The sequence below is a fragment of the Solanum stenotomum genome, chromosome 1 (genome assembly GCF_019186545.1).
Source record: "Solanum stenotomum isolate F172 chromosome 1, ASM1918654v1, whole genome shotgun sequence".
In the NCBI taxonomy this organism is placed as follows: Eukaryota; Viridiplantae; Streptophyta; class Magnoliopsida; order Solanales; family Solanaceae; genus Solanum; species Solanum stenotomum.
The window spans coordinates 65,284,940-65,357,028 of NC_064282.1; the positions used below are offsets into that span (position 1 = coordinate 65,284,940).

The following is a 72,089-nucleotide window of genomic DNA, read 5'->3' on the forward strand; positions in this document are numbered from 1 at the left end:
TAGAACCATTCTATGTGAGAAGACATTTCACATTCTACATACATGCATTCATATAGCTCTAGGTAGGTCATGTGGGTAAAAGCCTTCCACCACAACACTATTTATTTTGTATTCCAAATTCATGCAAGTTATTTTATCATATTAGACTTTCTCTATAAGCACTAGTGATCAAAATTATGACTTCAAGCCCTACTATCAAGCTTTACTCCACAATCATCATACTAGACTATATCACAAGACATATTAGTCACAAGCCTTAGTCATAGGCAATTCTAAGCATAATTCATCATAAAGTCCCAAATTCAATCGATACAATTCATGATCTATCATACATTCATAAATATAGTGTTAATTCATACTTTCATATTCATATTATTGAGCAAGTTCTATACATGATAACAATTGTAGAAGATCTATCAAGGATCGTCAATTTCTCTTCACAAGGCATAAACCCAAATACTTTGATTTCTAGGGTTAACCATGGAATTCACATAAATTCATCATAATATCATGAATCAACAATAAATTAACCATAAATAAGTATTATCCAAACAATTGGAATCATACACAAATAAAACCCACACATTGGAAATGACCCTAGCTTAGATTGGGGTTCTTCTTCACAAATTGGGGAAACCTAGGGAACTCTACGGGTGGAAGAACCCATAGTTTACTAATCTAAACATACCTAGATCCAAAGCCCTAAAGAAAGCTTGCTTCAATGGTGAATTTTGACCTAGGTTCCTTCGCTTCTTCCTCTTCTTCTTTGCTTATAGAGAGAGAATTTTCTTGAGAGGAATTGGGTTCTTAGATGAAGGAATTAATTGAGTTAGTTTCCGATCTTATTAGGTATTTATAGGTGGTTTAATAACTCATTAACCGACCTCCCTAACCCTTAACTAATGACTTAATTAATTCCCTAAACCCCTAACTAAAACTAAAGTTTTTAAAAACAGCTTGGACCTACGGAACCCCCACCCATGGACCGTGGGTGGGTTGATGGGCCGTACTGGTTGGCTCGTGGTTCCTTACTGGAACTAGGGAGATCAGGGGAGGTCAAGCCTCGACCCATGATCTCCACCTATGGGACGTGGGTCCACCCACGGCTCGTGGGTGCCCATCCGTGGACCAAGATGTTTTTTTACAGCTTTTGGGTTGTTTTAAGGGCTTCCTCAAGGACCCCTTGGGTTGTCCTTGGGGGTCGTACCTTGACACCCTAACCCTTTAACCCCTATTCTAAGTACGGGAATCATTTTTACGACTTTTAATCCCAATACCACACTCCAAAACTCTTACGAAAGGCTCTAGAACTCTCTAGTTCAACTTACTAGTTTTCGGGGCATTACTGTCAAGGTATGGTCATTTAGGCTTAGTGGCTTCTGCCTTAATGAAGTATGGCCTGAAAATCACTTTCTCCTTCTTTTTCTCATTCAAGCATATAATCGACCCCATTATTCAACTAGACATGATTCACCAGATACCCCTCATTTTTTTTACATGGAGGGGTTCCATCTATTTTCAAAACAATCTATCAAAGGGGAAATTTTTCACACTTCTTGACTTTCATTCTTTTTCACCACACCCCCAAAATCCGAAGTTGGCTATTCAAATGAACCAAAACTTGATAAAGGTTATAGGTGATGGGATAAAAAGGTCAGAGTTGTTCAAGTCTCTTCTGAGAAAAGGATAGGCTTAAAAGGTGCCAAGCAAGGTTCACACTTCTCACAAGGTTGGCCAAAAGAAGTGTATTATCAAATTGGTTCACTCTTCAAAACTTTTGCCTAAGATCATTTCAATTGCTTGCTTCACTCAATCAACCGGACCAACGGGGCAAATTCTAATTGTCATCAAGCACAATGTTCAATACGACCTCACCACACAAGGCATTGATACAATTATCAAACAAGACTCCACACTTTCTAGCTAGCATGCAATTTTCATCACAAGAGACTTCATCGACAATAGGCTAGTCACAACGAGATGCTCAAAGTTCACATATTGCCTATGTAACTTCGTTTGCCTCATCGTAGACGCACATTCATTTTGTTCAATTAAGAGCANCAAACAAGACTCCAGACTTTCTAGCTAGCATGCAATTTTCATCACAAGAGACTTCATCGACAATCGGCTAGTCACAACGAGATGCTCAAAGTTCACATATTGCCTATGTAACTTCGTTTGCCTCATCGTAGACGTATATTCATTTTGTTCAATTAAGAGTCATCGGTATTGACCAAAACTGACACTCAAATTTGTACAAGAACAACCACAATCACACACAAAAGAGGTGGCAAAAAAAAATTTTAACTTGGTTCAAAACCATTTTCGTATCAAAACAATGGGCCACAATTCATCAACAACCAAGATATATATATATATATAAAAACCAATAAGCTCCAATATTCACAAAAACACAATAAAAATCAATCCAATATTCAAAAATCAACCCAAAAGAGGTAGGTATGGAAAAATATCACCCCACCAACAAAATACGCAGTTGTCCTCAAATGCAAATAAAACAATATATATATATATATATATAAACCAATAAGCTCCAATATTCACAAAAACACAATAAAAATCAATCCAATATTCAAAAATCAACCCAAAAGAGGTAGCTATGGAAAACCTCACCCCACCAACAAAATACGCAGTTGTCCTCAAATGCAAACAAAACAAAAATAGTCTAAAAATGAACAAAAAAAGAGGAAAAGAAAATAATCCTGCCAGGCAAGGCCAAGGGTGAAGTCTGCATGTCCGCTACTCGCTCTGTCTGGACATTACTGCTTGATATCTCAACATCCTTGGCTCCACTAGAGCCAACCATGGAAGTATCCCAGAGTGATGCCTGGCTAGCTATCTCAAACATGGAACCCTCCAAGTCGGCTAAGTCCTCGTACACAATCTCATCTCTTACACTGAGATGCTCCTTATCTGTCTCCGCCTCGGACTCACCCTCAGCGTCATCAACTCTAACCTCATTGCCGGTAGTAGCCAGAGGAATCTCAGAACTAGCCGAAATATCAACACTCGCCATGTTGGGAATCTCCACCGTGACAATCAGCATAGACATATTAGTGTACTTCAGCTGGTCCACATCCTTCATTAACCCAGTAATAACGGCCTTCAAGGCCGTTACAGCATCAACAGCACCCTGACTCTGCTTACAGGCTTCAACTCTGACTGTAAGGGCATCCAATGCCAACTTGTGGCCCTCGATCAATACTCGGTGCTCTCTGAACTCATCCCTGATCGGGGATAAAACAGCAGTAATTGCCCGCTCTATCAGCCAAAGCACAGCAGCCCCAACCAATGAGGCACGTACATCAGCTAAATGATCCAGATAGCCCATCTTGTATAACATGGCCTGGGTGATAGGGGGCCTAGATGCAGCAGTAGCAGAAGAGTGGGAGGGGGAGCAGTAGAAGAGCCATGGGCATAAGAAATAGAGGGGCCAAAAGTACCTGAGGGCTGACTGGCCTGAGTAGGCATGACTGCCTCTATAGGAAACATCTCAACATCGACCTCTAGGGATGTGTCCACCGGTGCTGCCCTCCTCCTGTCAGCCTCATCCCGCTGGTACTCTGCCTCAATACGCCGGATGTCAGTAGAGGATGTAGGTGTCACCTCGACATACTTTTTCACATCTATCGGAACATGAGCCCGTCTGCACAACTCGGTGATCAACACTGGAAATGGGAGTGAGGTTTGTGGCTGCTTGGCCTTCATGACCATCTCCTGCTCAACAATCACCCAAAATTCAGTCTTTTCCTAGCATTAATTAAACCAAGACAAGTTGCCTTTAGGTGCCGGATGATGGACTCATCTGAGACGGTATAACGATGCTACTAATGAATATGAACCAATATGTGGCGGCAATGTTCAGGTCCTTCTTCTCGATGGGTATACCTGCCTCAATCCACCTCAGGGTGATGTCAGAGAGAAGGGGTGCTAGCCAACCTTTTAAATCATCTAGAGTATTTGTCTTGATCAGGCTCTGTGAGTAATGCATAAAGTCGAAAGAGCACCCAAGTACAACATTTATGTCAGAGCTTCTGCATTTGACCTTTTTGCCTTAGACCACCACGAAGTCTACCGGTGTGAAGGCACTCGCCTTCTTCTTCCCCTTTGGCATTAAGTCACCGTAGGCTGAATAGAACTCCCGAACCCAAGAAGGAATATATGGGCCACGGGGTTTGGTGAAAACCTCAAATTTTTCAAATTTGAGAGTGTTCCACACCTCTGGATGTCTGTCCACCACACCGTTGGTAGACAGTCTCATTTCCTTTAATATGGTCCTCAATCCCTCGGCCTTTTGTCTGTTAAGTGACCGGGGGAAAGGACCTTGAACAGGTGGTGCTTGCACCAAAGACTATATTGGAGGAAGCACTAGAGTTGAAGTTGAGGGGGTAGGCGTCGGAGGCACTGGGATCCTAGACGGATCGTTTATCGACTTGGAGCGTGGCTCCGCTCTCCTGGCCTCAAGTAATTGGTCATCCTCAGGCTTAGAGATGGAAGCCTGAGAATCGCTTTGTGAGTCCACCTCAATGTTGGAGGTAGTGAGGGGTGTCTTGTAGACCCCCTCACTGTCTGAGCTAGCCTCTGCAAGTGGCACAACTACGGGTGCCTTGCCCTTGCCTTTACCTACCTTTGGAGGTAGCTTGGTAACCTTTTCCTTGGAAGCATCTACCTCCTCATTTATCACAACTTTGTGTGCCTGCTTTCGGGGTGGCATGTCCCTACCAGTAACCTTGGGTCTAGCCATTCTTGCAAGAACAAGTGGGAAACATTAGATAACGTTAAGAAAAAATTTAGAAAAGTAAACTGTAGGAAGACTTGCCGAACCGGTCGACGAGTCACCAAACCACTTTGGCGAGACAGGTCGGGCTCGCTAAAAGTTAAAGTGCAAAAATTGCCAAAATTCTAAGTTGGTCGGTGATGTCCAGGGCCTTTCGGTGGATCGCTGACACCTTTCGGCAACTAGAAGTAGCTCGCTAAAAGTTACAGATTAATTTTAGGGAAAAGGGGCGCAGAAGGGCGATCAAGAGATACTTTCGGCGAGCACAGACATATCACTGAAAGTTACCACACTCAAATCCACAAAATAAAGAAATAAAAAGAGATCTAGGGGGACTTAGGCAAACCACCGAACTATTCGGCGAGCTCGACCAATCTCGCCAGGCCTTTCGTTCCAGTTTTTCACCCGTCTCTTCAAAATCAAACCCGCAACCCACAATAACAAAATTAAACACCAAAAACACGAAATTAACACTAGACCCATAAAACCCATGCCCTCGGGGTACTCAGACTTCCCCTAATTTGGCCAAAATAGGCCAATTGACGTCTTTTGCCCTTACGAATTACGTCAACCACTCTATCATCGGGAAAATTTAGACAATTAGCACAATACGGGGTTACTCAAACTTCACCCCCACTAGACCCAACACACATTCAATGCAACCCAACAATTTAATCAACTATTGGCATGGGAATCAACCATTTACGATCATTTAAGCACTCATTCATTTAAATACAGGCAATCCAACAATCATACGATGATTAAACTACAGTACCCAACAATATTCAACAACAATTTATCACAAGCATTTAATTTCAACCAACTATTAAGTTCGGGGTTCGGAAAACCAACCTTTTATGCCAAAGTTTTTGTAAAGCTAGGCAGCAAAGAAATTCCAAAGTCAATCCTGAGCAATGATCCCAAGCGAAATGAGAAAAAAATACTAAAGTACGAACAATATAATATCGGGGTGAGAGTATGGGAGTTGAAAATGTGAGAGAGTGAAGGATTTTTGAATTTAAAGCGGTTTGGCCCTTTTAAAACTCTTTAGTTCGCGCGCCAGTCGGCGAGGTAAGTCGAACTCGCCGACCCACTTGGCGATGCGCCAAGTGGAACTTCATCCCACCGAGTTTTATAGAACCTCTAGCAAGCCAGGTGGTTCTAACGGCGGTCCAAGTCGAGCTCGCCGACCAGAGTTGCCTTTTTCCAAAACTTCAATTTTTCAACCTGCACATTCAACACCCATTATTCAAACAATAGAAATAAAAGCAATAAAATTTGGGTTGCCTCCCAAGAAGTTCCTCATTTCATGTCGTGGCACGACGTGGATATGCTTTCAAGGATCATTCTTCGGGTTGGCCAAGACCCCCTTTTGGCCTTAGGTTCAAATGAGACAAAATTTGACCCATTTGCGTTTCCAATTGCTTGATTGACACTGAATGTGAGGTGATAGTCTAATTAAGTGTAGAGATGTCCTCTTTCTTTTCTTTCAAAACTTTGTCTAACCCTTTTACCTTATTGAGAATGTGTGAAAGCATGTCTTTCGTATGGACATCCGAGTCAGCCCTTTGGTCCTTAGGCTTTTGACGCTCATGAGGTGGGATGTATCTGTCCTTATCACCCTCTCTTTCCTTCCAAATGATGCTACGATCACTCCATTCTCAGTCACGATCTCTCCATCCATCATCTCTATTCCAACCCAGATTTCCACCCATCCTTGGATAGTTTGAACAAAACCTCCTCCTTGATTTGCAAGGAAATTCACTTCCTCATTGTACAATGACTCAAAATGTGCCTCATCATCGTTTGATCCCCCAATACCCACAACATTCACACTCTTCAACCCACTACCCATCACATTTTCAATAATAAGTCCAGTTGGCTCATCATTTTTGCCATGTTTCGATCTCTCTCTTGATCCTTCTCAGTCTGTTCTTTTGTCATTCTAAAGGTGAGAGGAGACACTTGGTCCTCGCGACTGTACCATGCTCTATTGATATTGGTCATGCCATCAAAAAGTTGAAATGCGACCTCATAAGGTTGTTGCATTATACCTCTAGGAATGAGCTGATCAGCATTTCCTTTGTTCACCAAGTCAGGACTCTTATAAAAGTAGTGAAACAAGACGTTGTTGGGGAGCCCGTGAGTTGGGCATTGAAGTAACAACTTTGAAACCTCAGCCACGTCTCGTGGATTAGTTCACCTTCCAAGCGTTTGAAACCTTAAATATTATCCCTTAACGTCATCATCTTTGATGGGGGAAAGTACCTCACATCGAAAGCTACGGTAAACTCATCCCAAGTAGTAACGGAATTCGTTGGGAGATCAGCTAGCCACTTGGTGGCCTCTCCCATTAAAGAAAATGGAAATAATCGAAGATGAACCGATTCTTGAGATATATTCTTTAATGAGAAAGGCCCACAAACGTCGACAAAATTCTGGAAATGCTCATGGGGATCCTCATAAGCCAACCCTCCAAACAATTATTTCATTTGTAAAAGCTGAAGCATTGTGATAGTGACATGAAAAACAGTGTTCCTTCAGCTGGTGGTAGACGTATGGCCCCAACACCACCCAATTGGATAGGGTCATTAACGTTATTAAAGTTCCCAATATCATTTTGGTGGCCAATCTGGCTACCATTATTGTCGCTCACGCTCATTTCTTTGTCTGTTCAAACACAAAAACAACCAACAAAGTGAGTCGATTCAACTATAACACAAAAAGATCACAATTCAACTTCAACAATATAATTTTAAACAACACCACTCCTCGGCAGCGGCACCATTTTGATTAAAGCTCAATATACCTCATTCGATTCTAGGTGTAGACGATTGTTAACTAGTATAAAACCCAACAAAGAGTTGGGGTCGAACCCACAGGGAGTTGTACGTGTTCAAATTTAGTTATGAAGTTACAAATGTGGTCTAATCGATTATAGGAATATAAGTTATAAGAAAACATATAAATAAGTCTAACGGGTCAACAACAAATGTCAGATGGGGGTTTGGATTGTCAGTTATCAGCTAAAACACAATAAAAATAGAGGAATTAACAATATAGAGAGGAATTCTCTTGATGTGACCGATTATAGGCTAATTTCATTATACTGGTAATTGAAATTACTAACAAATTGCAAAATATCAGTGGGTAGGCTAGACTATAGGTGTAATAGTTTCCTCTCGAACAACTACCCCAATTCAAGTGATTTCTTTCGAACATCAACAAGCTTATTAATAAGAACACCCCAAAACCTTAATTCATCTACTCTCTCGAGCTAGATAGGTAGAATCAATTTTAGGATTTACTCTTTTGAGATACCCACATCAACCCAATAACTACAATCATCAATCGAAAACTTTGATTTTAAAACCACTTTCTCAAGCAAGCTCAGAATTCTAAGTTAGAATTGCATTTGTAACTACAATTCATAGATTAAAACACAGCAATCAATTAAAGCCGCTTCAATTAAGAATATAAACTAGTAAATAACAATACCCATAAGCTAATTCAGCCCATAGTCACATGATCACACACCAAGAATTGAGGTTTTAGCTAAACATCATAAAAATATTTAAAAAACAATACTAACTAGATTAGCCATCAGCTAGGTGAAAGTCTCGAAGTCTTTACAATGCTCCAAGATGATTCAGTTCAAAATTGACACCAATCGATGGAAAGATAAATGACTCCCTAAGAAATGGAACCTCAAAATCTACCTCACAATCGAGTATCACAAAGTCCGCAGGAAAGATGAATGACTCTACTTTCACAAGGACACTTGGAGCACTCCAATGGGCCTCTTCATAGTTCTATCGGCCATAAGTAAACGCATCGCAGTCAGCTTTGGAGCTCCTAAGCCCAGTTTCTTATAAATGGACAAAGGCATCAAATTAATGTTGGCCCCCAAATCACACAAAGCTTTCACAAAGTATAGAATCCCAATGGTACAAGGAATAGTGAAAGCTCCAGGATCCTCTTTCTTATGCACAAGTGACCTAGGAGCAATAGCACTATAATGTTGCAGCCTCTAATCATTCTCAAAATTGATAGCCCTCTTTTTGGTCACTAAGTCTTTCATGAATTTAGCATACCCAGGCATTTGTTCCAAAGCTTCTATCAACGGGATATTGATGGACAGTTGCTTCAACATAGATATGAACCTGTGGTATTTTCCCTCTTCAGTATTTTTCACCAATCTCTGTGGGAATGGAGGTGGAGGTCTAGGCATGGGAACAACTTTTTGGGTCACCTAAGCTTCATTCTCTGTATCAACTTTCAAATCTTCAGTAACCTCAATCTCATCAACATCCTTTGCTATCACTCTTTCAACCTTAGACGGCAGGGGGGGATCAATAGTTTGTTTTCCTCCTCAAGTAGTGACTGCCATACAATACCCATCATTTTTTGGATTTTGGATGGTGCTGATAGGAAGTGTGTCACGCAGGTGTAGGTTCACTATAGTGGACAATTGACTAAATTGTTGTTCGAGTTTCTTGATTGACACTGCATGGAAATCAACTTTTTGACTGATTCTAGACAAATCATTACGCATCTCTTTCACATTCTCATATCTCACATCAAACCTCTTCATCATCTTTTGCATAATATCCTCAATGTGAGTCAGACTATTACTAGCCTCTCTATTACCAGGGGAACGTAGGGTCCAACCTTATCATTCCTGTTACCATAATTGTTCTGTTTGTAATTGTTATCACGATTGTAATTTCCATCCGGACATAGTTTCCCTCATGATTGTAGTTTCCATAGTTCCGACCTTGGTGCCAATTATCCAAGTTGGAACCTTGGGCGTTGGTTCTGAAACCCCCCATTTGATCATTAACCAAATTTGCATCCTCCTCATAGTAGTACTCCTGAACTGGCGGTGGTGGAGGTCTAGTAAGATAATATACCGCATTCACCTTTTCTGCATTTCCAGTCACATGTTTCAGTACCAAGCCAAGTTATGTCCTCATTTGAGCCATCTTTTCATGAATGTCATCATTAGATTGATTTGGTGCAGTTTGGACAACGAACGTGCTTCTGCCAGTATTTGCCTTTATAGTGCTCCAGTCTCTATTGTTTTGGGAAATCCTCTCGAGTTTTTCAGCGATCTCCTCAAAAGTGCACTCACCATATGATCCTCTAGTAATAGTATCTAATACAGCTCTTCCATTGTCATCTTGTCCTCTATAGAAGTACTTCTTCAATGACTCATCATCTATGCGGTGATTCAGAATACTCTTCATGAGCCCAGTGAACCTATCCCAAGAACTGCTTACCGATTCTCCAGGTAATGTTGTGAAGTTATTCAGTTTATCCTTATGATTTAATTTCTTGGACATCGGAAAATACCTTGCTATGAACACCTTATATAATTGGTCCCATGTATAGATCAAATTATATGGCAGCTTAGAAAACTACACAGCAGCATCACCGGTCAGCGATAGTGGAAATACTCTCAAGCCTATGACATCCATATCCAACTCTGGTTGTCCTACACAACTCTTACAGACACTGGACAATTTAGTAATATGAGCGTATGGATATTCCAAAGCCAACCCAGCAAACAACCCTCTCGCTGTAAGCATCTGTATAAGGTTGTTGGTTACCACAAATGTATGTTTTGTAGGTAGATGAGGGAGAACAATAGGTCCATCTGATCCAACCGCATCATAGTCAACCCTGCAGTGATCACGAAACCTCGGTGCTGGCGGATTTTGCACCCTTTATGCATCTCCTATTATATGACCACCTTGAATCAGAGAGGGCACATTAACAGCTCCAGGAGGTTGAAACTCAGCTCCATCTCCTTGACCCTCTCCGATTGGATTATTGTGTACCCCTTGATTTTTCATTTTCCTCAAAAAAACTCTCAATTTAGGATCGTAGGGGGTCAAGTGTTCACCTCGACTCCGTGTACTTGGCATACACTAGAGTTGAAACCTGTAGAAAATAAAAACGTAAAATCAGGAAATACTTGACTAACGTTCAACAATATAGTTAGTTTAATCTATAAGTTGTATTCCATGGAAACGGCGCCAAAAATTTGATATGCCCAAATTACACCTCCCTAAAGAAGTATAAGGGGTCGTTGCCAAATAAAGAACCCAACTTGTAGGTTGGGGTCGATCCGAGGAATATGGTTCAGACTTAAACTTAACTCACAATTATCTCCGTTTAGTCAAACTATTTCCGAGAAAAGTAAACAGGGTGAATGTTGTAAATAAGTCATAGATTGTTAATTTGAATGATTAAGTAACAAGTAAACAAGATTCACAATTTGAGTTGTCAATATAAGATGGAAACTAGGGTATATGTGTTCTCCACAAGCTCTTAACGCAATAATCCTAATAATAGTAATCTTATCCTAGTGTTTGACATGTAAGGCCGAAAAGTTATGTATTCCTACGTGTTTGGTAATCTTAGCAGGAACTTTCATTCGTGACTTGGTAAATCTACGAGTGTGTGCTTTACTAACCCTTACCTTCACCCCAGATTAGTCATCGTGTCAATTTAGTTTAGTTTTCACCCTCACTTCGATTTATTAAAGTCGGACTAGTAGATAGCAGCAAATCCTTAACTAAATCTATGTTGTTTAATCCTTTTCTCATTCATTCCCCCCTTGGTAAGACAAGTAGGAACGATGCGAGTTCTAACGTTGGCCACCGTTAAAAAGCATTCTAAACAAAAGGATTAACAATACATCTATTCAAGAATTACTTTAATTATTATTCATACTTTGTTAATTGTTTATGGTTTCCACAACCCTAGTTGTGGATTTAGCTACTCATGCTTGAGAATTCACAATTCATAATTAGGTTAAAAGAAATCATGAACTTACAATTAGAATTGATGGAAACTGAAATCTTAAATTAAAATTCAAAGTCAAATTGTATAAACCGACTTCCGGAAATTAAATTGCTCAATGTTTGCAAAATAATTCCAAAAGACCAAAAGCAAAAGTCTACAATAATGTCTAACCCCCAAAAATGAAAATTACAACTAATATTTATAGAAAACAAATCCTAAACCAACTAGGAAACAAAATAAGGAAATAACAGCTCAGACGAAGTTTCAATCAACGACACGACCTGCAGACCATGGGTCAACCTACAGTCTGTGGTCTCCCTCTATGCATCAACACTTGGGCAATATTTCAGGGCCTTCAGACAATAGTTCCACCTACAGTCCGTGGATTGTACTACGGTCCGTCCTGTCACTCTGTGGTTTGAGTAGTGAAAATTAGCTCTTTGACCACGACCTACGATCGTCCACCTACAGCCCGTCAAAGGACCTACGGTATGTGGTTGGCTCCGTAAGTGGCTACTTCTGCACTTTTCAGCTCTTCTCTCAATAAAACTGCCTCCAAGCCTATTTCCTGCAAGAATTACACAAAAATATTATTTCTAATAACAAACTAGCCCAAGACACACACAAACTCTAAGTGAAATGCATCAAAAATGCCATAAACGTACGGTATATCAAAATCCTTTAGATTTCGGGGCTGAACTTGAAGGAGAGCTCTGTATATTCTTGAGAGAAATATGTCGCCTCTTTCTTTTCTTTTCTCTATGTCTGATGATTTTTAGGAGAATGAATGTTTTAGGTAGCTTCTGACTAATTAACTAGGCTTAGACAAAGTAAAACGACGTAGTTTAAGTACCAAACACATAGGGGAAAAGACCAACACGACCCTCATTTAAAACAGACGAGGTTATTGTCAAGATAGGCTTCACCAGTCGTTTAAGGCATCATGGCCCTTCTAGTGTGTTGTGATGTTCCCCTACCCGACAGGGCTTCATTAAAACGAGCACAACTTTTTACTCTGGGCTCGAAATTAGGCAAACTTGGTGGCATTGGAAAGAGCACTCAAAGACCTTTAATTTTTAGATCATGGGTCATATAATTCATTTTGTGCTAAAAGATATGATCGTTTGAATTTGACCCAAAACTCAAAACATGATAAGTACCTTTCACAGACAACTTCACGGGCCATGTGAAGCTTCATGGACCGTCTAGGCATCTGTGGTCTTTCATAGTGACCGTAGGGTGCAACCTCACTGTCTAGGTGACTTGTACAAACTGTCCAAGTAACCACGGGCCGTCTAAGGAACCGTCTAGGTAACTCATGCCTAAGTGTAATCCTGAATGGTCTCACTATGCCCTTAATGGGTTGTGGACCCCTAAACAGCCCATCTAGGGTTCCATGAAGGGCCCATTGTTCATTTTTGGTTTGTGCACTTTCCCGTTTGTGCTTTCTAGCCCTTTCTCGATGTCCGAGGTGTTACATATAACCTTTAATGTTTCTATATTATATGTGATCATAATTTTTTGGGATATCTGGAAAAGTTGTTTTATTATTTCTTAGAGCATTTTCCACCACAAAAGATTTAACCTTTTCACACCTATCTTTATACCATGAATGAAAGTCAATAAAATTACCTTCATTCAATGATGATTCACTTTCATCATGATCGTAGAGTAACAACCATTGATTCAAGACAAGTCTTACCACATCTATTGAAGCATTTAAGTGTGTCCAATATTCATGCTTAATTTGATCAGATTGTTTGTCAAATGCAACACAAATGGATTGTTGTTGTATTTAATCATCACAATATCTTTTCTATTGATTATGAATGCTATTCTACCCACCAATATGTTGGTTAAGATTATCTTTTATATGTTAATTCCTAAATGTTATTCTTCAAAATACAATAACAAGGCAAGCAATATACCGCATCTACATTCTCATTATACTCCTACTAATCATATTCTTCAAACCATTTAGAATTGAAATGACGCATTGTTTCAAAAATATAGATTGAGGAAATTCATGAACCTTAGGTCGATAAGGACCAATTTGAAGATATACCCTTCTTATTTCAGCGTATCATGATTTTAAAATTAGAGTTCTTTTGGCTTAGATCAAGTTCTAGAGCATTTAAATCAAGTTTTTGTTTCTTATAAGAACGTGCTAGTATCTCTTAATGTCTCCTGTTTCTTTTATATTAGGTTGACTTAGAGACGTCGAACTTATTTTTGATACACTACTAAAATAATTCATCAAGTCCATGGAACTTCAAGCTAAAATATTTACAAAACTATATTTGTTTTGTCGTAAAATAAGAGAAAAGGAAGGAAAGTGGAGAGAATTATTGAGATTTTTATACTCAACAATATGGTCATATAATATGGGTAAAAGGAATAAAATAGGAAAACGCTAATCCACAAGGAAAAGGGTATTAAAATTGAAGTAAAGAAATCAATCTCTTTAAATTTGACCAAAAAAGGTCCTTTATTAGACCTAATCATAAAAGGAATGAAAACAAATATGTTATTTTTAATTAAAATATTTTTTTTAAAACGAAATAGAGTTTTGTTTAAAGCAAAAATAGGCAAATCACAGAAATGAGGACATGGGGAGTCAAACGATTGACCCTGAGCTGCTGCTCTCTCCATGTCAACAGTCTTTTTCTTTTTTTTTTTTATAGTTTTAAGGCAATGCTACAAAATTAAAAACAAAATGTGGACTCGAGGAATCAAACCTAAGAGTTGTGTATGCTTTGTGCACACCCTTGCCACTAATATTATTTCTAAGGGTATTCAAAATGTTATGGTAAGATTTGACCTATATATAATGTGAAAATGATTCAAGTGTGTTTTTTTCCATTTAGTGAAAGGAAATGGGAGATTTAGTCTATAGCCTTTAACAAACTTATTTTTTAACTTTATATCAGATCTTTATTCTTACACATAAAGAGGCCTGAAAAGGTCATCTTTTTCTGTTCAATTTGTAAGTGGATATAGAAATAAATCATGAAATGCTACAACGACAATACCTGCCAAACAATAGATGAAACATGTTAATGAAAGACTTCCTAGACATCATTACCAATGACATATCGAGTTACATCAATCAAAGCCTAATGCTAATGTGAGGAAGATGCAAGGGAAGAAATAGAACCAATTACCAATGCGATAGACTTCACAACCTATCTTCAATTCGTGAATCTCATATTGGACATCTTCAACAAGGTTTACTTGAAAGATTAAAATTTCATTGCCAGAATATGGCAACTTAAACGATTATCTTTACAAGACTAAACACAAGGTTTATCATTTGTATTATCTTGGAAAAGAATACTACCATTCGGTTACTGTACAGAGCTCACTACCATACACAAACCTGCTGAATTGAGTGAAAAAAACTACATCTCCAGATAAAAAATGGAGAATGGACGTTCCCAAAATGCTCATTGTAAAACAACCAACTTCAGACATGCTGGGGACTACTTGCAGCACCGTCATCCTGCAAATGAAACTTAATAAATGAACTCGGAAATAATCTATGCTCAGATTTTAAATATTATGTAATTAGAATATTCTACGTAGCACCCAAGTAGACAATTTGGCAGCAATACCTCCACTGCCAATCTGAATTGAAACAGATCAATAAGGCAGCTAGCTACCTATTCTACTATTTTAACAGCGGAATCAAGTTCATCAGAAGCAGAAATAGTGTTAAATCAGAAGCATGCATCAAGTAGCACCATAGTTAAAGGAGCAATGTCAGGGTCAAGGTCACTCCGGGGCTAAGATAGAAATAGGGAGAGAATTCAAAAGAAAGGAAAGGGGTGGCAAGTAGATATGAGAATTCTATTAGTTTGTTTCTATGATGGATTTCTTCGGAGTAATAGTAATTGATAGGGCCTTGTTGGTAAGTGCTACAAGATCATGTTATGCCTTTGAAATGAAAGATAATTCCAAGTCCGCTTTTTTCTACAAACAAGAAAGCTAAAACTTATGCATATATATATAAAAATTATTAAAAGTGGAAATTACAAAGTGCTTGGATTTCCATTTTACCCCTACATTAAATTAAAATCTAATTAACTATCTAATTACAACAACTACTACATATATATATATATATATATATATATATATATATATTTTACTTTCTTCTATGCTATATGTTCCATTATAATAATATTCTCTAAATGCCTATATATATATATATATATTACTAAAAGTTGGAAATTACGAAGTGCACGGTTGGATTACCATTTTACCTCTACACAATTAAAATCCAATTAACTATCTAAATACAACAACAACAACAACAACAACTACATATCTAGTGAAATCCCATAACTGAGGTCTAGGGATAGTAGAATGTATGCAAACCTTACCACTACCTCGTAAAGGCAAAGAGGTTATTTAATTAACTATCGAATTAATTAAAAGTCCTATTTTATTTATGTAAATGATGAATTAATTAGAAACCCCGCTATTGGTACTTTAATTATTTAATTATGGCATTATAAATTCTCTTATTTAATACTAATTATCGCAAACATTATTCACATCCTCTTGTGCTCTTTAGTTATATCATTATAAATTATTTAGTTATTATTAATTGTTTCTATCTTTCATCTTCCCTTATATTAACCTTTTCCAAATAAATTTTCACATTCTTATATCAATGTATATGGGGCATAAAATATTACACAAAATTAATTGCTTTAAATTAATACATCATGTGTAACACTAACTCCCACAATTGCTACCATTTATCTTTTCATTTTCTTAACTTGGTACGACATTTCAAACAGTAACCTCTTTGTTAAATTAAATATAGGTTAATTTAAATTAATAAATATATACGTGTTAAAAGGAATTCCAAAGAACATCAAGAAACACTATATCAAGGCAACAAACGGTTTCCAATTCCCTCAAGGTTGTTTTTTTTAAAAAATCTGGCCTTCCTATCCATTTTCCTTTTTTTTTCCTCTACTTTCTTTTCCCTTAAAGAAAACTTTGTGGGAACTAAAAGGAAATAGAAGACGGAGAAGTATGTAGATGTCAGAATTGAATAATCACCAAATTCAACTTACCTTCAACTTTCACGGGATAACATATGAAGACTAGTATCTCCATTAGTAACGCTAGCACAGGATTCATGAGCTATGAAAAGGAGGAGGTTGGTTTCTTTGGAAAGTTGATTTTTTAAATTTTCATTAATTGATTCACTCTTGTAGTTTTTTGTAATCACAATTTTTATAGATGAAAAGATAATACATAAGATAATGATGAGGAAGATGGTAGGTTAGTTCTTAGTTTCTCTATATTTTAAATGGGAAGATTGGCATAAAGTTTATTTATTTGTCAATTCATGCATTTAATGTATAATTAGTTTTTTTTTTTTTATGACAAGGGAAACCCGTAACCGCTACCTTTTGGGCGCGCACAAGGGTAAAACCTCCGCTCCTATGCAATAGCTCGCAAACCACATAGGAGAGATAACCCGTACTAGGCAAACCCGATGCGACGAGCTCAACCCAGAAGGCAAACCCCTTGCTTTCGCTGGCAAGGGGTTTCGAATTTGAGACTCCAACATGGAAGTCCCAAGCCCAAACCAGTGGGCCATCCCGAAGGGTTAATATAGAAATGTGTCATTCTTTTTTAGACTGACTAAAAAAGGAAAGTAAGTCATAAATTGGGGCAAAGATAGTACTCAAATTTCTTCACATTATAGTTGAGTATTAGAATAATTAAACCACACATGAAGTTCGGGGGAAATTGTGGGATGGCACAAGAATTGATTCATCCTCCTTTCTCTAGTGGGTATCTATGTTCTTATTGAGTTTATATTTAGAATACTATACAGTCTTTTGCCTCAACAAGTTCTTGACATGTGTTGCATGTGAATGCCAAATCATGTAATATACTATTTGATATAATAATATCAATATTATTGAAACAAAGCTTTGAATAAATAAATATATATGACAGAATGAAGCACAAATTTGTATGATTGATCAATGTGGATCCTCATATGGTAACTTGTTGTCGAGGTCAAAATGATTAGGTATCATCGAAAATTATGAAGTCATACATGTAAGGTAACATTGTTGCTCGGACTCTTCAAAAATATTGACTGGTGCATGTCGGATAATCTAGAAAAATAGTGCATGTTTGAAAGATCCGACACAGGTGCAATAATTTTTTTGAAAAGTCCGAGCAACATAGATGAAACGTACCTAATACTTCCTTATAAATGTTATTCTTGGTGTATGTTAATTCTCTTATCCGTTACAACTGCACTGTGATAATCAGGATGGTTGCGGTGGGATCATGGTTTTTACAAATATCATGAATATTGTCAATTGAATAAGTCATTTTTCGAATCATTACTATGCATTTTTTATAGTCCCACTACTCCCTGACAGTGAATGAGGTTGATATACATATTGTTTGAACCTTATAATGACTTGGTCATTTATGTTAAGTATTTGATACGTCTTAAGATACAAATTGCATAAAGAATACATAAAAGTATTCAATGTATTTTAGCATGTCTTATTCCTTACAATTTTGGTGACACTTACCATGAAACAATATTTGGTGGCAAGAATTTAGCATTAATGATCACTTGACCAATACACTGTACTTCTTCATTAAACTTATTCATTCATCAAAAACATTTTGTATAATGAAAGCTGTAAACCTAGTTAATCCAATAGGAAAGGGAACACTCAATTGACAAATAAGCAGATGATTTGAATATTTATGCTAATCTGAAATTCACATCTGATATTAACCTTCAGATTTCTATCTCTGTTGTCAACAACAAGAGAAGTAATTGTGATTTTGTGGTAAGTTCACTGATAGGCCAATCTGTTGTTCAATCAATTCTTCGACCCAAACCTTTCATGCTATATGACATTTCAGGTTTTTTTTTCAACTTCCTTATCCTTTCTTTGTGCTTATCTTCCAGCTATATGTAAGTGATCACCTATAATGAGAAGGAAATTGAGCAGTATACTTTAGTAGTACTTCAAGATTAATCAAGGTTTTATAATCTCTTTGTAATCCCACTTTCTCTAAATAGACAAGAACTCCATTGCTTACAACTTGTTGAGGCAAAAGAATGTATAGTATTCTAAATATAAACTCAATAAGAACATAGATGACTAGAGAAAGGAGAATGAATAAATTCTTGTGCCATCCCACAATTTCCCCCGAACTTCATGTGTGGTTTAATTATTCTAATACTCAACTATAATGGAAAGACATTTGAGTACTATCTCTGCCCCAATTTATGACTTACTTCCCTTTTTTAGTCAGTCCCAAAAAGAATGACACGTGATTACGTAACAATTTAAATTTAAAATACCTATTTCACCCCATCACACAACCATCTATCACTTATTTTAGACCACAAGTTTCAAAAGTCATTCTTTCTTTCTTAACTCCATGTCCAGTCAAACTTACTCATATAAAATGGGACAGAAGGAGTATTATACTTCAGCAGTACTTCAAGATACAAGGTTGTATAATCTCTCTCTCAATTCTAAGAAAACTATGTCTACTTGTTGAGGAAAAAGAATGTATAGTATTCTAAATATAAACTCAATGAAAAAGATATAAAACCCCCTATTGAAAAAGGAGGATGACAAAGCGACCCATCGCACTGTTCTACCAAATTTTATGAGTGGTTTAATTATATATTAGTCCTCTATCCTTGCCATGTAACTCTCCATGCACAAAATCCTAAGGCTTGTTAACTCCAAGCTTCTTCATGAGCAAAGATTTAAAGTTCATCATCAGCAATTGGTTTCCTTCAGCTTTTTTGGTTTTTCATGGAATTTTGAACTTGCTAAGAATTGAAATTTCTCACTATTTTGATGCTCAGAATATGCAGGTATAAGAATATTAACATACTAAAGGGGATCAACACTGCCTTTCTCTCATCTCGAGTAACCCAAAAGGGAAAGGCTTGTTGTTCCTCACAAGAAATCAGGCTTAGTAGTATATGCATGGAACAAGTACGGGGGACAAAATCTAAGATATTCTATCCTATCTTCTTCTTTCTCTTCTTGGTCTGGACTATATTAGCGAAGCTATAAGAAGCGACATGTTTTTTTTCTTTAAAGTAGGATTTAGTTAAAGGATACTTAAAGTTGTCAACGTTAAAAATTTGAAGGACAAGTTAAACGATTGAAAAGACACAACAAATAATTTTTTTCTTCCATTAATATTTTTAATAAATAGGGTATTTATTTATTTGGAAGGGCATTTAAGTAATTTAACTTTTCACTTTTGAGTTCAAGCTTTTAATCGAATATAGAAAATCTATACAACTTTCTTAAAATTACGATTATGATTCATAAATTATTGCAAAGATATCATTTATGTTTTTTTTTTTCTTGTTTTCATTCAACCAATTAAATTTTGTCATGAATATGAAAGCATTTACCATAGAACATGAATTGGTTAAAATCTTGACATTTTCCAACATTTTCTTCTTTAAATTCTCTTAGAAGAATTTTAAATGTTAGTGTCATGTGAACATATTCTTGGCTGCTTCAAAATAACATGCTCGTTTTTTTATATTTGATATATGTATATATACCAAGTAAAATCAGGTAGGTACTCTCTTACTGCTTTTTTCATTTATGATAGAGAAAAAAAGATACACTAAGATGTCTGAATATATATATATATATATTCAGATGTTGTATTTTAGATAAATGATATAGACGATTTGTTTTCTCAAATTTGAATGTTCATAACTTATTTATTAAAAAATTGAAATTTAAACAAGATAATTAAAATACTACTATCGACAAATTATTATTATTAGGTTGTACGGTGGTCCAAAATTTATTAGGTTGTAAGGTGGTGGCAGTGGTTGTTGTATGGTAGGAAGGGCAGCGGTGATTGTTAGCAGTAGTGGTGGTTGTAAGTTGTAACAATGGAGGTGGAGGTGGAGGTGGCTGGTGGTAGTGACCGAGGAATGTGGATGGTGGTGGTAGAGGCAATGATGGTGGTTGTGACAGTGAAGGTGGTTGGTGATGATGATTACATCGGGACTGATAATGTCTACGACAATGGTAATGGTGGTTGTCAATGTTAGTGGTAGTGGTGGTGGTTAGTTGTGGAAGTGGTGATAGTTGTGATAGTAGAGATTGTTATGATGATGGTAGTGGGGTGGTTGATAATGGTGGTTGGCAGTAGGGGTGGTAGTGGTGAACAACTGATAGTAGTTGTGGACAAAATGGTAGTGAAAAATCATCTTCACAAAAATCTTTGAATAGTTTATTAATAGCACTAAGACTTTGTTAAAGACATGAATGCTTCACACCTAATCAAACCCTAAGTGGTCAAATTATAAAACAAACAAAATAAAACTCAATTCACTTACTCATCTGAGGTTTCAACTATTCAGATTTAGACATCTATTAAGTGTTAGGTTAATATGTTTAATCATAGACAAATTCAGAATTTAAAGTTTGTCGATTCCTAGAACGACCACACATAAATATACAATAATAACTGGATGCACAGTCATATTTACAAATAGAGTTTTTTGTCAAAAACATCCTTAAAATATAATCCAAACTTAAAGTACATCCTTAAAATATCTTTCTTGGGAAAAAAATATCCTCCAAATATTCGAAAGTTAACAACTCTCATCTTTGAGTTAGATATTGTCAAAAAACTAAGGAAATCCTACAAAAACATGTGTAGATTACGTGACTATCAACCAAAGTTTTCTTACATAATTTCATTACCTGCTATAAAAAGCTTCCGAAAAAAGCATATAAATAATCTCAAATACCATTACTTCTTGAAACAAAAATGTTTGGAAGATGCGAGGTTACATGAACTGCTCTTGTTCTGATTTGTCGATGGAAAAAAGCTAGAGTTTAATTATCTTTTACCTTTTACAAAGTTAAATTGTAGTTAAATCAATAATTTTTTGGGACAGTCTGATATTGAGGTGATCAAAATTCTGATTATGTCTCACATTCAAGTTTCATTCTCCATTACTAGAAGTGGAAGTCTTCAGCAAACACCACTTCTAGTAGATTCAAATGAGAACCACGTTTCAATTGATAAAATTTTTAATATTAAATCACTAAAAATGAATGGAAAGAACTACTAATCATAAGACAAATATTCACGATAACATTTTTGGCATATCTCAAAATAATAAAGATAATGGGGTGACTTGATTTTTGTGGGTTCTATTAATTTATTGACAAATTTTAACAGAAGGATGAAAGTTATTTACTTTTAAATACTTGAAGGATGTTTAAAAATTGCAGGTTTCAAAATGTGCTCTTATATGGGAAATGTGCCAAAACTTATCCACTCAATCTTCTCTCTCCTAAAGTTTGCCGTCAACTTTCTCCGATGACTTCTCTCTGGGACAGATTCTTTTTATTGCAGGTGACAAATCTTTTGAGTTATTAAACATTAGTGAAGATTGTGATCGATGGTTCACTCTGATTGAACATGGGAGGAGGCTACTGGCAGTATTAGAATCGATGAAGCAAATCAGCGTTGGGTGTGAAGCTCTCCTTGAAGCTTCGCAGGGAAGGGGAAATCGATGCAGAAGGTGGGCGAGAAAGATCCAATGCGACTGTAATCGAAAATTTCAACATCTATGGCTGGTACGTGAGAATAGAAAATTTGCTTGGGGAGAAAAGAACATCAGTGATTATCCCGGAGAATGACTACAACTGGGGGTGGGAAGATATTGCAGGGAAGATCAAAAAATTTCTGGGGAAGGCTGTAAATCCACGATTTCAGCTTGCAGATTCAAAGGCAAAATCATATTTTCAAGCAGCAAAAATTACTAATTGGCCAACCAACTCTGAGAAATCTTCACAGTCCCAGTCAATAGAAAAGGAAAATTTCCTTGCGAAGTGTCTAATTGGGACGTTCAATGACTCTTTTAATATCTGCCCTAATCAGGAGATAATTCAAAAACAACAGATGGCAAATCAGTGCAGGGCGTAGAGTCACTCCCATAAATCACAACAAATTTCTCTTCAAGCTACACCCCAAGCAGGAAGCTATACGAGTCAAAAATGGTGATTGGTTTTGGAACGGAAGGAGGCTAACTCTCAATTGGTGGTTAGCGGCTGCTGAATCTGAAGTAACACACAGAGATGCGGGTCAGAGATGGGTGAAGGTGTTTGGGAACCCCTTGCATGCTTGGACAACTGAAAATTTCAGGAAAATAGGAAATCAGTGCGGGGGATATGTAGACATTGATGAAGACACACAGAACAGGAATCAACTTTATTGGGCTCGCATCTGTGTTCACTCCGACATGGAATTTCCAAGGAAGGTGGATTTAGCAATTAAGGAGTGGAAATTTGAAATCTCCATTATCTCCGATTCCGATGTCGTCGCGGGTAAAGTCAAGCATGAGGGGTCTTTACCCAGCCGTCCACGGAATGCTCCACTTCTAGGACTCCTGTAGCTATACCTATAGCTGCACCTGCTTCCCCCAACCCTAGAAAGCAACACGTGAACAACCACGTGGGTCAACAGAAGCCAAACTTTTTTAAAATGGTGGTTCAGGACGAAAATAAGGAGAAGGGACCTTTAATATATGCAGATCGGACCTAAAGAAGAGGGGAGCAGAGGGCCAGCCAAACAACACAAGATTTGGAGAGTTATTGGGCCAGTCAATAATGCTAGAATGCCTCCAATTAAAGACACCCTGAAGCCTAACCAGTTCTCAGAATTGAATTCTGAATCACACGCAAAGCATGGAGTAGCAGGGGAAACAGACAGAGAAGCTGATGATGAAGCAGAGAACTTTCAGAACATATCCCCATAAATCCCTCTTTATTACCAGAATAAAACAAAGTAACTGCCTCAGATTCTGATTACTCTATTTCCTCGAATAGGGATTTTCTCTCTCTCCTCTGACATGAAGAAAGCTCTCAATATCAGCAGTTGCTGGATAACCCTGTTGAAATTAAGATGACACAGTGGACAAAGATTGTGATGGCTAAAGCATGCAAGGCCTTTGGGGTGAATGTAAATGGGTTTGAGCACGAGATCCTGGAGATGATTTTACGTATGGAGCAGAAGAGAAAATTACAACTTCAGCAACAAAGGGGAAAAAAGAAAGATGCAAAAAATTCCAAGAAAAAGGGGGATGGCGAGGTGAAAATTTTGATTTCCTCAGTCAACTATGACAAAGGGGTCCATAATGAGGGAGAAAGAATCATGAAGGGTAGGAAACTCAAAGTACTGTCCGAATGAAAGTGAAAATAATAAGTTAGATGTGTGAGGGCTTAATGACAATTAAAAAAAAAAAGACCATTATATCGTTGGTCAAGAAGTGGAAGCCAGATGTTTTATGTCTACAAGAAACAAAAATTGAAGGATGGTCTACGGTTATAGCAACACAGATTTGGGGATCTAGATAGGTCAACTGGATGGAATTAAAATCATATGGAAGTAGCGGGGGGTATCATAATATTCTGGGAAAAGAGGCAATGGAATCGTATAGATTTTTTGAGAGGCACATACTCCATCACTGCAATGTTTGAAGGGTTACAGGGAGATCTCAGATGGTGCTTTACTGGTGTATATGGGCCACATTCAAATTGGGAAAGAACATATTTTTGGGATGAATTAGCTGATATTAGAGGGTTATGGATTGATCACTGGGTAACTAGGAGGAGACTTAAATGTCTGTAGATTCGAACATGAAAGGTTTACCTCTTCAGGGTGCTCACCACACTTGGTACAGGGGTGAGCATTCAACTCAAGCCTCCAGAATAGATAGATTTCTGATTTCTACCCAATGAAGTGACAACTTCGGTGAATCAACTTGCCCTCCCAAAAGTAACTTCTGATCATAGACCCATAGTATTGGAGAGTGGTGACTGGTATGTTAACCCGTCATACTTTAATTTTAGAATATGTGGTTGCAAGATGATGGTTTCATTGACAAAGTCAAAGAATGGCGGCAGAGCTATAATGTTAATGGTTCCCCAGATTACATACTAGCTCAAAAACTGAAACACTTGAAAACGGATATCAACAAATGGAATAAAGAGGAATATGGCAAAGTGGAAGTCAGGGCAAGCAAAGTGTTGGATGAACTTCTAATACTTGAAGCAGGCAACCGAAGGCAGAATAAAGACTCAAGAAAAAAAATATCAGATTTTGAAGCTCAAACTGGAAATTCAGAGGTCGGCCAAAGCAGAGGAGGCCTCGTGGAGACAAAAGTCCAGATGTTTGTGGTTGAAAGAAGGTGATAGGAATACTAAATTCTTCCAAAGGGTTGCAAATGCCAACAGAAGATACAACAGAATAGACAAACTACTAGTGGAGGAAGAGATAATAGAAGATAAAGAGCTCATAAAGGAAGAAATACTCAGCTTCTATCAGAGCCTCTATACAGAGGAAGAAAACTAGAGACCTACAACCTCCTTTGAATGAATGGGACGCCTAACAACTGAAGAAAAAGATGGTTTGGAAGCAACTTTGGTGAGGAAGAAGTGCTAAGTGCAGTCACATCTTGTGCCCCCGATAAAGACCCTGGACCGGATGGCTTTACCGTGGCCTTTTATCATAAGAATTGGGATACAATTAAGAATAACGTACTTGGAGCTCTCAATCACTTCCATCACAATTGTCATATGGTGAAGTCTTTTAATGCAGCTTTCATTGCCCTTATACTAAAAAGAAAACGAGCTATGGCGCTAACCAACTACAGACCCATTAGTCTAATAGGTAGCTTCTATAAACTCACACCTAAGGTGCTGGCTGAAAGACTTAAAAAGGTGATTGGAAAGCTGGTGTCAAAATATCAAAATGCTTTTATTAAAGGCAGGCAAATCACATATGCTACACTCATTGCTAATGAAATTTTGGACTAGAAGCGGGCCTCCTTTTTAAGCTTGATGTAGAAAAAGCTTTTGACAAAATAAATTGGGCATTCCTAATCTCAATTCTCAGAAAGATGGGGTTCGGGGAAAAATGGATCAGATGGATAAGATACAGCATGCCTACTGTGAAATATTCCATCCTTCTTAATAGTGGTCCTGTAGGATTCTTTTCTCCCACAAGAGGGATCAGACGAGGAGATCCTCTCTCTCCATTTCTCTTCATCCTTGCTATGGAGGGTCTCAGTTGCATGCTCGAGAAAGCCAAACAGAGACAATGGTTGGAGGGTTTCAAGGTTGGAACCAACAGTGAGACTCAGGTGTCCATCTCAAACCTATTATTTGCAGATGACACTCATTTTTTGTGGTGCTGAAAATATCACAAGCTCTTTACCTTAACCTCACCCTCATGATTTTTGAAGCATCATCGGGCCTTCATATTAACATGTCGAAGAGTGTTATTTATCCTGTTAATGTGGTGCCAAATTTGGTAGAGCTGGCCGATATTATGGGGTACACTATTGGCAATTTCCCAACAACTTATTTGGGACTACCTTTGGGGGTAAAACACAAAGCAACTGAAATATGGAATGGGGTTATTGAGAAATTTGAGAAAAGACTGGCTACATGGCAAAAGCAGTACCTTTCTCTAGGAGGAAGATTGACTCTAATAAGCAGTGTCTTGGATAGCATCCCAACATATTTTATGTATCTCTTTCAAATCCCCGACAAAGTCTTGAAGCGTCTAAACAGCATCAGGAGACTTTTTGTGCGAAGGAAACAGTGAATCTCACTAGTTACACCTTGTGATGTGGCAAAAAGACACTCTTTCCAAACATCTTGGTCGCCTTGGTATCAAAGATCTTGCTATTCATAGCAAGTTTATGCTTATGAAGTGGCATTCAAGGTTCACTCAGGAGGAGGATGCTGGTCTGTGGAAAAAGGTAATTGTGGCTAAGCATGGCAGCATCACCCAATGGTGTACAAAACAATTCACACTTCCCTACAGAACTGGATTACGGAAGGCCATTAATACCTTGTGGGATGCTTTTCTCAAACAAACTCACTTTGAGGCAGGGAATGGGAACCATATCAGATTCTGGTTAGACAAATGGACAGGAGACTACACTTTGAAAGAAGCCTTCCCAAATATATTTAACATTGCCAGACATCCTAATTATTGTATTGCTCAGTATAGGGATGGCAATTCTTGGAACCTGAACCTAAGAAGAAATTTGCAAGATTGGGAATTTGAAGAGTTATTGAATCTGCTCAAAAGCTTAGAGAACAGCAACATTAACATTCAGAGCAGTGATAAGTTAAAATGGAACTTCAACAAGAAAGGTTTATATACAAAGTCAAGGCAGGATATCAAAAATAGAGCTCCAATAAGATGATGATTGATCTATGGCCCTGGAAGTTAGTCTGGAAGACTAAAAATCCCCCCTAAAGCTCGTGTTTTACTTGGACAGCCTTACAAGAAGCATGCCTCACTCAAAATTTCAACTGGTCAATAGGTGTTACATGTGTCAGTCAACTTCAGAAAGCATCAACCACCTTATGCTTCACTGCCCTTTTTGCAACACACTTTGGGCACATGTTCCTAGCGCTTTTTGGTATAAGTTGGTCCATGCCCTTCAATATCAGAGATGCCTACACTAGTTGGAGCTCTATGAAAGTTAGAAAATCCATCAGGAAAATCTGGATCATGACCCCAGCTTGTATTTTTTGGGTTATTTGGAATGAAAGAAACAGGAGATATTTCGATGGAGTTTTAACTCCAAATTGTAAGCTTAAGGCTAGTTGTTTGGTTAACCTTTTTAGTTGGGCCAACTTTTCCCCTGTAAATAACTTAGATCACTACCTGGATTTTGTCAGCTCCTTAGCTCGATAGGTTTTTTCTGTTCTTACTGAGCTGACAGATCCCCCCTTTTGTATCATTGCATCTACTGGATGCCTTGATAAAATCTCACTTCATCAAAAAAAAGAAGGGTTTTTTCTGCTAAAAATGATATTTTAAGGATATAGTCTAAATTTAGAGTATACTTTAAGAAAGATTTTGGCCAAAAACTTTTTACGAATATGTAGTAGAATTCTTAACACATATGCAAGGTCTAGACAAATGCTATTGGGTTCCTCATACCGCATTGTGGATCTACCCATGTATTCACCTTAGGTCCAATATTTACTAGAAGTTTTTTTAATATTGTAAAAGATTTTTATGCGATTTCAGTACTAGAGAAACTAATTTTATAATGTTGGACTGACAGATTTAGATGGAGAAACATGGACTGCGAGGATACAGAACCAATCCTAATGTAGTTGTTCGATGTTGTACTTGAAATAAAATCGGCAAGGAGAGTGGAACCAGGTTGGCATGGGGGACAGAACCAAAGGTGAAAACTGCTGGGATTGGGTGGTTACTTTTAACTGGTAGATAAAAATAATTAATGAGGTTAGATATAAAAATAAAATAAAAAAGGCAGCAAAAGGAAAGAGAAATATCAAGGAAGCAAGCATCAACATGCCCTAGAAACTCTAAGTCTACTATCAAGTCAAATAAAACAAAAAAACAAGAGAACGAAAGTAAGTCAAGGTCAAAATTTAGATGAATACAAAAGAAATGAGAAGAGGGGCAAACACACAATGAAATTTTGAGAAACTAGAGGGGTGAACTAACAGGAGGGATATGAATAAACTGAGAATGTTTTTTTGTCAAGGCATGAATATACGGAGATTGTTATGGTGATGATCACAAAGATCTTTATGAGACCAGGCTAAGCTGAACAAGCACGAAACAAGACACAAAGATCTTTATGAGACTGGGCTAAGCTGAACAAGTACGAACCAAAACTTTAAAGGCTTCAAAATAGTTAAAGAAATTAAACTTAAACCAAAACAAAAAAATTCAAAACAATAGCAGTAAAAAGGGAAAGCTAGAGTATCACAAGGATTTCAGAGACCAAAAGAGAGTGACTGTTGGCGAAGTCAAACTGAAATAACACACAGCTTCATCTCCAAAAGTTCAACAAACAGCTTCATGACAATTGATGGGTTTTTATAGGACCTCCAATGTTCCAACACTTCTACATCGTGTTTACTAGTCCTTTTGGGAAATAACAAGATGGGGCATTAATAGTGAACCTAGGCTCTTTCCCAGCTTAGGTGTTGCAAGATGTTATCTGATGAAACTAAGATAAAAGTTGAGAAACTAGCTAGCAACTAAGATGATGGTACAGGATTCATTTTAGCCCTGTTTCCCCAGATCAATGTAAGTACTTACATTAAAAGAAAACGCACTATGAATACTTTTACAAATAGACATGGTTTTCTTCCTATTGAAAGCTTAAAGCAGTTCAAATGCAGCAGAAAAGACTTGCACTTCTCTCAGAGGCTAATGTTTTGCAGATTTGCTCAAGACTAATGACAATAGAGACTACATGGTCTATGAGGTATAAATGGAAATAAGTCCAAAGCTTTTTCAGCTGTAAAATTGGTGATATTACAATAGCAGAAATTTGGCTGGCTTGTAAAATCTTGACCAAGAAGGTCTTTGGATAAATATTCCAATCTTCATTGTCATTTGAGACTCTAAATAATAGTGGATAAAGTTGGTCTGCAATCATTCCACTAGGATCAAGATCAAATGAATGTGCATTCTCTTTCTCGCAAGCGAAGATGTACTTCTAACCGCTCCGTAACCAATGATCAAGCGAGGCCGAAATTATTTAGTTCGGATTTTATGGTCAAAAAGAAGAATATTCCTTGCTCATTATCAGACAATCACTTATTCACAAACTTCGTGTGGGGAAAATAGTTTTCATTTCCCATCTCCTGGAAAACCCTTTTCACTCCGCTTAGCCTTATCCCCCTCTAGGGGTATTTTAGTGATAGGTTCTATAGGAACTGGACGATCCTATTTGGTCAAATACCTAGCGACAAACTCCTATGTTCCTTTCATTACGATATTTCTGAACAAGTTCCTGGATAACAAGTCTAAAGGTTTTCTTCTTGATGAGATCGATATTGATGATAGTGACGATATTGATGATAGTGACAATCTTGGCATTAAACCACTATCTATGCATGTATTTTCAGCCTAGACTGACGAATCTTTTGCTTCTCGGGTGGTGTCGAACAATGGTGCTTGCGTTGCGGGAGATGCCCACCCGTAGGGTCCGGCCTGCTTCCCGCCTGAAAGAACCGCTCACTAGCTAGCCGGACTAGTGGGGCCCTATCTGGAGACATATTGAAAACCATGCCTTTCGAACCGAACACAATGCCCGTCTTCCAAATAAAAAAAGGGCTCGTTGGGAAGAAAGATTACGTGCAGCCTGTAGAGCACATGTAAGGCACAGTCGGGTTGCTCCGAAGAAAGACTGTTGGCAGCAGGTAGAGAGATTTTTTTTTCCTCTTCAAAACACAAGGAAATGCGGGCAGGGTAGAGCTCGGCAAAGGGTTCAAGAATAGGGTAGGGTCCTGTCCTCCTTTTTGGAACTGCCTTTGATCTTAGGCTCGCAACTACTATTAAAGTAATTGTCAGGGTTTTCTCAATCGGAGAAGCCTAAATCTGTGTCAGAGATTTCCTTTGTCCAGAATAAGCTTCTACATAGGTCCTTCCATAAAGGGGCTACTTCAATTCAAGCGCAAGCCCCCCCTTCTATTGCATAACTTAAAAAAGCTATAAACAAAGTACCAAAGTGGTTGCGGGAACGATACGCTTTGGTTACCGGCGAAGGCTTCCAAAGGCGACCAGCTTTCCATACTAGTTGTTACCTTACGCTGCCATTTTTCCAATATTATTGAATAGCATGGCCTGGGGCTAAGATAACTCAAGTGGGAGAGCCGTGTTATGGGTGACCTTATTGCACGGTTCTTTGAGCCCTTATCAATTAACATGGTTCATTCCAGTCTTTAGTATGTCAAGGCATTCGGGAAGCAGGAGATCGATCCGCTCTTTCCATCTCTCTTGCCGGCTATTTTTCGGATCTGATTGTAACAATGGAGAAGTAGGAAGACTTTGGCGATTCATAATAGAAGGGGGTATCTAGAATATCTATGTCCCAGGACGGACATAAAAGATGAATAATGAAAGATGAGGAAGAGTATACTCTGTAGTGAGATAGCAGATATGATTCCTGATTATTCAGACCTTGCTCATTTATTACAGATACAGGACTGAAATCACAAAAGGACTGTCTCTTGCTTAGTACTAACACTTTAAAGTTGTTCACAATTGGCGCTAAAAAAATTAGTCTGATTATGAGACTCAGGAAGAACTTCCAAGATACAATTATCAGATTCCAATGATAAAAATATTCAAGGGGAGACATCTATATATGGGACTAAACTTTACCATCACGGTAAGGTCCCAGAGACTCAAAGTGCTCTTCATGATTCAAAAGTGTCGTTGAGCAATTGTTAACTGTAGCAACTAATACAGAGGAGGGCATTGCAATCTTTAACAACATTTAGAGCATATAAAGTCTAAAACTACGCATTATGAGGAGCTAACATGAGAATGTCAAACATATTAAGGACAACTCATGTCGGTGATGTGGATAGATCTGCTCATTGATGGCTTAAATTGAATTGTTTTCGCCATAGAAGGTGATCCAATCACAAAGCCATTATTTTGACTACCCTAAAAACAACAGGAAGAGAATATAATGACCATCAAATATAACATAAAAAGTATCATATAGTTAATCATGACTCAGCTAAACCTCAAAATACAGGAAATTATGCACTCAATCTCAGAGTAAATACCACAGTAGGGATGCATTTTTTAACAAACACCTGCCACATTTACAGAGATGTATTATTCTGCTTTTACAAGCTTCAGAAATACTCCTCTTTCTCCAAACTTACGTAACACGCTTTCTATTTTAGGATGTCTTATAATATATCTATCATTTAATAATTCAAGTTTAAGTCAAGGTGTTTCCACATCAAATTAACTTTTGAACTACTAATTTAATATTGTCTTTTAAGGTTTTTGCACGACTTTTAAGAAAGACATTTAATAGCGCCTCAATAATAAAAATATTTTTCAAAGCAACCTTTTATTTCTTCTTTTAAGCTTTTTTTTTAGTGGAAAAAATATGAACTTTGAGATCTATCTTATTAGCAACATCAGCTACATAAAACATTAAATATCTGGCAGTACAGCAATCTTCCATATCCGCGTCCACTCTATTCACGTGTCACTTTCCATCAACTCTTACTTATCCAATAAACCCAATCAAATTTAATTTGAGCCAAGATTTCAACTTGAAAATTTTATTACTCTTATACTATAATTTCAATATTGCACAACAAAAATTATGAAGACTTAAACAAACATGGATACAAGATTTGAGTACCAAATTCCATCAATACAATTACATCTAAACATGCTTGTTGAACCTGACACTAATTATGTTGTTAGACAATAATTCTGTGTTGATCTCAATACTGAAACATTTAAATCTTAATTCAAACTCTCCAAGAGTTTAAAATATCTACAAATGTTGAAGATGTTCACTTTTCAGCTCTCCATTTTTAAGAAATAATTGGCATTATGTTTTTGAAATTAGTAGTATTGTATTCCTCAACATCAAGGTAATGTTGGAGACCTCCAAAATATTGTGAACCAAAACAATAACTAAGGCACTTACAAGGATCCTAAAAGATCTACTAACTGTTCAACTTACTCTACGCTTTCTTCTTTACACCAAAAATGAAAGATTATGATACAGTTCCATTTAATCTTTTGAATGGAACTGAAACTATCTTCAAAACATATATTGTTTCTCTCTCTCCAGTTTGTCCACCATATACTAGGTGGAATTATTTTCCACCACTGCTTTTGACGTTTGCTTCCTACTCTCCTGATCCAGCAGCTAAGATCTGTTTTGTATGTTCTAGCAGTATCCACTTAGTTTCTGTGAGGCGATGAAATAATGCCCAAATCTGTGAAGTAACTTTGCAATGTAGGAACAAATGGTTGTTAGTTTCCTCAGCCACATTGCACAGGATGCACCTAGATGCTATGTGGAAATCTCTCCTTTGTAATCTTTCCTGGGTAAGACATGCTTTTCTAACTATCAATCGAGTAAAACACTTCACCCTTGGTTGTAGCCATGTTTTTCTAGACCTGTTTCCACTTTCCATGGGCTTGTCTTACAACTTGATTGCTTTATCTCTTTCTTCCTGTACAGCTATTCACTGAAACTCTGTCTTCATTGTCATGCTTCCACCTTATTGTATCAGGCTCTGAAGTGATGCCATTAAATCCACTTAATTCTTGCAGCATCTCAACCACTCTCTCCACTTCCCAATCATTCATTTGTCTTCTAAAGGAGATGTTTCATCCTTGCGGAGATCATATGTCAACTATTGTTGCATCAGGATTGTTTTAAAAAAAGATTAGATCAGGATATGAGTTCATTAAGGTCTCATGTCCAATCCAGTTCTCTTTCCATAGAAGGATCTTGGTGTCATTCCCCACTTCATAATGTAAGCTCCTAGCAAGGTTGGACCAAATATTCCCAATTGTTCTCAACACTGCAATACCATAAATGCTAGATACTGTGTTAGTACACCATTGGTAATTCTGACCATATTTGCGATAAATCACTTCCTTCCACAATGCATGATCCTCCCTGGAAAATCTGCAGAGCCACTTCATCAGCAAGCAATCGTTTTGCACCTTCAAATTCCTGATACCAAGACCACCAGAATGCCTGCTCAACTAAGTAGTGTGCCAGTTAGCCAAATGTATTCCTTTGCCCTCTTTATTTTCCATCCACAAAATTTCTCCTCAACTTATCCAACCTCTTCTCCACCTTGGAGGGAATGGGGAATAATGACATTACATAAATTGGTAGTGGATCGAAAATTGAATTTATCAGAATAATTCTTCCTCCTAGAGAAAGGTATTGAGTTTTCCACTTTAATAGCTTCTTTTCCGTTTTTTCTACTATTCAAATCACAAATTTCCAACTCTTTCTGTTGGTTGCCTAAAGGCATGCCTAGATACACAACTGGGAATTGGTCTATTCTACATCCCAATATGCTAGCCAGACTCTGCATATGTGATACTACTTTGATAGGAAATATACTGTTCTTCCTCCAATTTACACACAGAGAAGAAGTAGCCTCAAAGATCACCAAAATCATTCTCATAAAGATAAGTTGTTTTGCATTAGCTTCATAGAAAATAACAGTAGCATCTGCATAAAGCAGATGGAATATATTCATCTCCTGTCCTTAATTATTGCCTAACTTGAACCCTTTTAGCCACTTGAAACCCTCCATGGTTAACATTGAGAGGAAAGGTGAAAGAGGATTTCCCTGTATGAGACCTTACTAAGTCAAGAAAAGGACTTAGTTTTCATTCTCATAAAGCTAAGTTGTTCTGCCTTAGCTTCATAGAAATAACAGTACAATCTGAATAAAGCAGATGGCATGTGCATCTCCTGTCCTCAATTGTTGCCTAACTTGAACCCTTTCAGACACTAGCCACTCTCATCATATTGTTGAAACCCTCCATGGTTAGCATGGAGAGGAAAGGTGAAAGAGGATCTCCCTGTATGAGACCTTACTAAGTCAAGAAAAGGCTTCCTTACTTTCAATTCACAGTAGTCTTAATGACTAGTACTTTGAACCCTTAAGAAAGTAGGTGGGGTGGGGGGTTCGGCACTTGCTTCCTTCGTCTTAAGTAAAGTGCAATTTATTTACTTTTTTGATTCAGAACTCTTAGTCAAGCTGGAGAGATAGATTTTTTTTATTCAGGTTCCATAGGAAAGAGAGGAGCCACCACCCAATGGTACTTTATGAAAGTATGGTCACCGGGGCAAGTAATTTATTTACTTTTTTGATTCAGAACTCTTAGTCAAACTGGAGAGATAGATTTTTTTTATTCAGGTTCCATAGGAAAGAGAGGAGCGACCACCCAATGGTACTTTACGAAAGTATGGTCACCGGGGCAAATACCTTCTCGAGACTATCAAAACAGATTCGTATCACATAGGGGCCATTTGGGGGAAGGGCTCTTTACCAAGGATTCTCCATTCTCATGGCTCAAGAACCTAACAATCTGGATGCAAAATACAATCTTCTTCAACCACCTCTCACCAAAACTCATTTGATTAAGAATATTGCAAAGGACTCCTAGTTGACATGGTCATAAGCCTTCTCAACATCTACTTTATGCCTAGTACCTCGAACTTCACCTTTGAGACTAGAATCCAAAATTTCATTGGCTATTAGTGCAGTATACATGATTTGTCTCCCTTTAATGAAGGATAATAGATGCTTGTTTAGCAACTTGCTTCCTTCATCATAAGTAAGGTGCAATTTACTTTTTTGATTCAGAACTCTTAGTCGAGCTGGTGAGACTGATTTTTTGTTTGTGGTTCCATTGGAAGGAGAGGAATTGCCCACTGGTATGTTTACGGAAAATAAGGTTGTTGGTGGCTAATACCTTCTTGACACTATTAAAACGGATTTGTGTCACGTAGGGCTTTTTGGGGGAAGCGTTCTTTACTAAGGATTCTCCATTCTCATGGCTCGAGAACCTAACAGTCTTGATGCAAAATACAATCTACTTCAACCACCTCTCAATAAAACCCATTTGTTTAAGAATATTGAAAAGGAACTCCTAGTTGAAGTGGTCATAAGCCTTCTCAACATCTACTTAATGCTTAGTACCTGGATCTTCACCTTTGAGCCTAGAGTCCAAAATGTCATTGGCTATTAAGTGCAGTATCCATGATTTGTCTCCGTTCAATGAAGAATAATAGATGCTTGTTTAGCAACTCGCTCACCTCCCTCTTCAGCCTCTCTTCTAGGAGCTTAGCAATGATTTTATAATTTATAGATCTGAAATCTCTTGAGTTCAGAGACCCTGTTTTCTTGGGAATAAAAGCAATATATGAAACTCTTCTCAAACAATTGACGAGAATGGAAGCCACATATGAAGCTCTATTTAAGAAAATAATTGGAGAACTAAATATCAATATCCAGATATCTCTAAAATTTGAAGAGTTTGAATTAAGATTGGTGTCATGAATTATATTGGCATAGATATTCTGATCAAGCACTTGATATCCTTCCTGATCATCTGTTGCTAGTCTCCAAAGCCACTTTAATAGAGGGCTCTTCTTGTGGGCTTTCAAATTCTTAATTGTCAAACCTCCTTGTTTTTTGTTTGGTTATAATAGCATCCCACTTAACCAAATGAAATTTCTTTTCCCTTTCTCCATTACCTTGCCATAGAAAATTTCTTCTCATAGGATCTAGCTTTTTAATGATTTTCCTAGGCATAGGAAAGAGGGACATCATATAGGTTGGCATGGCCTCAAGAACACTATTGATCAATGTGACTCTACAACCCAAGGATAAGTATTCACTTCTCCAATACCAACTTATTTTAACATATTTCAACCACAGAGTTCCAAATGCTCAAGGATTAACTCTTAGCTCCCAAAGGCATGCCAAGATAGGTCCTAAATGTTTGACAATGAAGTGTATATCCCAGTTCGGCAATTCATAACCTCCTCTTGCAAACATTTAGAATGATTTCTTTTAATAAAATGTTGTTATTTTTGTATAATGCCCCAAAATTATACCCATTTTCCGAGGTTGAAAAGTTTTGCTCATCGAACACATTTAACTTGTATTCAAATAACCTTTATAAGTTTGATAACAACAATTATCCAATCATTTAGCAACATTCAATTCCAAATATTTGCGCAGTATGTTATAGTAATACTTCGAGAAAAACAAAAAGTAAAGTTGACCTCTTCCTCCATTCTATATAAAAGCCATACATGTAATTATCGTCATCGAGTTAATTATGTCAAATCAAACTAAAATATTCAATGACGATTCAGGAAATGAAGATTATTATTAGCATTATGTACCCGTTATTAAATAGCCCCAAAACCAAACCATATAATTTTTTGATGAAAAAGGTAAAGAGGATAAAAATCAAAACATATATCTGATAACAGGTAAAGCCCGAAGGCTGTTCCCGTCCCTGCCGGGGGAGATGCCAACCATCTCTCCTTTCTACGAACACAAAAAAAAAAAAATAAATAAAAAATAAAAAAAAATCAAAACATATATCTTTAGCTATGAACTCATTATGCATATGAGCAAACATTTTTCTTCTTCACTTCATCTTTATTTTCCTTTAGTCAAGCATAACTAGGTCAGTGATTCCTCCAGTCAACTCACCCCATGTCAGCATCCCAATTATATCATGCTTTTAATAAGATTCCACATCCATTATGTTCAATACACTTTTTAAATTTTTTCAGCCAAATGAGTTGAAGGAAATACCATGGAGTGTTCAAATACTTCTAAAACAGATCATATTCAATGTCCACATCACTTGCTCAAACAATCCAAAGGAACTAAAACATGACAAATTCAATTATATATAAAAGGATAACAGAAAAAGAGGAAGGAAAGTGCTAAAGTGGAGCTGCGTACCCTGCAAAAATACGTTTCGTCTTTACCATCTTCAAACAAGGAGGAATAATATGCAGGATCGTATACAGAACCACCTAGAGCATCATCAGAATTGGATGGCTGTCTAGTTAGAGGAGTTGCAGGATTGAGAAAACTGTTTCTCATATCACTATCTGCCTCTCGGGGAACTGAACAGTCTATATAAGAAACACCGAGCTTATACATTTGAATCCACAATAGTGAAGATGATAATCTCACACAAAATCCAATAATTTGCATGGAGAGAGTGAGTTTCACCGAGAAGATAACAAAGGTTCCATAATTCCCAGAAGAAATATTCCTGCATGAATAAATGAAGTTCAGGAAGAAAGATTTTACTTTTTCTAACATTTCAAGAGCTGTGGTAAATTTACTGTACAAGGATGTTTGAGAACACAATGCATGAGTGAAGGCTGGCTCTACCTGCAATCTTAGACAGTGATGTAGCAGCCGGTGATGCTACTAAGTCAAACTAAAAATATACATGAAGTGACCAATAGAACAGCTTACAGTAAACAAATAAGTTGAGCTAAACCAAATTTTTAGGATTGAGAATTACTTGTGGTCAAAGGAGTAAAAAGAACTAAAGCTAAAAGTTAATTAGTTCATTGATAATTAGCTCGCACACCAATTTATTAGCCTATTACTTGAAAAGTAATAATGTGGGGAAACAAGAGCTCATACTACTTCAATAGCATTTGATAGTGTTATATAATAAATAAGAAAGAAATGAATTTGGAGATCACATTGGTCCTTAAAACGTAAAAGAGGAGGCCTCACCAGAAACCTCCTTTACAAAGTATAGTAGACCGTCTAGATTTAAAAAAAGCTCGTGTAATACCCGCAACTTCTAAGCAAAGATTCAAACCATCGTCCATATGCGTATAGACTCGAACCCTATGATTTCTAAGTTGTACATATATATTAAGGTCCTTTACTAAGTGTAGTAAGTGTATCGGATGTGGTTTAGGGTCGTAAGGTACCTCAAACACCAAGCCAAGTTCAAAGCATTTCTATTAGCTAAATTAGAGCATGAATTTAGATAAGGGTCAACTTCAAACAACCATATCTCTAAGGTTATGAAGAGTTAGGTGATCCATGATCTATCAAATTAAAGGATTGTGAGTCTTCTTTCCAACGCCCCCCACCATTCATCAATCGAAGTTCGAAGTAAAAAGTTATGCATGATTTACCAGAGACTCTCCAACCTAGCTAATGGATCGAGCCCACCTTCGCGACCAAGTCCGTGTCACGAATGGGAAGTGGACTTCACTATCCACTTGAACAAAATTTCATCTTCCAGCTCCATGAAACAGAGCCAACTCAGAGCTGGGCCAAAATTCATCGATTTTTGTTTTTCTTTATTAGGGTGTTTTCATCTTAAAACCTTTGGGGAATTATCTAAATAGCCTTAAACGTGTAGACTTTTAGTTTTTTTTCATTATTAAACCCTCTTATTCACTCTTAAATCTCTACGCTCAACAACTTCAAGAAACACCAAGGCTAGGGTCCATCTTCCAAGATTCTCCATCAAGCTTTGTCACTAAGGTATTAGGACTACAATGAGGAATTTGTTTCATCCTCATGTCCAAAACTCATAAGCTTTTATGAACTTGATTCCATAATTAGGGTTATCAAGCCCACATTCAAATTCATTATATTTATGACCTAAATTACATGTAGGACTTCAATGAGGAATTTTTTTCATCCTCATGTCCAAAACTCCTATGTTTTTATGAACTTGATTCCATATAGTTAGGGTTGTCAAATCCACATTCAAATTCATCATATTCATGACCAGAATTGCGTGATTTCTTGAACTTTTTATTCATGATAATGGATTATTGACAAATGCACTTCTTTTATATACTTAAAAAGGTTTTCCATTGTCATCCTTGTTAGTTCTTGGCATGTTATTGTTTATGATTCATGAACCTTGTATTTCAAAACATGATTTTAGAGTCTTTATATTATTATGAAAGCTATTTTGAGAAATTACAAGATATGCATGTTCTAGAAATTTTCTCATGATTTAGGTTGTGAACATGATTTGAAATATATGTTTTAGAAGATATTTCAGTATATGATTTTAGAAAACAAGATTTGAGCATAGTGTCACAGCGAGATATGTTTTAGAAAGAGATTTTGAGCAAGACTCATGATAAGCTTCTAGATAAGCTTAACAGATATTTTTATGAGTTATATGGATAGTATATTTTGGGAGTAGTATTTAGCACCAAGCGAATGAGGGTTCTAGATAGCCCAAGTTCTAGAACTATGTGCCACCACAGAACTATGTTTGACCACTTTGTCAATCGACTATTTGGCCCTGAGAAGCTCAAGTTAGTAGATCCCTCTTTGGGTTTTGCCTTTATGTAACTGATGTTACCTCTGCAAGAAACAGGAAGAGAATGGAATCCACTCATTCTTTCACTACTGAGTTGCCAGACAGCTTTGGGATTTGTTCCTTAATTTCTTTGGTTTAAAATGGGTCATGCCAAGCTCAATGAAGGATTTACTACTACATTTGGGTATTGAAGGAAGAAACAACCAGATAAAAGATATCTGGAGAAATATCCGGCTGGTGTGTTTTGGGTACTGTGGAGAGACAAGAAGTCTAGGTGCTTTGAGGGCAAAGCAAACACTGTACATGAAATGAAATATAGGTGTCTGTGAATGCCAACTTTTTGGTGTAAACTCCAGGATGTTTACGAAATACAGAAAATGATTAGATTTCATTAACTCCTTCAGGAATAGGATCTTTTGTATAGAGGTTTCCCCTTCATTATTAGTTTTGCATAGGGGACTGCCCAACCTTGTACATTCCAATCACCTTCCTGGTGTCTAATTTTTAATATATCTATAAAATTTCTAGATTACTGGCATAAAAAGGAATACCAAGCCACGGGATTCAACGTTTGTGCTTTGTAATCCTTTTGTATTCACAAACACTCTTTTTGAAATTGGAACTGACTTTTTTAAATTGAGCACAAAAGCACTCTTTATGATAAAATTCTTATCTAGGATCAGAAGATATCGCCTTTTTGAATAGTGAATAACCATTCTAAGCTACAGTTCATTCGATCAAGAGAGAAATTTACTGAAATAATGTTCCACCTTGAATGGTGTAAGGCAATTATAATCTTCAATATAAATCCTCAGGGAGCTAGACAAATCTCGGAACTCTATAACTCTTTTCCATTTCTTTTCACTAGTCGACACCCACTATCAGTTCCTTGTCCGTTAAATCATTCTTTGGAGCTTGAATTGAATAGTCTTTAAACCAAAGCTCTGTTTCATATTCTTTTTTTCAGACAAAAATTTCAGGTCAGTCCAAATTAAAATTGTCCACCATTAATTTCGGTACCAAAGCACAAGTTCAACCCTGGTGTGAGAAATGAAAGAACAAGTAACAGTTGGAGCATCTCTGTAGAGCCTTACATCTCTGTCCATCGTTAATTTCGGTATCAATTATTTCTCTCTTACATAGCTCCAATCTTTCACTTAAACACCAATGCATTTACTTGTGGGAACTCTTAAAAACTTCACCATTCCTCCACATTAGTTAGTATCATACTTTTTCATTGTAGATCCTCATGAATTTTAAATTTCATGTTGGCATATGCATGAACTGAAGCTTTGTAATGAATCTACAACTATAACTAAGAACATAAAAATGTACGGTCTTTTTTGTTACTCAAACATGGTGGTTTCAATGCCAAATAAATTCCTAAAAAATCTATGTTTAAAGGGAACTATAAATTAAAGCTAGAGATAACAATTTACATATCAATTTGACCTGAACCATATGCCACTCACTCCATTTCTAATGCACATTCTTGTCCAATATCTTATTCAACGACCAACTGTCCACACAAATAGTCAACTCTAACAATTTGCATCTTCAGAAAATACTTAATTCGTAAAGCAAAATAAAGTTTGGATAGATGACATTATTTTGATGAGATAGGAAATACATATATCAACTAGGAGGTACTACATAATTTATTGAAATAAAACTTATTAAAGAATGGATTCTCAAAAGTCGAATTAGATGTTGTTCTTTTCAAAAAAAAAAAAATCTCAAAATAATGGATCATATGATTATCAAGACACTATGGACCCCTAAAACATTCCTTGCATTCTTAAAGGTTTCACTTCTCTGGTCTTCAAAAATGTTTATATCAAACTTCTAGAGATATTTAACAAGCAGAAGCAGATGGTCACATAATTGTTAGTGAATTATGTTTAACCACAAAAGAAATTCAAGTGAAATTCCATACAATTCTGCATTCAGTTCAAGATTCATTATTCTATTTGATTTTCCCAGTGAAACTTTCCCATTGATCTCTAGATTACCATTCTGAAAAATTGAGTAAATGAGAAGAGTATGAAATGAAACTTACCAGATTTCGGATGCAAAAAGGATGAACCAAGAAATGTCCACTAAGATTGCACAGAAGAGAAGTACGGCGTATGTTCTACCAAGACTCTGACTGCTACTCTCAATAGCCACCAATGCGAATAACCCAATACCCAAATTGATTAAGGAAACGCCGTTGTATAATGCCCCAAGAGATCCAATCAGTGCACAACCAATCTTGAGGAATCAAAATAGAAAGATGGCATAAAATTAATCACCAATTTATTTACCCAAAATCAACAAGTCAGAAAATACCTGAACATAGATGAGAATAACTGCAAAGGATTGAATCCTGTCATAATCACGTAGCCACGTTTGTATGTGAGTCGTAAATGCAGAACAAAGCATCATATACAAGAAGAAATTCCACTGGACACTTATAACTGAGAAGAAAAACCAGTAGGAGAAGATGGGGAAAGGATGATCGTCGCCCGCGAGGGGTTCTACATTGAAAGGCCCGAAAAACCGTTCGATTTCGCTTCTCAACAACGGAACAAAGCGACGACGACACTTCCTCTTTTTGAACAATCTTGCCTTTGCTACTGCATTTAAGGCAGCCCTGGGCAAGGAAAGCCGATTTCTGGGATGTGTTCCTTTCCTTTCCTTCTTCAATAAATTCTCTAGTTTTGCGCTATTGATTTAATGATACGATGTACTCACTTGGCAATAGCATTTCTTTTTTTCTTCTTTTTGAGTAGAACCCCAAAATAGCCAAATAAATAAGAAAATTATCAATAAAGTGCAGTATGGTTATGAGATTAGTCCGAAACTCCTTTTTTTTTTTTTTTTATAATTAGTCCAAAACTAAAGAGATCGTTTGGTAGCTAAATAGGATCCAAGTTATTCATGTAGAAAATTAATACGGTGTTTGACTGACAATTTAGAAACTCACTATTTATTGATTTGTGCAAGATAGAAGGAGGAGTAATTGATACATGAATAACTAATATCTGCATAAAATAATACATAGACTTACTCATAACTAATACCTATATTATTAATATCATCATAACTCTAACCTGCTATCAAACGACCCCGAATAACTTTGGTTATTCATGTATTAATTTTAGAGGAAAGACATAGAGTGACACCTGAAGTTGTCCCGAATTGTTAAAAGGACACATTAACTATGCAGGCATCCTATTACTATAAAAGTATTAAATATCGTTGTAAAGAGACCATTTTCTCCCTATGTTTACATTCACGCAGATGATGCGCGTGGATGTGAATTTTTTTTTTCAAAAATGAATGAAAAGGCTCCACGTGTCATTTCATTCTCTATTATTTAATTACTTCTTTTTTAAATACTTCATCTTCCCCAATTCTTTCAAAAAGATCCATGGTTGAAGGTTTAAACAAAAAAAAATCATCTTCTCTCTTGAATGAAATCAACCCAAAAAGATACGAACTTTCTATCTTCTTGTTAATTTCCAGTCGTCAAGATTTAATATCTTTAAAAATTGAGAAATCAAGTTATCTTTTGTGATTAGATTTTGAGGAAAAATACTCTTATAATGTCAAATACAAATCTTGAATCATATTTGTAATGACGAGAATGATTTGACGTTGTATGTGATGCGATGCGAACATGAAAACTTACTTTTAGTGCAAATTTAGTGGTCAAAGAAAAGAAAAAAATGTCTTTTCTCATTTCTAAAAGCTTCTATTTTTTTTTAGAGTTTCGTTCCATGAGATGGGTGAGTCTGGAGCATTATTTCATTATGAAAAAATGCCACAAATTAAATCCTAGCAAAATCCCAACCCCCAAAACTTAAAGAAGCTCAACTCTTCATAACAATAGCGGAAAAAATGGACGATTCCAAAAAGCAAAAGCTTGATTTAGCATCCGGAGGCAAATCGCCTCCCAAGAAATTGAAATCATCAATTGAAAAAGGTTATGAAGAAACCCATAAATTGAAAGCAGCGAAAACGTCCTTTACTGGCAAAGATGTGCCAATATTTTAGTTTTGGGTCTGCATTTTATTAATATTTAAATTAATTCATTAAAAGAGGGTGTGCATCACTCTCCTATTAGAATTCTTGGGTTGGTGAGAAAATGGGTCAAAAAGGTCTCTTTACAACGATATTTATTACTTTTGTGAGGTAATAGGACATCCGCATAATTAAGGCGTCGTTTTGAAAATTTGGGACAACTTCAGTGGTGACTTTACGTCTTTTCTCTTAAATTTATACCATGTTTGGATTTCAAATAGGATTAAAGTTAGAGAAAAAACATAAAGTCGCCACTAAAGTTGTCCCAAATTTTTCAAAAGACACTTTATCTTTGTGGGCGTCCTATTACCCCCACAAAAGTATTATATACCTTTGTAAATAGACCATTTTGACCCATTTTCTCATCAATGAAGTCACACATTTTTAATTAAAATTAAATATTAATAAAGTTAGGACAATCCGACCTGAATCTTAAGAAAAACACTAAAGATTTCTTTCTTTTTCATTTTTCAGATTCTCTCTTCTTTTCCATTTGGAATCTGCTAGACATTAAAAAAAAATCTTGGAGGACTACCTGAACAAAGGATTGAATATTTTTCTTTATGTATTTGTGACTTGTTGGAATAAACACACATTTAGGGATTATTTTAGCGTAAAAAAGTGTTAGAATCGACTTATTATAATTCGTAGTGTAAGGATTTTGTATGGTTAAATACTTAATTGTTGTGTTATAGAGTAATGGTATTGTTAGGTTTCGTGTTATCGACTTAGTACTACTCTTATTGATTTTGTTGTAGAGTATTATTATACATTTGTAGGCTTTGTATTTGTACAATTGTAGTGTAATATTAATCTTTAGTGTACATATGTTAGGACTTTATTCGATTAGAATATATTAATTTGTTAGAGTTTGTTCCTGAATGTGTGGTTGAATTGTGTTTCTCTTGTTTACATGTTTTTTTTTAAGAATCTTCCTATGTTTTTTATTCTGATAACTTTATGCAACACCTCGGAATCTAGTAGTCTAAGTTGGGGCTAAGTGAGATATGATATCATGAGCCAAAGAAGTGAGCTTAGGCAACCTTCACGAGGACCCATATGGGTGGTGAAGGGCGCCACGAGCCGTGGTGCTGCCCATGGTAGCTCACAGTAGATAAACAAGTTGTGCTCACCTCCAACGACCACCAAGTTGGCTCGTGGTGGGGACTATGGGTCATGGTGATGAGCGTGGTTGGCTAAGCAGTAGCTAGTCGAAACTGCCCAAATATAAGACCTTCCACACAAGCCACTTGACGGCTCGTGAAGTCCACTACGCGACGTGGGAGGGGTCGTGGTCAAGAGTTGAGATTAATAGGTTAAGTGGTGGCAAGCCAAGCCACTGGTCAAGTACCACGGGCACCACTACGGGCCATGAAGTCCTTGACAGGCCGTGGTGCCCATCGTGAAGGTGAGTCGGTAGTTTTAGTTCAGGGGTTTTTGGGTCTTTTCCGGTTTTAAGTGAATTAATACTATGTCGTTTTACCCAAGCCTAAGACCCTATATAAGTGATTGTAACCCCAAAACTCACCCATTCAAAGTCATTCTCTCAAACTCACCAAAAGAAATTGGGTTTTCTAGGTTTTCCTCTCCAAATATATCTCTCTCTAGAACTTGAAGAAGAAGAAGAAAGAGTTGAAGCTGGGATCAAGGTCAAGTCTCCAATCGTCAAGCATTTGTGGTCTATGTTAGTAAGGTATGATGACATTTCATCCATGGAATCCTTGCATACATGGATCCCCTAAGATTCCCCAATTGAAAAGTAGAAATTTCCCAATTTGAGTAAGGGTTTTCTTCTAAGTTGTGGGTATTGATGAATGTTGATCCAAATGATTGGGTTATGGTTGTTTATGTGAATTGATAGGAATACATGTTTTTAGGATGAATTTACATGTACCCATGCAATTGTCCATTATCTCCGATTGGGGTACTTAGTTTACTTCTCAGTTTTGGAAATCCTTCCAAATGGGTCTTGGCACTAAAGTTAATCTTAGCACGACTTTTCATCCACAAATTGATGGGCAAGCAAAGTGAACTATCTAAACTTTGGAAGATATGTTGAGAGCGTGTGTCATCGAATTCAAGGGAAATTGGGATGATCACTTGCCATTGATTGAATTTGCTTATAATAATAGATATCACTCTAGTATTGGTATGGCTCCATTTGAGGCTCCTTATAGTAGGAGGTGTAGATCTCTTATATGTTGGTTTGAGGTGGCTGAAGTTGCCTTAATAGGACTCGAGTTAGTTCATGAGGCTATGGAGAAAGTCCGACTTATTAGAGAGAGGTTGAGAACAACCCAAAGTCGACAAAAGTCCTATGCCGATGTTAGACGAAGAGATATTGAGTTTAATGTTCATGATTGGGTTAACTTGAAAATCTCAACCATGAAGGGTATAATGAGGTTTGTTAAGAAAGGGAAGCTTAGTCCCCGTTATGTAGGCCCATATCAGATTTTGAGACGTGTTGGTAATATTGCTTATGAGCTTGAACTGCCTAATGATTTGGCATCGGTGCATCCGATTTTCCATGTCTCTATGTTAAAGAAGTGTGTTAGAGATCTGACATCATAGTCCCTTTAGAAGGTTTGGCAGTTGATGAGAATCTTTCTTATGAGGAAGTTCCGGTTGAGATTTTAGACCGGCAACTTAAGAAATTGAAAAACAAGGAAGTTGCTTCCATGAAAGTGTTATGGAGGAATCATTTAGTTAAGGATGCTACTTGGGAGGCCGAGGCCGATATGATGTCCTGATACCTCCATCTTTTTCCTCCTACTCCTACTCTAGCTTGAGGTAATGAGCTCCTCAGGGTTTACTCTTTATTTTGGTGTCATGTGTTTTAGATATTCCCATGATTTCCTTATTTTATACGTGTTCATGAATAACTTGTGTTTTGAAAGAAATGAGTTTACATGATTGATTTTCCTGATGTTAATGTGCATTGAGGATGAGTTGCCTATAAACTTCATGAGATGAATTGTCGAACATGCTTTAGCTATGTTTCTGAGTATGAATTGCATATAGGCTCCATGAGATTATGTTGAGCATGCTTTTAGCTTGGAGATGGTAGTTTCTCCTTGAATATGAGAAATTTTGAAATTTCATGCATATTGGTTGCTAGGTCTAGTTCCTACCTTCGTTGTTATGCATTGAGTATGTTTAGCTTAGAGTCGATGTTTCCTCCTTGATTTGTGCATTTAGATGAGATTGCATGCATGATGGGCTGCTAGTATTGCGTATTTTCTTTCAAGAGGTGTCTGGAATTCCATTCAGGGGACGAATGTTCCCAAGGGGGAGAAAATGTAACACCTTGGAATTTAGTAGTCTCAGCTAGGGGCTAAGTGAGATATCATGAGCCAAAGAAGTGAGCTTGGGCAACCTTCACGAGGACCCATACGGGCCGTGAAGGGAACCACGAGTCGTGGTGCTACCCATAGTAGCTCACAGTAGCTAACATAGTTGTGCTCACCTCCAACGACCACCAAGACAACTCGTGGTGGGGACCATGGGTCGTGGTAATGAGCTAGGCAGTAGCTAGTCGAAACTGTCCAAAAATGATACCTTCTACAGGAGCCACTAGACTGCTTGTGAAGGCCACTGCGGGCTGTGGGAGGGGTCCTGGTTAAGAGGTTAAGTGGTGGCAAGCCAAGCCACTAGTCAAGGATCACGGGCACCACTACGGGACGTGAAGTCCTTGACAGGCCGTGGTGCCCATCGTGAAGGTGAGTCGATAGTTTTAGTTCAAGGATTTTTGGGTCTTTTCAGGTTTTAAGTGAATTAANCTAGACGGCTTGTGAAGGCCACTGCGGGCCGTGGGAGGGGTCCTGGTTAAGAGGTTAAGTGGTGGCAAGCCAAGCCACTGCACCACTACGGGACGTGAAGTCCTTGACAGGCCGTGGTGCCCATCGTGAAGGTGAGTCGACAGTTTTAGTTCAAGGGTTTTTGGGTCTTTTCAGGTTTTAAGTGAATTAATACTATGACGTTTTACCCAAGCCTAGGACCCCTAAATAAGTGATTTTAACCCCAAAACTCACCCATTCAAAGTCATTCTCTCAAACTCACCAAAAGAAATTGGGGTTTCCTCTCCAAATATTTTTCTCTCTAGAACTTGAGGAAGAAGAAAGAGTTGAAGCTAGGATCAAAGTCAAGTCTCCAATACTCAAGCATTTATGGGCTTTGTTAGTATGGTATTATGACCTTTTATCCATGGAATCCTTGCATCCATAAAGCCCCTAAGATTCTCTAATTGAAAAGTAGAAATTCCCCAATTTGAGTTAGAGGTTTCTTCTAATGTTGTGGGTATTGATGAATGTTGATCCAAATGATTGGGTTATGGTTGTTTATGCATGAATTGATAGGAATACATGTTTTTAGGATGAATTTACATGTACCCATGCCTAACCCATGTCTAGAAAGATGAAATTGATGTAAATGGGTTTTATGCCATGAAAAGAGAATTTATGGGTTGAGATGTATTCTTATAGGATTGATGAGATACATATTAATTGCTTTGAGAGTGAAGCATATATGATGATTATGAGATGTAGTGCTTTGAGTATAAAGCTTTTGTTATGAATTGATGATTATTGATTTAATTGTTGTGGAAGGGATAGTTCCCACATGAATTGTTTATGTATGAATGTGTAAGGCTTTCTCATATTGAATGATTCTAGGTTGAAAGGATTTCTCACCTAAAATGAATCTAAGCTAAAAGACTAAGAAATGGATGATGCTAGAGACGATCACCCATGACCTCTAAATGAGAAGGATATGAGGTGATTCCCCATATTCCTTAGAATTGAATAAGAGGCGACTACCCTTATTCCTTGATGTTGAACAAGAGGCGACTCCCCACATTCTTATAATGATGATTGGACATGGAGGCAATTACCCATGATCCTTATGTAACGACATAGATGCGAGTACCCATGTCATATGATGTTGGGCATGGAGGAAAGTACCCATGACCCCATAAGTTGGACATGGAGGAGAATACTCGTGATCCATTTATGTAAGGCAAGATGCGAATACCCATGATCCTTTATAGGAGGCAAGAGGTGATTCCCCATGTCTATAAAATATAAGCTAAGTATGGTATGATAGGTGATGAGCTTGGATGATTGCTCATGGTTGCCTTCTATGATGAGTAAGACTAGTGGAGGATTACCCATGTCTTGGCTAAGTATGCGTTGAGGTTACTTCCATAAGTATTCCTTTTATGTTGAAATGATCTATTATGTGCATTGATTATGCTTATGACTTATGTTGTCTAACTCTTAAGTTTATGCAAGCTATCATATTTAGTACATTCTTGTACCAACACATACTCTTGCCTACATGTCTTATAAAAATATAGGGTCCGGCGTTCCCAACTCTCATCCTTGTGGCTAGGATCATAGTAGAGGCAAGATTGAAGATTGGTGAGTTCTCATAGCAAACAAGGATTTGGCCACCATTTCCTTATGATCTTTTGATTCTAAGTTTTGAATATTGTTGTATGGGCGGTGTCCCAATAATATTTGTATTACATGGTTTTGAGACAATTGTATAAGACTTCCGCTTCATTTTATGAAACTTTGATGTTGTTGAAAATGTTTTAAATTTTTACCGATTTTCTATTATCTTGACTATGAAAGTTGAGTGGCTTATATGAGGTCTCTCGGGGTCTTGTATGTCATGTTACGTCTAGGGTGTACCGCTGGGTCGTGACACTTTAAGATGGTATCATGGGGGACAAATTGTATCTGGTCCCCCACCTGAATACATTGGGGGTAGGTGACAAAAATCCTAGAAGTAGATGTTGATAGAATGTCTTACTTTGAGTTGAGGGACTACATAAAAGAGCTAGGATATACACCCGAATGTGACTTTTTCATTAAGTGGGATGGGTTATTGGTCCTTATGAATTGTGAGAGGTGACAAAATTCCTAGAAGTAGATGTTGATAGAATATCTTACTTTGAGTTGAGGGACTACATAAAAGAGCTAGGATATACACCAGAATGTGACTTTTTTATTAAGTGGGATGAGTTATTGGTCCTTATGAATTGTGATAAGGTTATATTTGACACTTTCAACATGATAAAAAATGGGGATGAAGTTGAGGTGTATGTTTCTCATGGGGTGAAAATCTTATCAGGCCCCACTTAAATTGGAGTTTGTCTCCAATGTGAGGGACAGTGAGGTAGGTGAGGAATAATTGAATGAGGCTTAGGCTTGCAATCCTAATAATCAACCTCCTTCTTATACATTTCCTTCCAACCGTAACACTCATTTTGATGATCCTCCTTCTATTGTGCCTCATCCATCTACAGTACCTCCTCCTTCCTATGTACCATAATATGATCCTATAATAGATCATAATCCAAGTGATGATGAATTGGAAGATGATTTAGGATTTGAGGGGATACTGTAACACCTCGAAAATTGGATGTTAAATTTGGGTTGAAAAGTTGCAGGAAACAGACCTGATGCTAGTATATATAGATCAGTCTATGGCCCGTAAGGAGGTCTACGGACTATAAAACGTGTCGTAGAAATGATCTTGAAAAATTGGAAAATGTCAACTCCCAATAAGTTGACCTACACAAGAATAGGACGAATTGTAGAGTGTGTATAAATCTCACGTAAAGTATAGATAAATCAAGGATTGTATTGATGATTAAAAATTGTTAAATAGATGATCCTTATATAGGAGAAGAGTCTTATACTAGCTACACTAGGAGTCCTACTACAATACAAATATATTATTTACATGAATAGTATTACTACTATAACTAAAAATTCTTATCCTAGTCGACTTCAGCCCCATACACGATACATTATCTTAGTCATACATAAGTTAGGATGTAGTAGTCTAGTACTAGTGTAACTCTAACTCTACAGAAGTAAACATGTCAGTTAGCTTCCTTGGACATGTTCCAATCATTAACTTCCTTCATCTTCAACACTCCCCTAAAGCTAGTGAGTGGAGGAACTATAACTCCTAGCTTGCTGCAAAATGCAGAAAACACTTGTTTTGTCAATGCCTTGGTATGAATGTCATCTAGTTGATCCTTATACCCATAAAGTGAGTAAGAATTTTTCCTCTGACCACCTTCTCACTAACAAAATGATAGTCCATGTCAACATGTTTGGTTCTAGCATGCATAACTGGATTAACTATCATGTACAGGGCACTCAAGTTATCACAATACAATGTAGGAACATATCGAAGGAACACTCCAAGATCATGAAGTAGATACATGATCCATGTTATATCTTCTGCAGTGGAGGCTAGTGCTTTATTCTCAAGTTTAGAACTCGATCGAGCTACTATGGTTTGTTTCTTGGAAGTCCAAGAAATAGAATTTGCACTTACGTAGATATTATAGAATGTAGTTGATCTCCTAGTAGTGGTACAACCTCCCCAATCATCATATGAAAGTCCATACAACCTCCATGATGATTGTGAAATAATTCTGAGTCGAAAGTGTAGAGTACGTTTGAAGTATCTGAGAACCCTTTTTACTCCTTGAAGATGTTAAATGTTTGGAATTTGCATAAATTGGCTTGCTAAATTCCCAACATGAGTGATATCAATTTTTGTGAGTGTCAAGTACTGAAGAATCCCTACTATCATTCTCTATAAGGAGGCATCTACAAGACTTCTCATAGCTTCATGTAACCCATGCTTTTGAGCTAAAGGAGTTCCTAAACCTTTGGCAATGTCATTTTGTTACGACCCGAGCCTACACCGCGGACGTAACACAACGTACAAGACTCCAAAGAGCCTCATACAAGCCTCATAACATTCATAACATAAGACATAAGAAAATGGTACGGAGTTTAAAAACTTTTATTCATACAATCGAAGTCTTTATTTAAAAACAACGGAAGTCTAACTTTGTCTCACATGGCCATCTAATACAACTTTGAATAAACAATCGGGTCACAACCCTTCAACATAGTCCGAAACATAAAATGATATGAAAGAAACTACTAAATACTCTCCTATGTCCTCGAATCTTGAGGACTCACCACAAGCTAGGAGAATAGTCAATCCAAGCTTGAATCCAAAGAAATCACCTTAAGATCCGGAATCTACATTTTTTAAAAATGTAGAAGAAATATGGGTTAGCACAAATATGTACTAAGTATGATAGCCATGCAAAAATCATGTTAAAAAGGACATTTTGCTTTAAAATTAAGAAATTTTAGAATCATCATGCACTTTTAGTATAAACGCATAAGACATAATCATGTTCATCATGTATATCATTATAACATAGTAGGACCATCATCTTAAGTAACTCTAAGTTATACTTGTGCAATGTAGGAATGACATGCCATAATACCACACATAGTAAGTACCACTTTGAGGCCACCATATCATACTTACCATTCTTCATTCTCATCTTTAATTAATGGTCATAGATGAGGAACATTCATGTTTAATAAGTCATGACAAGGAAAGCAACTCATAATAACAATCCAAGTTAAGCATTCACTTTTACAATAAGCCTTTAAGTCAACATTCTCATTAGCATCATTATGAGCACATTCATTTCATTAGACATTATGACATTTGAGAAACACACCATAGCCACTCTCAAAGCCTACTCATACAATGCATGGATGGCATCCCATACTACCACCCACACTTCATAGCACCTCTTGAGTAACCATAGAAAATAACTCACATGATGGGAATAATACCTAACCGACATAGACCATGTGAGCAAATCATGGAATCCGGTGTTTGTCCCACTCCGTAAATGGTTGGTCTACTTGCCTAAGGTAGAACTGGTAAGTTAGCTTAGGTGGATCCACTAGCTATAACCTATGTGGGCACATAGTTATGGGATAAGGAAGGTGTTCATAGATACCCGGCCTAACATGGGGAGAGCTTCCACCCTACAATATCCACTCGGTGCTAAGGATTAAATTCCCATAGAGTAGTTTATTCTCTTTTTAACATTATTGTACATGAGAGGGATGCCATTAGCCTACCGACCCAAGGTACATTATTACACACATGAAAGGGCTATCATTAGGTCTACCGATTCAAGGTACATTATTAGGATAACTCATTGAATCCTCATGAAGGGCTACCATTAGGTCTACCGATTCAAGGTTCATCATTATAGCAGTTCATAGACTTATCATGAAAGGGCTACCATTAGGTCTACCGATTCAAGACAAAGCCAAGAATGCTCCATTAGTCATTTATAAAAGGGATGCCACTTGGCCTACCGATTCAAAGTTCATTAATTCAAGATACTTTAGTTACACAAGAAGAGGATGCTCTAAGCCTACCAATTAAAAATGTATCATTACATTGAAGAAACCTTTCACAACATGTCATCATCATTCACAAGTGTATAATTGATAATAACCTTTCAACAATATCACAATTGCACTATAGTCATAATCACATTACTTTCATTGAAATCACAAAACATGTACATAAGCATCATGATTATACAACAATCTTCATAATTTTCCCTTCAAGGACCATGAAACATAATTCACCAACACACCTAGAATTAATACAATTTAGGCATGAATAAGAACATAATTCAAGTAATTAAACTACTACAAGAACAATTGCATAGTATTCATCTTACTACAATTCACCCACATCACATAATCATAAATTAGGGGGAATTCATGGATTCATGGGAGATTTTTATCTTAAAACCACCATAAAATAACAATTCATTCATAATATATGATAATTAAATCACTGAAAATGTTTCTAGGAAGAATCCATGACTTGGAATGAAAACCCTAGTTTTTGGAGAATTTGTTTCTTTGAAATTGAAAGTTTGAGGGCATCATGGATGAAAGCATTCCATGAATCAAGACTACCATACCTTAGATGAAGAAATCCAACCAAAATCGTGAGAGAAAGCCCCTTTCTTCAAGCTCTAACTTGACCTTCTTCAATGGAGTTTCTGGGAGAAAACTTTGGGGGTAAAGGTGGTTATTATGATTTGGGTAGTTGTGATTTATGAAGTGTAAGGGTTAATTAATAGCTTAAAAACCCTTATATCGGTCTAGATAATCAATATAAAATGACCCTACATTAAACTAACTTAATTATGAATTACCTAAACTACCCCCACCTTGGCCGAGACTAGGCAGCAACACAAGCCCCCATCCACGATCCTTACCTACGGGGCGTGGATGGACCCATGGACCGTACTGGTCAATCGTGGGTCTAGGGCTGGGGCTTGAACCTTGGGGGAAGTCAGGCCATGACCCACGACCCCCACCTACGGGGCATGGGTCCATGATTGAATAACGTTATCAAAGACACTTAATCCAGTTTTAAGAGTCAACGACGTTAGTCAGTGTATAACCCAACTAAATGAGTTGGGGTTGAATCCCACAATGAGTGGTACGTGTTTAAGATTTAATAGAAAAGTATGAATGTGCTTAAGTAAATCATAGGAATAGACATTTACGATTAACAATATAATGTAAATCAGGGGGTTGACATGAATGTCAAATAACAAGGGGGTTTTTGGATTTAACTATCAGCTACAACAACAACAAATAATATGAAAATGACAATAACGAGACAGGTTCTTGGGATGTGATTGGATTATAGGCTAAGGTAGACAAATGGGTAATTTCAACTATTANACTATCAGCTACAACAACAACAAATAATATGAAAATGACAATAACGAGATAGGTTCTTGGGATGTGATTGGATTATAGCCTAAGGTAGACAAATGGGTAATTTCAACTATTAGAAAATAGCTGTAAATCAGTGAATAAGCTAGACTTTAGTGGGGATAAACTTTCTTTTGAACAATTTACCCCGAATCAAGTCAGTTTCTCTCGAACACCAACAAGCATGCAAATAAAAACAACCTATGCTTTAGTCCATTCACTCTCTCAAACTGAATGTATGTAAAAGGGTTTAGGATTCACTCTCTCGAGCTGAACCCATGACAACCCAATACCCACAGACCATTAATTCAGTAATCTTGGTTTTAAAACGTCTCTCTCGAGCAAGCCAAAAACATGAAGATAGAACTGCATTTGCAACTACAATTCTTTAAATTGAACCACAATTACTGATTGAAATCATTTCTAAACAACATTTAAACTAACAATTAGCAATACCCACAAGCTCAATCAGCCCATAATCACATAATCACACCCCAAGAATTGAGGTTTTAGCTAGACATCATAAAAAGATAAATATCGTTACCAAATTGAGTTTCCATCAACTAGGTACGATTAATTTCGTCTTTACAAAGGTCCAAATTGAAGAATCTCAAAGACCCACTTCCAATTTCTCAAAAATGGAAATCTTCAAAGCAAAGAAAACTTGTCTCTTAGTTCAAAACTCTCAAAATTCAAAAATAAGATACTTGATAATGATAAAAAGCTCTAAACTAATGTTTGAAAACGTATTTATAGTCGCCAAAAATATGTTGCGAAGAACTATTCGGCGCAGTAAGTCGGCCTCTCTGATCAGCTAGGTGATCCGCCCTTTGACCCATTCCACCGCCTTCTTACTTTGTCCTTCAGCATCCTCAAGGTCTGTAAGTTTAGGCGATTTAACAGCATCGCGGAACCACTCGGCGATCCGCTGACTGCTCTTTTCTCTCGCTAACTTGATTTTCTCCTTTAGGGCTTGGCACACTGCAACTTTAGGCGGTCAAGAGGCCACTCGGCGAGTCGCCAAATGGACTTGGTGATCACCAGGCTCTCTTTTCTTCCTTTTTTCAGCTTACTTCGTTCCTTTTTGCAAATTAGTGTCCTTGCTTTTTTCCTTAATCCAAATGTCTGGAAATCAAGGATTTTACATTAATTATTGGCAGAAAATAAGCATTTGAGGACACTAAATCTATAAAGCCCTAAATGAGTCTAAATCTAGGACTCATCAACACCCATAACTTAAACTTTTGCTTGTGCTCAAGTAAAATTCAAGTTTAGCAGTTCAAAAAGGATGCCTCAAACAGTGCTACACAAGACTCAATCATGAATGCACACAAAAGACTCAACTTACTTATGTAAGGCTCAATTGTGCACTTAAAGATTGTAGTTGTGACTCACCATTATCAAAGATTATCAAGGTCACAATACTAGCTTCAGATGCAAGTTCAAGCTCAACAAAGGTACTCAAATGCCCTCACACAAAGATTGATTCCATATTCACACATATTTCAGTACTTTATAGTTTCGGAATCACATACAACTCTAACACTCACAAAGATGAACACATGCATGACTTCACCCATATGTTTGCCCTTATTTTCCAATCAACAATTGTTTCAACTCACTCAAGATCAAAAAGGTCTTTTCAAGGTGTGTAACGGGGCTGAGTGTAAATGTATGGTCATTTAGGCTCAATGGCTGCTATTCTCATGAAATGCAGTATGAGCAACACTATATTCCCTTTTCTTCAACATTTTCATTAATGCTAAAAAATTACCCCATTATCCCTTTTCTATGAAACTTTGGACACCCCATTTCTTTTTGCAACTTTATTTCACAACTTTTTCATTCTTTTTCTGTTCTTTTCTTCTTCTTCTCTTTTTTTTTATATGGAGGGGTTCCATCTTTTTTTTTCAAAACCATAGGTAGAGAGGAATTTCTTCACATTTCTTGATTTACCTTCTCTTTTCACCACACCCCCAACTTAGGCTTTTGGCCTAAGTTGGCTATTCAAACAAACCACATCTTATGAGGATTTGAGGTGAAGGGATAAAGAAAGGTCACAATTTCATCAAGTTTCTTCCAAGAAAAGGATAAGGCTCAAAGGGTGTTCAAGCAAAGATCACACACTCACAAGGTAGGCCACAAAAGAGGTATAATGTCAAATTGTTTCACTCTTTAAAAATTGTTGGCTAAGATCATTTCAATAGCTCACATCACTTGGTCAACCGGACCAATAGGGCAATTTTAGGTGTCATCACACATGGTTCACAGTAAGCTCATCACACAAGGCATTGACACCAATGTAAAACAAGACTCCACACTTTTGCTAGTGTGCAATGTTCATCACAAGAGACTTAATTTGATAATCGGCTAGTCACAACGAGATGCAACGAGTTCACATATTGCCTATGCAACTTTATTTGGCCTCATCGTAGCCGCACATTCATGTTTGTTTGATTATAAGCACTATTCAAGTCATCGGTATTGATCAAGACCGATACTCAAATTTGCAAAAGAACAGCCACATTCAAAACACAATCAAGAGGTGGCACAATTTTTTCAGGAGGGTCCAAAAATCATTTATATTCAAAATAAGGAGCCAGAAGCTCAAACATCCACAAAAATAGTGTCAAAGCACAAGACCTAATATATATACAGAAAAATCATAATTAAAAGAGGTAGGTATAGAATACCTCACCCCACCACAAACAAAAAACATTTTGTCCTCAAATTCAATAAAAATATCCAAAAATAAATAAAAGAAGGCAGAGAGGGAGGTAAAGAAGAATCCTGTCTACACAGTTGCTCCATCTGTCGGGGCATCAAAGCCCGGTGCATCGCTCTTGTCTTAGGCATTAGTGCCCGGAGTCACCTTAGAAAATCGGCTCCACTGGACCCACCCATGGTAGTATCTCTCAAAGAAGTCTGGCGCGCAGTCTCAAACATCATATGCTGAAGGTCAATAGAAAATCATAAAATTTAGCATCCCGCACCTCTATTTGCTCCTCATCGGTCTCTGCCTCCGACTCATCAATTGTTGTGTCATTCCAATGTACATCTCTGGTGGTGGACGGAGGAATATCAGAACTGGGCTGGGCATCCACATCATTTGCTGCCTCCAATAATGAAGTGAATTCAGTGGACTTCAAGTAGTCCACGTCTTTCCTCAAATCTGCAACCTCGGCTTTCAAAGTTGTCACCTCAGAAGACTCCCCTTGTCGATGCTCACAAGTCACGACCCTCGTAGTCAAATCATAAATAGAAGTCCGTAGGGGGGTTAGTGCAGCAAGGATGCCACTCTCAATAATCCATGAGACTGATGCCTCTAGTCGGGTAACCCTCACATTAGCCGAATGGGCCAGGTGCCCCACAGGATCATAGCTTGAGTAATCTTGATGGGCTGGGAAGAAGTAGACGTACCAGGAGCCTGGGAGGAAGAAGTGGGAGCAGATGTACCTAAAGGCCCGGAGGCGGGAGTAGGCAAAGATCCCTCTGCAGGGATCGTCTCTATGTCAATCTTTGGGGACGTGTCCACCAGAGCTGCTCTCCTCCTGTCTGTCTCCTCTCGAGTGTACTTATCCTCTATACGCCGAATATCAGTAGAGGATTTAGGGGTGACCTCAAAATCTCTCGTCTCATCACGAGAAACTCCAGCACGCTTGCATAACTTTTTAATCAGCATCGGGAATTGTAGGAAGGTCTGGCTCTGTTTGGCCCTCATGGCCATCTCCTGCTTTATGAGGAGTCCCTGGTCAATGCTCTTCCTGGATATGATTGAACCAAGGCGGCTGCCTTGGGATGCCGGAGGATGGACTTATTCTGGAAAGGCAAAATGGTGCTGCTGATGAATCTGAACCAGAACTGAGCGGCTATATTCAGGTCCTTCTTCTCAATGGGAGCTCCTGCCTCGATCCACCTCAGGGTGGTATCATAAATCAAAGGTTCAAGCCATCCCTTTAAATCATCTAGGGACTGAGTAACAGACAAGCCCTCATATGCAAATGTAGCACCTAGAGACCTGTTGAGTACAATGTAAATGTACTCAATGCTGCACCCTACTTCCATTCCTTGGACCATAACCTACTTCACCGGTGTGAAGGCATATGCCTTCTTCTTCCCCTTGGGCACCAGCTCTTCGTATGTTGTATAAAACTCTCAGACCCATGTAGGAATGTAGGGACCTCGGGGCCTGGTGTACTGTTCAAACCGGTGAAAATGGAGGGTGTCCCTCACTGTAGAGTATCTGCCCTCAAGGCCATCCGTGGATAGTACCTTCTCCTTAAGAATAGTCTGCAACCCATCAACTTTTAATTTGTTGAGTAGCATGGGAGGTGGGACCACTGGTGGCATTGGAGCCATAGGAGGTGCCGGAGCTGGCACTGTATCTGCAGGAAAGGAGGCTGTTGGGGCTCTAGCTAGGTCTGGACGAGATCTAGCATGAAACTCCGCTCTCCGGGACTATAATGGTTGGTCATCCTCCAGCTCAGGCAATACATGTCGGGAGTTAAAGGCCTCTCCCTCGCTGTCGGAGTTGTGCTCCGGAACCTCAGATGCTGGCCTCTTGCCTTTGCCATTGCCGCCCTTTGGAGGCTCTGTTATTCCCTTTTTAGGAGGGTTGGGTTCTTTTTCATTTACAACAATTCTTCGTACTCTTTTACGGGGCGGCATGTCTAGGTTGGTTCTAGCCATATCTGCAAAAACATAAAAAAGAATTAGGAACAGTTTAAGCAAATTTATAGAAAGATGATTGCAGACAGACTCACCAAACCGGTCAATGAGTCACCGAATCACTTTGGCGAGCCAAATCAGGCTTGCCGAAAGGATTGACCCAAAATTTTCTAGAAAAATTGGCATATAGGCGATGAGAAGGACCCTTTGGTAAATCACCGACAACATTCGGCGAGCAAGGACTAGCCCACCGAAAGTTACAGTGCATTTTAGGGGTTAGGGGCGCAGAAAGGGTGATCAAGAAGGACTTTCGGTGAGTCGCCGAGTTAACTCGGCGAACTGAGGCTTCTCGCCGAAAGTTACAGAACCCAACTTCTAAGTTAGCATGAAATTAAAGGCGATCTAGGTTGATTCGGTGAACCGCTGAGTGGTTCGACAAGCTCACCAAATGACCCAACGTGCCTACTTTCAACCCAACTTCCAAAATTCAACCCCGCAGCCCCCGAAAACAAAATCAAAACATGCACCCATTAGGCTTAGACCCATTACACCCATGCCCCCGGGATACTCAGACTTCTCCCGATTTTGCCAAATTTGGCCACTTGATGAGTTTCACTCTTATGAATGATGTCAAACACTCCATCATCAGGCAAAGCACATTATTTGGCACAAATGTAGGTTAGTTAGACTTCACCCGACTAGACCCAACAGCAACAAAGCAACACCCAACAATTTTGATCAATTTTAAGCACAAAAGATTTGGGAAATCAACAACAAAGGAAATAAAGGAATGTTTTTCACATTAAAACAAGCGCACAAGCACATAATTATAGAGGCCGAGTACACAACACTAAGATAAAAGCAATTGCAAATGAGTAAAAATTACTAATTACAAGTTTGAGGTTCGAAAAACCAACCTTTAATGCCGAATAAATCAGTTGAAAAGCTAGGCGGCAAAGAAATCCAACTCCGAACACACAATTGATGACCAAAAAATGATAGAAATGCAAAAAATACAGAAAATAAAGTGCGGTTGTGAGTTTGGAAAGTTGAAAAATGAGGGAATGCGAGAGATTTTGAACTTTTGGCCTTTAAAACCATCCAGTTCTCGCCCATTCGGCGACATTAGTCTTGCTTACTGACCCACTCGGCGACACACCGAGTGGGCACTTACCTCGCCAAGTTTTACAGGACCTCCAGTTAATGTGGGGATCCAAATGGCAGATTAAGTCGTGATCGCCAATTGATTCGGTGACACGTCGATTAGCTCCTGGGCTCACCGAGTTTTACAGACTCAACCCCTAGAATTTCTTGAGTCCAACAACGGTCCAAGTTAGGCTCGCCGACCTCTTCGGCGAGTCATCGACTGGACTTTCGGCTCGCCAATCTCCNAAAAGTTTTGGGAAATCAACAACAAAGGAAATAAAGGAATGTTTTTCACATTAAAACAGGCGCACAAGCACATAATTATAGAGGCCGAGTACACAACACTAAGATAAAAGCAATTGCAAATGAGTAAAAATTACTAATTACAAGTTTGAGGTTCGAAAAACCAACCTTTAATGCCGAATAAATCAGTTGAAAAGCTAGGCGGCAAAGAAATCCAACTCCGAACACACAATCGATGACCAAAAAGCGATAGAAATGCAAAAAATATAGAAAATAAAGTGCGGTTGTGAGTTTGGAGAGTTGAAAAGTGAGGGAATGCGAGAGATTTTGAACTTTTGAACTTTAAAACCGTCCAATTCTCGCCCATTCGGCGACATTAGTCTTGCTCACTGACCCACTTGGCGACACGCCGAGTGGGCACTTACCTCGCCAAGTTTTACAGGACCTCCAGTTAATGTGGGGATCCAAATGGCAGATTAAGTCGTGATCGCCAATTGATTCGGCGACACGTCGATTAGCTCCTGGGCTCACCGAGTTTTACAGACTCAACCCCTAGAATTTCTTGAGTCCAACAACGGTCCAAGTTAGGCTCGCCGACCTCTTCGGTGAGTCACCGACTGGACTTTCAGCTCGCCAATCTCCACTTTTCAAACACATTCTAAATTTCAACCTACAAAAATCAACACACAATTATTTCTAAAATGAAAATAAAGCGATAAACACTTGGGTTGCCTCCCAAGAAGTGCCCTAGTTAACGTTGTGGCATGACACAATTCCTCACTCAATTTGGATTTGTGGGGTAGAGACGAGACAAAACATGACCTATTTGGGTCTCGAGTAGCTGAAACGATATGGAATGGGAAGCAGATTCAGTAGTAAGAGATTTTCTTTTATCTCATTCAACACTTTGTCCTCAAGCGACGCACTACAACTCTAAACAACACTTGTATAGAAGCAAGCATTTCTAAACTCAAGCAATCACATGGCTCTCTACCTCCTCATTGTTCGGGTGCACATTCGTTCTCTTAGACACGACAAGCCAACTCATGTGGATCACATCATGACACAGACCAACCAACTGATACACAACAGACACCTTCTCACTGTCACCCAGGTACCAACTTTTCGGCGATGTAACTAGTGCCCTTACTTCAAACGAAATCCTCTTTTTGCAAAAAGTTAATTTCATTCATGGTACAAGGATTTATTCAACACTCACGCTCAGAAGTAATTTCAAATACAGTTAGTGCTTACTGCCATAAGCTTGCCCTTATTTTCACTGCTTAGACTCTCCAAAATAGACTTCAGGATCACTATAGGACTTTATTGGCTTGTAACGTAGGCTCAGGGTCAGGTGTGGTACATTTGGGTACTGTTTAGTGACTTTCTGCCCTCCTTGTCATTACACTAGGCTTTTAACCTCTTTTTGCCCTATTTTTGTCATATGATTGCTTTACCGCTTTCCCTTGATTTTCTTCAACCACGGATGTGACTTTAGACTTTGCAGCTCAATTTCCTTTTATTTTATTGCTCCTTTCGCTTTTAAAAAGTCACATCCTTTCCTCACGTTTTCCCCTTCTTTTTTTTCTTCACTCTTTTCATCCCCATTTTTCTTTCAGGACTAACCGGGCAAGTTCTAGTCTTGCACAAAAACCGTTTGAACAGTCAATGATTCTCATCCACTTTTGGCACATAGTTTCATTATCAAATTATCAGATTACCCAGTTCAAGTTTCAGGTCTAGTCATGTCATAAGGTCGATTGTTACTATATCATACTCAGAGCCAACACAATCAACTAATCGTAGCCTACTTCTAGCATACAACCCAGAATCTGATGGGTATTATTTTTTTTTATAAGCCATCATGCTTCTACAGATACAATCCTAAGACATGCCGGTTCAACAAAAATTAAACAGTCTCTTGGGGGAAAAGAACACAGGCAAGAAAACCCCAAGAGAGGATTCATGAGTTGGGTTACTCAGACTTCACCCTATCACTCACAATCCATTTACCCCACCTCCAACAAAAATAGATGCAATTGTCCACAGTGCATACATAGACAATAAAAAAGAATGGATTTGAGTGAAGCAAACCTGTGGCGTAAAGCGCCGACAAATCATCAACTGGAGCCCTCTGAAACATCAGTGGGGGCACCCTAAGTAGTGCCCACCTCAGCAATCCCAGCACCCTCAGTAGTGCTCTTTATCAACTGCTCCGCACCATCAGTGGTGCTCGCAACGCCCCTCACAATAGGTTGAACCTCTGCAACTGGGGCAGAGCTCGATGCCCCTGCAACTCTCTCACGCACCCTCTGCTGGCGCAACTCTTCGTCTGCAATCGAAGCCCTCCTAGCCTCTTTCTCCTGCCGACGCTGTCTTTTTTGAGCTTTCTCTTCCTCCGTGCGATGAGAGCGGTGCCGCTTGCCCTTGGCATGTGTCGGTGCATGCCCCTCCTCGGCGATGCCACTGAATAGAGCATCTAGCACTGTATCATCAGCCAACGTAGTAGGGGCAGCCTGAGTCTCAACTGATGGTGCAGCAAGAATGGCATAAACATCAGTCCGGAGGATGGCTATGTCAGCCTGCATAGCAGATAAGTCTGTGGCCGGAGCTGATCGCTCAAGAACTCGCAACTCAAAGGCGTCAAGCCACTTATTAACCGCTAGGACCTTACGGTCCATCATCCCCTCCATTCTAGCCTCGGACTCGACAATCAAATTTTGCATCCACTGCTGGATGTGATGCAGCAGTGTGGCCATCTGCGCCTCTAACTTTTGTACTCTGGCCATCGGGACAACCGTCGCTCCTAACTGTGGTGTGGACCGGGAAGAACTAGGAGCAACACTAGCTGCCTGAGAAGAGGAGCCCGGGATAGTGTCGGTGTGGTCTGGGATAATGGGGTCACCGCCCTGTGCCTGCCCCACAGTGTCTGCAAGATCGGAGCCCAAGGGGGGTACCTCAATCTGGGGCTCTCTGCGAGGTGCTGCCACATTTGCGTCATCCCGAATAAGGCCGATGTCCATTGCCCCTGTAGGGTGGACTAGCCTATCATAATGCCAGATCGGCACTCCAGAGTCCCTACATAAGTGAAATATCAGACATGGGAATGGGTAAGTAGTGGAGGTCCTGAAAGCTCTCTCGTGAATCTCTGCCAGCAACATGCGGGCAAAGTCGATCTCTACTCCTGCTACCAATGCTGCAACCATCACCGCTCTGTCCCAAGTGACTTGATTGTCAGCTTTTGTAGGAGATACTCTGTTACGCACCAGCAGCCAGAAGAACTTGGCCACAAAATTTAACGTGGCCTTCCGGATGCCCAACCGTGGAGCAGCGACCCATTCTGCTCGCTCGCCATCCGCAAGAATGTACCTAGCCAGCCATAGTATCACATCCTCTCGCTGCTCAGCATTCCTCTGGAAAGCCCCACTCTGCACGATGTCCCAACGGTAATCCAACTCTGAAGTGTTAGAAGACCAAGAGTGGCCCGTGGTAGGACCATAGAGAAAACGGCTAATGGTGGCGGGTGATATGTCCACCGGACACCCTCAAACCAAGGTGAAAGTGAGCGGAGCTTGAGTTAGTGGCTTTGACCGCTTGGAAATGGACCCGCAGAGAGTGGCAGTATAGGAGGCATAGTACTCCCGGACAATCTCCTCGCTATACGTCCCTGGGTCTCGAGCCATCCAGTCACACTTGTGAAGTTTGAATAGCCGGTGAATATCTGGAACAATATGCAAGCTCCCCGTGAGGACTCTGCGCTCCTCTTGAATTAATTGGGCCATCTTTTGTTTGTCATTGACCATCTATGCATCCCGATAGATTTGTCATTGACCTTCTACACACCACCTATTCAGCTCCCCTGCTATAGGAGCGGGTTTATCATTCCTTGGTGCAGGCACGGACTCTGAACTAGTTGCCGCATCAGACGAGGCTGCTTGGTCATTCTCTCCAGACCATGTGGATGATTTGGCATTGGACCCTGTAGCCTGGACAGACTCTGATTGTGAAGAATGGGTAGACTGGGAACCGAATGCATGGGCAGACTCGGACTCGGACATAGATCCCGCTGAACTGGAAGCAGCCCCAGTTGGTGACCCGATCAGTGTGTGCTCCTCATCAGACTGGGAGATAGTGACTACGTCGGGGAGCACCTTCCGGGGGTTGCTTCTGGGTGCAGCGCGAGAAGCTCTAAGGTTGAGAGGCACATATGCTGGGTCATAGTCGTTGTCGGTGTCCTCATAAATCGACCAGAAACTAGGGGTAACAGATTTGGACTTGCCCCGTTTTGAGTAGGTGACCATCTTCTTGGGTGCCATCGTACCTGCGGGAACGATATTAGTGCCAAAACTTACCACATGCAGCAAAAGAAACTTTAGAATTGGTAACGACCCAAACTAAGTTCACACAAAAAATTTTGACAGATGTACAGTGGTCATCCACGGAGGAGACCTATGGTCCGTAGACTGATCTACGGTCCGTGGATCTCTTCCGTTGATCAGGGGGCCTGAAATATAGGTCGCAGATGGAAACCACGGAAGTGCAGAACGGTTCATAGATGGATCTACGGACCGTAGTCCACCTCCGTGGTTTTACACTTGGTGAAAATTTGTAGGTGCATCTAATGACGAACCCCATCTATGGTCTGTAGATGGATCTGCAGTCCGTAGACGGGGTATCGTGGAAGCCATCAGTGCCAGGTATCATACATTTTTGGCTTTTGGTTTCAACATTAACACAACCTAATCATGCATATACAAACTTAAAATATGCTAGTTCGTCAGTCTTAAGATTCCGACCGATTATTATACCCAACAATTTAGACTAGATGTGGAACCCTAAGTCGAAACTAGCATATAGTATTTACGATCACATAAACTCACATTATAATTAATGCTATACAATCATTATCTATCGTTCCAAGGGCATTGTAATATTCAAGTTTATCATGCAATTTCATCTAACAATTACCCAAGGTCAAGACCCAACTCCCGACCCTCTATATTCAATCTATGAATCGAAATTTAAAGTGAAGAGAAAGTCTATTACATTACAAGCAACAAGGAGTGGGGTGATTGCGTGATGATACTATGCTTAGCAAGACCAAGGAGTCACCTTTTCATCACTGACAAAACACCGGACCCTTTTTGTTAGATTATGGGATGGGTTGATTTTGGTATGGAAGGGGTTTTGGGAATATATGGAAGGCAGGATATTATGTGGTGGTTATGGAGTGATTTGGGGAGTTTAAAGAGTGGGTGAAACGGTTTAGGGAGTAATGGAGGGAAGGGAAATGATTTGAAACATGGGGGGTTTTAAGTAGTGGGGGTCCGGGTCGGGTCAGATAACTTTAGGATTTGGACTCACGAGACCCCATCTACGGTCCGTGAGTCGATCTACGGTCCGTAGATCGGGACCGTAGATCACTATTATACTTGGACAAATTTAGGGACTTACCTAGGATCTACAGATACCATTGACGGTCCGTGGATTAATCGACGGACCGTCAATGGGGTTCGTAGACCTCTGCACCAGACCATTTTCTGCAGATTTCTTGCATGGTGTACCTGCACATGTAGCAACCCATAGGCTATTTTTTTTACATTTTCTGGACACTTTTTAGACACGGACCCTATATTACTTCTAGCCAACACTAAGAACTAAAATAATGAAGCCCCTACCTACATTGATACAAAGACACAATTAATCAAAGAAAGCTAAACTACTTAATGGAAAACAGAACCCTATCGTTGACTAGATTGTACATCTTGGGTTGCCTCCCAAGCAGCGCTTGATTTAACATCGCGACACGACGCAGGTGTCTTGATTACTCAGACTTCATCAAGATTGCAGGCCTCAATCACTTCTTGCACAGTTTTAGCATTTCCCATATAGATCTTGATCCTTTGCCCGTTCACCACAAACCTTGTTCCATCCTTATTTTCAAGCTCAACTGCTCCATGCGAGAGCACTTTTGTGAGCAAAAATGGCCCGGTCCACTTGGACTTGAGTTTGCCTGGAAATAGGCGCAACATATAGTTGAATAGCAGCACAAGATCACCAATCACAAATTCTCGCTTTTCAATTATTTGATCATGATACCTCTTCATCTTCTCTTTGTATAAGGCTGAACTTTCATAAGCTTTTCGGCGAAACTCATCAAGCACATTCAAGTCATTCATCCTTTGATTGGATGCATTGCCCCAATCCAAATTTAACTTCTTCATTGCCCACATAGCCTTGTGCTCTAGCTCTACTGGTAAATGACAAGACTTCCCATATACAAGTTGGTAAGGCGACATACCTATAGGGGTCTTGTATGCAGTGCGATATGCCCATAGAGCATCATTAAGCTTCCTTGACCAATCCGTTCGATTGGCGTTCACAGTCTTCGCCAATATCTGCTTTATTTCTCTGTTGGACACTTCAACTTGACCGCTAGTCTGTGGATGATAAGGAGTGGCTACGTTGTGACGGACACCAGATTTCTCAAGTAGTACCTTGAACAACTTGTTACAAAAGTGAGAGCCTCCATCGCTAATAATAGCCCTCGATATACCAAATCTGGAGAAGATATTCTTTTTGAAGAATGCGGTGACACTTTTGCCTTCATTGTTGGAGAGCGCTACTGCTTCCACCCACTTCGATACATAATCAACCGCAACACGAATATACTTCATCCCATATGAACTCACAAATGGACCCATAAAATCAATGCCCCATACATCAAACAATTCGATCACTAGTATAGGATTCATAGGGAGCTCTTGCCTCCTTGAAATCCCTCTATCTCTTTGGCAACGATCACAAGACTTGGCGAAATCATGAGCATCTTGGTGGATGGTAGGCCAATGGTATCCACACTGCAAAATCTTATGTGAAGTCCGAATACCACTATGATGCCCACCAACGGGCGATGAATGGCATGCTTCAAGTACACTCAACATCTCAACCTCAGGCACACAGCGACGAATAATCCCATCAGCACAACTACAATACAAAAATGGTTCATCCGAAAAGAATTTCTTCACATCATGCATAAACTTTTTCCTTTGGTGAAAAGACAAATCGGGTGGCACAATATCGCTTGCCAAATAGTTAGCAAAGTCTGCGAACCAAGGAATCAAATCATTAGAGGCAGCCAATACCTGTTCATCTGGAAAAGCATCATTAATTTCAGCCCTATCTCCAAGCTTTAGCATGGCATCCTCCTCTAATCTGGACAAGTGGTCGGCCACTTGATTTTCGGTTCCCTTTCTATCTTTTACCACAAAATCAAACTCTTGTAGCAACAATACCCATCTAATCAATCGTGGTTTTGCATCCTTTTTCCCTATCAAATACCTCAATGCACAATGATCAGTATGCACGATGACCTTAGTACCAAGCAAGTAGGAACGAAATTTTTCGAATGCAAAAACCACCACAAGGAGTTCTTGTTCGGTCACAGTATAATTCTTCTGGGCCACATTTAAAGCTTTGCTAGCATAGTAAATAGGGTGAAGGATTTTATCGCGCCTTTGACCCAATACTACACCAAGTGCCACTCCACTTGCATCGCACATTATCAAACGGTTGTTCCCAATCTAGTGAAATAATGATAGGTGCTGTAACCAACTTTTCCTTCAACTCTCCAAATGCTCCTAGTCAAGCATCATCAATATAGAACTTACTCTCCTTCTCGAGTAGTTTGCACAAGGGATGTGCAGTTTTTGAGAAATCTTCAATGAATCTCCTATAAAAACCTGTATGCCCAAGAAAACTTCTAACACCTTTTACAGAGATGGGTGGTGGAAGCTTTTCTATTACCTCAACTTTAGCTCTATCAACCTCAATACCTTTCTCTGAAATTCGATGATCCAACACTATACCTTCTTTTACCATGAAATGACATTTCTCCCAATTCAGCACCAAGTTGCAGTCTTCACATCTTTTGAGCAGCTCGGCCAGATGTTCTAGACAATGATCAAATGAATCACCTACAACTGAAAAATCATCCATGAACACTTCAATAGTGTCCTCTACCATATCAAAAAATATCGACATCATATATCTCTGGAAGGTCGCTGGAGCATTGCACAATCTGAATGGCATCCGTTTAAAAGCAAAAGTCCTATATGGGCAAGTGAAGGTGGTCTTCTCTTGGTCTTCAGGAGCTATAGAAATTTGATTGTAGCCCGAATACCCATCAAGAAAACAATACCAACCCTTGCCTGCAAGCCTATCTAACATCTGGTCCATGAATGGCATAGGAAATTGGTCTTTCTCTCTTCACGCATTCAGCTTCCGATAATCCATGCAAACTCTCCATCTAGTGACATGCCTCATTGGAACAAGCTCATTTCGTTCATTTGGAACCACAGTCATACCACCTTTCTTTGGTACACACTGCACAGGACATACCCAATTACTATCTGAGATGGGATAAATAACTCCCACATCCAGCCACTTGATGATCTCCTTTTTGACTACCTCTTGCATAGGTGGATTTAATCTTCTATGGTGCTCAACACTGGGCTTAGGTTCTTCCCCCGAGAGTTGAGGGAAGCCAAAGTTGGAGAATTTATGAATCTTAAGCAAGGTGATATGAGTGTTGAAGAATACTCTTTGAAATTCACCCTTTTGTCTAAGTATGCTCCATCTATGGTAGCAAGTTCTAGGGATATGATGAATAGGATTGTGATAGGAGTGTCCAAGCTAGTGTCAAAAGAATATCGTACGGCAATGCTCCATGATGATATGGACATCTCACGCCTTATGGTATATGCTCAAAAAATGGAGAGGTATAAACTTCAAGAGGAAAAATCTAGGGACAAAAAGAGGTCTAGGATGGATAATAATAAGTCTTTTCATGATGGTTCTGATGGACATGGTCGTTCTAGGAATTGACAAATGTTTTCCAGGCAAGGCTATTCTAAAGCCTCTAAGTATAAGAATGAGAGGGTGTCTACCCCTAGGCCACAAGGGATGAGTAATGAGTCCCTATGGCCCACTTGTTCTAGGTGTGGTAAGAGGCATGAGGGTAAGAGTTTAGCCGGTAGAGATGGTTGTAATGGATGTGGTGAGAGTGGCCACATGAAGAAAGATTGCCCAAAGGAAAAGGCTTCTATAAGAGAGGGTAAGCAAGTCGCTTCTAGTGGTGGGGATGTTGAGCCTCAAAAGAAGAATAGGTTTTATGCTCTCCAATCTAGAGAAGATCAAGAGTGATCTCCTCATGTCCCTTTCAGTGTGTGTTTTATGCTTTAGTAAATTTTCTGGATTTCTTGTCTTTTGTGACTTGTTATGTTGGACTTGATGTTGTTCTTGCCATGAATAATGTTTAGAAAAGCATGTGTAGGCTTGCTCCCAAGGGGGAGATATTGTGCCTACCTATTAAGGCTTTTATGTGATTATGTGTTGCTATGATTTCCTCATATGCATGTTCATGAAAACTCTTAGGTCTTATTAGTAATGACTTACATGCATTGTGTTGCCTCATATTGTAGCATCTTTGAGTCACTGTGCATTTTAGGCTCCATGAATGTATGTTGAGCATGTTGTAGCTAGGATATGTTAGTTCCTCCTTGAAAATGAGTAGATATAGAATCTCATGCATTTTGGGTTGTTAGATGTAGTTCCTACTCCCTTATGTTGCATTGAGTATGTTTAGCTTGAAATTGAAGTTTCCTTGTTGGGTTGTGTGCATATGGATTTAGTGCATGCATGATGGGCTGCTAGTATAGAGTTGTTTCCTTTAAGAAGTGTTTAGAAAGGTCATTCGAGGACGAATATTCCCAAGAGGGAGATATTGTAACACCCCGGAAACTAGTAAACCAAACTAGAGCCACAAGCTAGGGTTCTAAGGTTTGATGTATGTGAAATAGAGTGGTAGATGAGACTTTACGTGCTTAGAATGAGGGGTTTACTGGTTGAATGTCAAGGTACGTGTTAGACCTCGTAATATAGAAGACCATTTAGAGTTTGGTTGAGCATGGGAAGGGCAAGTACCAAGTCAAAAGGGCAAGCCTAAGCCAAGGGGCCAAGGCTGCCCAACCTTGGCAATCTACTGCCTAAGGGTTCACGAACACTTTCACGACCAGTGGTCTTGACCATGGTCCATGAAGGGGTCCATGAAGACTCTTTAGTCTCATGGGAGGCAAGGTCTTGAGGCCAAGCTATTGCCCCAAGTCCACGAGCCACTTCACGATTTGTGATCTTGACCACGGTCTGTCAAAGTGGTCATGAAGGTTCCTTAGTGTTTTAGTGGCTTGGAAAGTGGGGGAAGACATTGGTCAAGGGACCACGGGCACCACCACAGGCCGTGGTGCCCTTGAAGGTCCGTACCAGTGGGCGTGACACTGGACGGGGCTGCCTAGTTTAAGGGTTTTTAAGTAAATTCATATTCGACTTATATTAAGTGGGGGTATTTTTGTAAGGGTTTTATACATATATATATATATATATATATATATATATACTTTTAAGTCATTAGCCCCCAGGTTTAAGTCACTTTGCATTAGACCCGAACCAAAATCCCAAATCACCCCTCTCTCAAATATTTCTCTCTAAGAAGAACCTCCATTGAAGAAGAAGCTAGGGTTGAAGCTAAGGTCAAGGAAAAAGGCTCCATTGCTTAAGGCTTATGCTAGGGAATTGATTAAGTTATGTTTAGATTTTCATCAATGGGTACTTCAACCCATAGAGTCCCCTAGAATTTCCCCAAATTTGTGAAGAAGAACCCCAATCAAGCTAGGGTTACTTCCAATGTATGGGTTTTAGGTGGGTATGATTCCAAATGGTTGGATATTACTCATATATGATTAATTTAGTGTTGATTCATGATATTATGAAGAATTTATGTAAATTCTTTGATTAACCCTAATTCTCAAAGTATGTGGGTTTATGTCTTTTGATTAGGAATTGGTGGTTCTTGATAGATTTTCTAGAATTGTCAGTATGGATAGAACTTATCCAATACTGGGAATATGAAATCATGAATTGAACTAGACTTATGCATGTATAATAGAATATGAATTGAAATGATTAGAATTGGGACTTTTGATGAATTATGCTTAGAATTGCTTATGGCTAAGGCTTAGTAAATACTTTTTCTTGCTTATGAAAATGTTTTAGATTGTTTGAAAGAATGTTTTAAATTTTCCCTACTTTTCTATGATCTTATGTTATGATGATGCTATGGGCTTGTATGAGATTCCTTCGGGGCCAAGTACGTTATGTTACGTCTAGGGGGTACCCCTGGGTCGTGACAAGTGGGAAGAGGTGAATATGGATTTTATTGTGGGTTTGCCTCCCACCCGAAGGCAACATAATTCTATTTGGCTCATTATAGATCGGATGACAAAATCAGTCCAGTTTATCCCCGGAGAAGGTTTCTTTTTCGGCGGAAGACTATACCAAGTTGTATATAAGGTAGATAGTGAAGTTGTATGGGGTTCCTTTGTCTATTATTTGGGATTCTGGTACTCAATTTACTTCACACTTTTTGAAGTCACTCCAAAAAGGGCTTTGTATTAAGGTTAAGCTTCGCACAGCTTTTCACCCCCAAACCGATAAGCGGAGCGTACCATCCAAACATTGGAAGATATGTTAAGGGCATGTGTTATAGACTTTAATGGTAATTGGGATGACCACTTGCCTTTAATAGAGTTTTCCTACAATAATAGTTATCACTCAAGTATCGGTATGGCTCCTTTTGAAGCCTTATATGGTAGGAGATGTAGATATCCGGTCGGTTGGTTTGAGGTGGGTGAAATTGCTTTGATAGGTCCTGAGCAAGTTTATGAAGCCCTTGAGAAAGTTTGGCTTATTAGAGAGAGGTTTAGAATGGTTCAAAGTAGACAAAAGTCTTATGCGGATGTGAGAAGACGGGATCTAGAATTTGAAGTTGATGAATGGGTCTATCTAAAAATATCACCTATGAAAGGTGTGATGAGGTTTGGAAA

At 38.6% G+C, this 72,089-nt stretch overlaps 1 protein-coding gene and 1 pseudogene across 2 annotated transcripts; both read right to left on the reverse strand.

The window, feature by feature from the left end:
- Positions 1–14,888: 14,888 nt before the first annotated feature.
- Positions 14,889–42,122, reverse strand: LOC125852133 (uncharacterized). 2 transcript variants are annotated; one of them, XM_049531871.1, is made up of 4 exons: positions 41,696–42,122; positions 41,424–41,617; positions 37,000–37,318; positions 14,889–15,113 (listed from the first exon to the last, which is right to left on the reverse strand). In XM_049531871.1, the coding sequence occupies exons 1-4, from the start codon at positions 41,789–41,791 to the stop codon at positions 15,078–15,080; spliced, it is 645 nt and encodes a 214-aa protein (XP_049387828.1). In that variant the 5' UTR covers positions 41,792–42,122; the 3' UTR covers positions 14,889–15,077. The 2 variants fall into 2 exon arrangements, with proteins under 2 accessions (XP_049387828.1, XP_049387823.1); XM_049531866.1 differs by lacking the exon at positions 14,889–15,113 and adding an exon at positions 30,841–31,159 and having other exon boundaries at positions 41,696–42,120.
- LOC125854031 (U6atac minor spliceosomal RNA) lies at positions 36,488–36,583 on the reverse strand (annotated as a pseudogene).
- Positions 42,123–72,089: the final 29,967 nt, after the last annotated feature.

What these genes read in the sequence shown, in the direction of transcription:
- LOC125852133 (XM_049531866.1), bottom strand. Translation starts at nt 41,791, where the DNA reads ATGATGCTTTGTTCTGCATTTACGACTCACATACAAACGTGGCTACGT. An exon ending in CTTTTTGCATCCGAAATCTG is followed by an intron (nt 37,319 to 41,423) that starts GTAAGTTTCATT and finishes TTATTCATGCAG; the next exon opens with GAATATTTCTTCTGGGAATT. An exon ending in ACGAAACGTATTTTTGCAGG is followed by an intron (nt 31,160 to 36,999) that starts GTACGCAGCTCC and finishes TGTTGTTTTTAG; the next exon opens with GGTAGTCAAAATAATGGCTT.